General features: G+C 44.4%; 4 protein-coding genes and 1 long non-coding RNA gene across 5 annotated transcripts; 2 read left to right on the top strand and 3 right to left on the bottom strand.

The window, feature by feature from the left end:
* Positions 1 to 4367: 4367 nt before the first annotated feature.
* LOC120654256 lies at positions 4368 to 4817 on the top strand. The gene has a single exon (XM_039931774.1). It carries the CDS (start codon positions 4368 to 4370, stop codon positions 4815 to 4817), a length of 450 nt encoding a protein of 149 aa, XP_039787708.1.
* Positions 4818 to 30185: 25368 nt separating this feature from the next.
* Positions 30186 to 33593, bottom strand: LOC120701367 (pentatricopeptide repeat-containing protein At1g09900-like). The gene has a single exon (XM_039985451.1). The coding sequence runs from the start codon at positions 33547 to 33549 to the stop codon at positions 31126 to 31128; it is 2424 nt and encodes an 807-aa protein (XP_039841385.1). The 5' UTR covers positions 33550 to 33593; the 3' UTR covers positions 30186 to 31125.
* A 19506-nt stretch (positions 33594 to 53099) lies between these two features.
* On the bottom strand, positions 53100 to 68701 carry LOC120701332 (protein MICRORCHIDIA 7-like). Its single transcript, XM_039985436.1, has 20 exons — positions 68143 to 68701; positions 67723 to 67800; positions 67576 to 67610; positions 67402 to 67480; positions 67055 to 67147; positions 66871 to 66955; positions 66548 to 66623; positions 66079 to 66204; positions 65677 to 65775; positions 65491 to 65592; positions 65071 to 65229; positions 64895 to 64990; positions 64346 to 64397; positions 64161 to 64272; positions 64014 to 64084; positions 56287 to 56699; positions 55376 to 55473; positions 54259 to 54334; positions 53693 to 53815; positions 53100 to 53595 (listed from the first exon to the last, which is right to left on the bottom strand). The coding sequence occupies exons 1-20, from the start codon at positions 68630 to 68632 to the stop codon at positions 53527 to 53529; spliced, it is 2532 nt and encodes an 843-aa protein (XP_039841370.1). The 5' UTR covers positions 68633 to 68701; the 3' UTR covers positions 53100 to 53526.
* On the bottom strand, positions 56794 to 58523 carry LOC120701359. The gene is made up of 2 exons (XR_005686063.1): positions 57346 to 58523; positions 56794 to 57264 (listed from the first exon to the last, which is right to left on the bottom strand). It is a non-coding gene; the product is annotated as an uncharacterized LOC120701359 (long non-coding RNA).
* LOC120701345 lies at positions 58917 to 62245 on the top strand. The gene is made up of 5 exons (XM_039985443.1): positions 58917 to 59052; positions 59511 to 60058; positions 60163 to 61386; positions 61485 to 61603; positions 61690 to 62245. Exons 2-5 carry the CDS (start codon positions 59512 to 59514, stop codon positions 62080 to 62082), a joined length of 2283 nt encoding a protein of 760 aa, XP_039841377.1. The 5' UTR covers positions 58917 to 59052; position 59511; the 3' UTR covers positions 62083 to 62245.
* Positions 68702 to 71734: the final 3033 nt, after the last annotated feature.

Below are 71734 nucleotides of genomic sequence, written 5' to 3'. Positions count from 1 at the left end.
GCGCCAAACTGGTGCACTGCCGACGCCATCCGCCGCACCTAACTCCTTTGCTCGAGCTGGCCTGCGCCGCCGCCTATCGCTCGGAGAGCTCCCCTGCGCCGCCTGCCTTCTCCGCCTCCGACAGGCGGACTGTGGCGGCCCCGGCACGCAGCGACCCCACCCCTGCCCCTGCCTTGGCATGCGGCTGCCCCTACCCCGTCGCGCGGCCGCCCCTGCCCCGGTGCACAGCTCCCCCAACGCGCGGCGGCCGGCGCGACCCTGCCCCAGCGCGCCCCAGTCCCAGTTAGCGGCCGCCCCTGCCCCGGCGCGCCCCTGTGGCCCTGGCCTAGTTCGCGGCGGCCCCTGCCCGCCGCGCGGCAGCCCCACCGGCGGCGGCCTCGGCCCGAAATCGAGGGGCGCGACGGGCGGGAACAGGGGCGCAGGGAGCGATCTGGGCTGTGGCCGGCAGCGTGTTGTAGGGAGGGGGAGGCGGCGGTCCCAACTTGCTGCAGCAGCATCCCGGCGGTCTCCCTCCTCCTAGCTAGCTACGTCCCTCGGGAGGGACCTTGACGGCTCGCCCGTCGCCTGCTCTCTGGCAAGGGCAGGGGCAGTGCCTCCTCCACGCGCTGGGCTGGGTCGCTGGGAGGCCGCCCGCCTGCACCAGCGTGCGTTAGGCCCGTCGGCCTCACGCGGCGGGTGCTCGGTCCTCTCGCGGATCTCCAGTCACGGCGGCGGGCGCCTCGGCTAGCGGCGGCTCCCGGATGTCCAGGCGAGCACAGGCGCAAATGGGTCCGCGGGATTGGGTATTCTCCCGCCTATTAGAGAGAAGCCCGCCCGTTAGAGAGAAGGGCAAATACATCTTTCTCTACCTCCGTCTGCCACCATAACCTTCCATTCCATCCAAAAGGGCACACGGGTCACATGAAAAAAGCGCAAGGGCATACAGGTGCAACTAAACTTTTTAGGGGCATAGAGGTTGGCACCAACTTTCATAAGGGCATACACGTAAAAGACTCTGATCATCATTATTAACAGCCCTACCCATTAACCCATCCGCGTACTCCTCATGTCCACCTCTTTCCTCATCAATTGTGTTGGATCCATCGCCGCCATCATTTTTTTGCTCTACTTGGCATCAACAGCATTACCCTCCGGTTCTTCTTCCCCGATGTCTTCATCATCGTCGTCGTCATCACTATTATCATATTCACTGTCCTCTGAACCTAAACAAATTTTATCATCATCTACACCATTCCTGTCATCCTGTGCCTCGAAGTTATCTGGCTCGAAATGATTAGAAGCGACGGCCATATCGTAATCCAAAACAAAAGAAACAGCACAAGTGAGATTTAGGACATCTTCTACAGAGGTTGACTCTTGAGTCTTATTCTCAATACGAAATGGAATTTCATCTACTCTCCCAACTTGTTCTTGTGATCTTGTTCTATGGGTTATTTCAACAACCACCTCCTAACAACTTACATTTGCACGAGCTACTATATCCTTGTACTTTCTCCAATGCATCTCTGATTCCAATGTTATCAAAACATAATGTGCTCGAGATTTACCACAATTAAATCTGCCAAATTCTTGAACATTGGAGGACTATCAAACAGTTCGACATCCTCTATCAACTCAAACTCTCAATTTTCCTTAACCATACCACCGTGAAAAAACCAAACTAATTCGTCCATCTACAACAAAAACAAATCTTTTTACCTACATCACTTATACAAAGAAAGATACTACACAAAGAAAATCACGGTGCCTATTATCCATGAATGAAACCCATATTAACATTCCTACTACTCAATCCTAGAATTCATATTAATCGATGCACGCACTACTTCATGTCCAAATCGCGAGCAGAGTACCATCTACGTATCATCTAAAGCTCTAATCATGAGTACAGCATCAACTACAACACCATTTCTCAAATCAAGAATCAAACTCTAATCACATAGAATAACTAATAACAACTAATGTGCATGGTTAAAGGAAGAGAAAATAGGGGCAATACCACCCCATCCCCAAAACGCCAAATTTGGGGGATCTGGGGGGTGCAGCCGGTGGCGATGCCCTGGGCGGCGCGGGCGGCGCTCGGGTCTAGAGGAGTGAGGGAAAGAAAGGGAGGGTGGAGGAGAAAGGGCTAACGCAGGCTCAGGATATTGGCCTTGTCGCGCCAGTCTGCATGACGCGGCAACCTTGTCACGCCAGTGCATGTGGCGCGATAGGCTGGGCCACGTCAGCGTCCCTCTGGCACAGCGCTGGCTCGGCCCGCCAGCGCGGCGACCCTATCGCGCCACATGCAGTGGTGCGACAGAGGCCATCTGTCGCACCAGTACAGGTGGCACGACCAAACGGGCTATTTCGTCCAAATAAAACCCGATACGGGTTAAACATAAAATATTCTTTAAAAAAAGGTTAAAAATAAAAAAATCTAATATGAGCTATGATATAAAGATATTTTGTGAAAGTCAGAATCAGTTTGTTTTTTGTGTGCTCCCACAAATATAAATAAAATATAATTTCTTTAATACTGATACATGGAAGTGATCTAGGCCCATAAATGGGTTTTGGTGAATAATGACAAAATACATGTATATTTAATTGTGTAATTGAGAATGTGTGCAGGTGATGAGTTTGTATAGGTGAAACAAGTGACGACATTTGACCCCTCAAAAAGGAAATGAAAAAGCGGAAGTTCAAGCGCACTCAAGAAATTAGATTTTATTTTTTGAAACTTGAGTATAGGAATGTCATACTATCAAGAGGGACTTGATTCAAAGGCTTCGATTTGAAACTAGTGATCAAGAGAACCTAAACAAACTTGTGTGAGCCACAAAACAACTCAAAAGAGCAAAAATCAGAGTTCTTCCCTGCCTAACCCGGATACTCCGGGTATAGGGCCGGATACTACGGACCCCATTGCTCGGAGTGACCGGGTGACTGTTTCCCAGCTGAAATATAGGTTTTCCAGGAGTTTCCGGGCATATACCCGGAGTCTCCGGGTAACCTTTGGTTCAACGACTAGTTTTGGGCTGAGGGGTATAAATACCCGCCATACCCCTTCAGCCTCTCTCTCTTGCCACTTTGACAAGCTGAACTCAAACCTAAGCCAAGAAAGAGCTCCCTCACTCCAATATTTGAGTGAGAAGCAAGCAAGAGCAAGGATTCGTGCTAGTGAGCATCATTCCCACCTCTTGAGCACTTGGTTTTGGTCAAGCCCATGGATTCAAGTTTGTTACTCTTGGAGCCTTGTGCTCCTAGACGGCTAGGCGTGCTTGTGATTGCTCGACCTCGATTGTGAGCTGCACAAGAAGTTTGTAAGCTTCATTCCTCGCCGGCGAGGAATTCATAGTAAGTGACCTTGGGCTTGATAGGTGATCTCTCCCTTAGGAGAGGAACATAGGGGTTCTTGAGCACCGTCTCTTGAATCTTTCCTCAACGGAGATGTGGCACCTTCGGGTGTGAACTTAGGGAAACAAATCCTTGTCTCACTTGTGTTGCTTTACTTGATTTCGTTGCCATTTGCTTGTGAGTCATTCCTTTTAGGGTTTGAACTTGATCTACTCGTATACAAGTTTCTAATGCAACCAAACCTGTGGAACATCAACTCTAGGAACCCTTGGTACTTGTACTTTAGCTCGATCTAATTTTAGTATTCAGATTCTTGCAGTTTTCTTTCGTAATTTCATACTCGGAGTCTCTGGGAAAGAGCTCCGGATACTCCGGACCAAAAACCCGGAGTTTCCGGGCTTATACCCGGAGTATCTGGGCTGAGTCTGCATCTGACAAGTTTTTAAATGTTTTTGAGCTGCAGATTGCCTATTCACCCCCTCTCTAGGCATCTTAAGGTCCTTTAATTGGTATCAGAGCTTGGCTCTTCATTCAAAGGGCTTAACCATCCGGAGAGGTCAAGATGTCATGTGATGAAAAGGATCCCAAGAATCCGGTTGATGAAGGCGGAAAAGGCGATTCCGGTGATGAAAAAAGAATGACAAGAATGCAGGGCCGTCCAACAAAGGCAAGAAAGAAAAGAATAAGAATGGTGGAGAAGAGAGTGAAGTAGAGACATCCGATGATGAGATGTCTTATGAGAAGTGGAAGGCATGGAGGAAGGAGAAGAAGGAGCAAAAGAAGAAAAAGTCTTGCTCCCGTATTATCATTGATTCAAGTGATGACTCCGACACCGACTCCAAGAAAAGAGCCTCACGCTCCTTTAACAAAGGAAGCTCATCAAGGTCAAAAGGAAAAGGTGATTATCGAAGAGTTGCTCATGACTACACTTTTTCACTACCTAGTGAGCACAATGCATCAATTCACATGGGCAAGCCACCTTTCTTTGATGGCACCGGATATAAGTCTATAACCAATGGAAGACTAAGATGTTCAGTTATATGAATGCAATCCACAAGGATCTTTGGAAAGTTGTAGAAATTGGGTGTGAAATTTCGGATGAAGATGAAACTCCAACACCGGTTCAAGCATATGTGCCACAAAGAAACTTTCAAGCTTTAAACATCCTACACACATCCGTGAGCCCCGAAGAGTTTGACAAGATAGAAGATGCACCAACAGCCAAAGATGCTTGGGACACTCTCCAAGTAAATCATCAAGGGTCAAGAAAAGTTCGTGAATCAAGAATCAAGACCTTGGAAGATGAATTGAGCCTATTCTCCGTGAAGAAAGATGAAAGTGCCAAAGAGATGTACAACCGCATGAAGAAAATCACAAATCAAATCAAATCTCTTGGTGGTGACAAGTGGGGTGACCGTGAGATTGTGGACAAGCTCTTGACCATTTACATGGCTAGGATGTCACTTTATCTAGCTTGATAAGAGCCGAAATAGGATTAAAATACTTCACCGCTGAAAATATCCTTGGAAGAATTGAAGCTCATCATGATCAATTTAAGAGAGTCAAGATTAACCAAGATCTAGACAAGCTTCAAGAGCAAGCGGCAAAGAACAATGGATTGGCACTCCAAGCTAAGTCAAAAGACAAAGAAAAGACAAACCAATCCTCAAAGAATGAAGACACTAGTTGTGATGATGATGATGAGCTTGATGATGAGCAAACGGCCTTCTTTATCAAGAACTTCACAAGAGTGTTGAAGAAAAACAATTTTAGAAATTTTGGCAAAAATAAGAAGTATGAGCCAAGAAGAAGATCTAATAGGCCGTGCTTTGGGTGTAACAAAGTTGGACATTTCATTGCGGATTGTCCGGAAGAGAAGAAGAAAAACAAAGACACCAAAAAAAGCACATCCAAAAGAGATAGATCAAGATACAAGAAGCAAGACGGGAAAGCTCATCTTGGTCAAGAATGGGATTCACAAGAAGAAAGTTAGTCCGATAAGGAGGATGTTGCAACAATGGCATTCAAAGCATCATCTCCTCATCCTACAAGCTTATTTGAAGATCTCACCGACGATGAGGATGAAGATCATATCATGTGCTTCATGGCTAAAAATTCCAAGGTAACATCTCCAAACTCATCGGACGACGAGATAGATAATGAAGTAGTAGCTACCAAACTAGTCAAGAAATATAGAAAAGGAGCCGCAACTAAAATGATGAAATTAATAATAAAACTAGATGAAGCGGATGAGACTCTTGAAACACAAGAAGAGTTGCTTAGACTTGAGAGAGAGAAATTCAAGGCTCTTGAAAAGGACCTCGCCAATGAAAGGGAGGAAAATAAGGTGTTTGTGAACTCAATCAAAGTCAAGGGTAGCACTCTCCTTGTGTTAAAAGAGTCACTCTCTATTGAAAAAGAAAGAGTGGATGATTTGATTAGAAAATTTTCTTTCGTCAATGACACTAACACTTTCTTAAGAAAGGATAATGAGAAACTTCAAGAAAGCATGACAAGCTCGCAAACTAATCACACGGCACTTGAAGTTCAATTTAATACTCTTTGGGAAAGTGCTTCTAAGACTAGAGAAACATCTAATTCATCTAGTCCCTCAACAAGTAATGGTTGTGCATGGTGCTATAACATTGATATTCAAACTTGTGCTACTAACCATGTTGAGATGAATACAATGAAGAAAGAAATCTCTAGACTCACTCATTTGTTGCAAGAAGAGGCTCCATCACATGCTCAAGTCCTAATGAAAAAACCCCTCAATGATGGTAGGTGAGTTTGAGAAACATACCAAGGGATTTGGGTCAAGATACATGAGTAGGTTTGGGTTTGAAAAAGGTAAGAGACTTGGTAGGAATGGGCAAGGTACTCCACAAGCAATTCCGTTTATCAAGAACAAGAACAAGGCCGCCTTGGGTGTTCAAGGAGGTCTAGTGAACATGATCACTCCCATCCGCAAGACAAACGATATGATTCAAGAAAGTGGTCATGTTAAGTTTGTCAAGAGAGGTACAACATGTAATGAGGGTGCTGTGATTGTTGCATCCTCATCCAAGGAAGATAAGTTCAATGCCTCTAACCCAACAAAGATCAAGGCACAAGAATCATCACATGTATCCTTTTATGCCAATTGTGTTTTGACAAGGAACCACCGTGGTAAAGTGGTTGTCAAGTTTGTAGGACACTGTACATGGAACACAAAAGTGAAAAGCCATGTATGGGTGCCCAAAGTACTTGTGACTAACATTGGAGGACCCAAGTATTGTTGGGTACCTAAAAGAAAAGAGTAACTTTATTTTATAGGGATACTCCTCCGATGGCTCAACTTGGGTGATTGATAGTGGTTGCACAAATCATATGACCAGAGAAAGGAGTATGTTTGAAACAATAACCGCATCAAGTGGAGACCATTTCATTACGTTTGCGGGAAATCAAAAGGGAAAAGTACTTGGTACCGGTAACATCAATCTAAACTCAAAGTTCTCTCTCTCAAAAGTTCTTTTAGTTGAGTCACTTGGTTACAATTTGTTGTCCATCTCACAAGTTTGTGATTCAGGCTTCAATTGTTTGTTCACTAACGAGGGTGTTACCGTCATTAGATGAAGCGATGACTCCGTTGCTTTCAAGGGGGTGCTTAAGGGAAAGCTCTATCTTTTGGATTTCTCTTAAGAGAAGGCTCAACTTGACGCTTGCTTGATAGCAAATTCTTGCTTGGATTGGTTATGGCATCGCCGACTAGCTCACATTGGGATGAGAAATCTCAACAAGCTTCTAAAGGGGGACCACATCCTAGGACTAACAAATGTTTCTTTTGAGAAAGATCGTGTTTCTAGTGCATGTCAAGCCGGAAAGCAAGTTAGTGTTTCACATCCATCAAAGAGCATCATCACCACCGTCAAGCCATTTGAACTTCTACATATGAATCTTTTTGGCCCGGTGGCGTACATTAGCATTGGTGGTAACAAATATGATCTTGTTATTGTTGATGATTATTTTCGTTTCACTTGGGTATTCTTTTTGTATGACAAAAGTGAAGTGCAAAAAACTTTCAAGAAGTTTGCAAAAAGAGCTCAGAATGAGTTTGATACCAAGATCAAGAAAGTGAGATGTGACAATGGCACCGAATTCAAGAACACCAACATAGAAGAATATCTTGATGAAGAAGGAATTGGTCATGAGTTATCGGTTCCATACACTCCTCAACAAAATGGATTTATTGAGAGGAAGAATAGAACTCTCACTGAAGCCGCAAGGACAATGCCTGATGAGTACAAGATCTCGGATCAATTTTGGGCAGAAGCAATCAACACGGTGTGTCATGCAATCAACCGCTTATATCTTCACAAGATCTTGAACAAGACGGCATACGAGCTTCTACTTGGTAAAAAGTCTAACGTGTCTTACTTTAGAGTTTTTGGAAGTAAGTGCTTCATTCTAAATAAGAAGCCCAAGAACTATAAGTTCACACCTAAAATTAATGAAGGTTTTATTCTTGGTTTTGCCTCAAATGCTCATGGCTATCGTATTTTCAACAAAACCTCCGGTTGTGTTGAAATAGCGTGTGACGTGACATTTGATGAATCTAATGGCTCTCAAGGGGAGCAAGTTGATAATGTTGTAGGAATGGAAGAACCATCAAGTCAAGCTATCAAGAAGTTGACAATTGGTGAGATAAAGCATCAAGAACAAGTGGACATTGATAATGATGATGAGTTGATATTTCAAGGGCCATCTACATCTACATCCGCTGCACATCCCGGAAACTCCGGATATGAAGCCGGAGACTCCGGACATCATGACCGGAGTATCTGGACTCCAAGTCGGAGTATCCGGGCCACTCAAGCTGAAACGACAACTCAATATCATGATCAATCTCAAGATGATAGAGAAGCTGAACCAATCCAACATCAATCCTCCATTCCACATCCAAGAGTTCATCACATAATTCAAAAGGATCATCCCATGGATAATATCCTTGGAAGCATAAGTAAAGGGGTAACCACTCGATCTTGTTTGGCTACCTTTTGTGAACATTTCTCGTTTGTTTCTTCCTTGGAACCTCTTAAGGTAGATGAAGCATTGGGTGATCCGGATTGGGTAATGGGAATACAAAAAGAATTGAACAACTTCACTTGGAATGAAGTCTGGTCCTTGGTTGAAAGACCCAAACAAAATGTTATAGGCACCAAGTGGGTATTTCGAAACAAATAAGATGAACATGGCGTGGTGACAAGAAACAAAGCTAGGTTGGTTGCTCATGGCTACACACAAATCGAAAGTTTGGACTTTGGTGAGACTTATGCACCCGTAGCTAGGCTTGATTCAATTCGTATCTTGCTTGCCTATGCTACTCACCATGATTTCAAGTTATATCAAATGGACGTGGAGAGTGCTTTTCTTAAGGGACCAATCTCCGAATTGGTATATGTTGAGTAACCACCGGGTTTTGAAGATCCCAAGTTTTCAAACCACGTCTACAAGCTCCACAAGGCGCTTTATGGGCTCAAGCAAGCCCATAGAGCATGGTATGAATGCCTTAAGGATTTTCTCTTAAGGAAAGGCTTTGAAATAGGCAAAGCCGATCCTACTCTCTTCACTCGCAAAGTTAATAAAGATATCTTTGTGTGCCAAATATATGTCGATGACATTATATTTGGCTCTACTAACAAAACTTGGTGCGATGATTTTAGTAGGATTATGACAAAGAGATTTGAAATGTTTATGATGGGTGAGTTGGCCTTCTTCCTCAGATTTCAAGTCAAGCAACTCAAGGATGGCACTTTCATTAGTCAAACCAAGTACATCAAGGATATGCTCAAGAAGTTTGACATGAAAAATACCAAGCCCATCAAGACTCCCATGCCAACTAATAGACATCTTGATCTCAATGAAGATGGCAAGGCCGTGGATCAAAAGGTATATCGCTCCATGATTGGATCCCTTCTTTTTCTTTGTGTATCTAGGCCCGATATTATGCTTAGTGTGTGCATGTGTTCAAGATTTCAAGCTAACCCGAAAGAATGCCATTTGATGGCGGTTAAGAGAATCCTAAGATATTTGGTCTTCACTCCTAATCTTGGTTTATGGTATCCCAAGGGATCATCTTTCAATTTACTTGGCTATTCGAATTCGGATTATGCCGGTTGCAAAGTAGATCGAAAGAGTACTATGGGGACTTGTCAATTTCTTGGCCAGTCCTTAGTAGCTTGGAGCTTTAAGAAGCAAAATTCAGTTGCCTTGTCCACGGCGAAGGCCGAGTATGTCGCCGCCGGTGCGTATTGTGCACAACTCTTGTGGATGAGACAAACGTTGAGTGACTTTGGTTGTCATTTTGATGCAATTCCTCTATTTGGTGACAATGAGAGTGCAATCAAGCTAGCAAACAACCCGGTACAACACTCCCGAACAAAGCACATAGATATTCGTCATCACTTCTTACGGGATCATGAGGCTTAGGGAGATATTGCTTTACAACATGTAAGCACTGATGGGCAACTTGCCGATATCTTTACAAAGCCTATAGATGAGTCAAGGTTTGGTGCTTTGAGAAGTGAACTAAACATCTTGGATTCTCGTAACCTAGCTTGAACTTTTGCATACACTTGTGTGATCCTAGACTAAGTGTTTTTCAAAATGAAAAGATCTTGAAAAGTTTCAAAAATGTGTGGATCTTTGTTTTATTGAAAAGTTTGGTTTTTCACTTTACTTGCTCGAGATCATAGTTCTCCTTGATTGAGTGTTGGTTTGTCTCGAGTCAAGTAATTTATCTCACACCCATTAGATCTTCAAAATCTATCTATATCTTTCATCTCATCTAAATTAGCTCAAAGTGTGCCATATTTGCTCTGAGTCAGGGGGAGCCGGAGTCTCCGGCCCAGGGCTTGGAAACTCCGGACTGTCGGATACTCCGGCCCTGCGGCCGGATACTTCGGGTGGTAATTTTCTGGTATATATATCGCGGGGGTCGGGGTCAAACCGTCTTCAAGTTTTTTTACCATCATCACCGCCTCTTTTCTCCTCCTCGTCTCCACTCTCGCCCTAGGGGCGATTTGCACCTTTCCACCAACAAAAGCTTGTCAATATTTGAAGGAAGGCTCTCCTCCCCTCCGGAAACTCTGGGGAGGCATTGGATTCGAAGTTCCCGCGCTCTCAACGGTCTCAAAGGTACTTTGAACTTCGGATCGCCCGATCTCCCAATGTCGTAGGTTTCTAAGAAAGATCTTTAGGACATCTCCTCCTAGTATGTGTAGGAACCTCTAGCTCAAATTTCATGCTGTTCTCATGGTTAAATCTTCAGTTTTTGAAATCTAGGGTTTCGGGTGCTCTTGTCCGGAAACTCCGGATATAAGCTCGGAAACTCCAGACCCTCTGGGCCGGAGTCTCCGGGGCTATACCCGGAGTCTCCAGGCTGGAACACTCTCGGCACATCTTTCGTTCCCAATCTTGTTTAGCCTTGGTCTTGATCATGTATATCTTTTATCTAGGCATGGTTAAGCAACGTCCCGGTGAGACCATGGCTGATGCGGTGCAAAGGAGGTAAAAGCGCCATCATGACCCTCGCACTCAAAGAGAGGTCCCCCCACTAAATCCTTCAAGGAATTGCGTCCTCGTCATCGTGCAGGCAAGGAACCCGCTGGGAGCAGGGCAAGGAAGGAGCCAAGGAAAGCTCCCTACATCATGCAAGGCCAACCTGCACCTCCTCCATCCCGTGCAAGTATAACAAGGAGGGGCATTGCTCATGACATATGTCCTCATACTCCTCCTCGTCTGCAAGTTGAGTACTCCCCAGAGCAGCGCAACTACCCACATATTCCAAGGCTCAAGAGACCCGGAGTTGTCCTTGGATTCACAGTTGAGATGGGAAGAAACAATTATAAGCAGAATGTGGCTCTTAGGGAGGCTCGCAAGGAAGAAGTGTATGAGTATGAGAAGAGCGGAGGGCTTGAGAGACGTTTTTGGTGCAAGCTTCATGAAGACTTCTATTCCTCAGTCGTGATGCGCAAGTCTCGCGCACCCATTGTCCCTTGCAAGTACATGGATTGGAAGTATTATGAAGACATGAATGATCCCTTCTTTAATGAGGCTATTGCTAAGCGCAAGGAAATGGGGCTTTATGACATCATGGGCTTTAGATATGATTGGAATGAGGAAATCTTGGCTCAGTTTCATTGCTCTTTATATTATGATGAACAAGAAATTGCTTTCTATTGGATCACCGAGGGAGTAAAATATGGAGTGGATTACTTGACTTTTTCTCAGATTCTTGGGCTTGGCACTAGAATGAGGGACGTGATCCCATTCATGTAGAGCGGCAACTCAAGCCGTATCAAGTGCCTTCGTTATTCTTCAATCCTATGTGTGCCGAGGAAGGAAAGACAAGCTATCTCCTACCGGTCTACTATGCATTGAATCAATTCTTTAGAGCCACCATTGATGCAAAGGATGGAGATCCGGCGGCACTTAGATACTATGCTGTAAATCTTCTAGCCCGCACCTTACCCGGTGGACGACCCTTTTGCATCATGGATTTTCTTTGGAATGAGTTGAGAAGGACCATGATTGAGGCTAAGAGGTCACTCCCTGCTGCGCCATACATCATGTATATGATTGATAGGGTGACAAAGGTCACATTTCCAAAGACCATCAAGCATGAGCATCTTCATATGCGTGCCCACTCTGGAGATGCACCACCTCCTCCTCCATCTCATGACGGTTCAACAAGGAGCCCAAGATATGATCCTGCTTCATCTTCTTTGGGTGCCTCTTCATCGTCCCGTCACCGTCACCATGACTCATTTGTGAAGAGGGCCCTCCGCAGTTTGTTTGGGATGTGTAGGAACATTGCACAGGATGTCCATAAGAATCCATGGTCAATCAATGAGATTCGGGGTCACATGGGGCTTCCTTTGGATCCACATCATGAGTTCCCTGAGTTTGATGATCCATTCGCCGAGTGGGACGCCGCCGATGAGGCCGCCATTGCAGCTGCACATGCTCCTCTTCCCCATGTTCGTCGCCAAGCTCGTTCTCCTCATCACCGTGCTTCTACTTCTTCTCGCCGTTCTCCTCCTCGTGGCCAAGAGATCTTTGATGAGGATGAGGAGACCGAGGAAGACGCGCCCCTCGACTATCGTGAGCACCCCGATTCCGATGAAGATGAGGATACCTTCGAGGACGCCGCAAAAGATGATGATGAGTAGATGGACTTCATGCTCCTTTTCATTCCCTTTTTGGCACTTGATGACAAAGGGGGAGTGAAAGGCTCATTTATGTACTCATTTGGGCTTGTATCGCCTTGTATCGAACTTAATGTCGTTTCATTCCATTTCAAATTCCTTTGATCGTTTGTAAGGACTATGTGGTGTGAAAACTCTTGTAATGTGTGCTACTTTGTGCTTAGCTAGCGTATTTCAGGATGTTCTAAGAAATTTATGTTAGTTTGTGACAAATTTGAGCTGTGATGACTGTCTGTTCTTTCTGCGTTTTTCAGCTGAGCCGAATACTCCGGGCTACAGGCCGGATTCTCCGGATTTCCCGTCCAGAGTTTTCGGGCTCTCACCCAGAGTCTCCATGTTCTGCTGCCAAGCACACATTTTTTTGTATGGATTTCATGTCATATGCACCACACACTTGTTTTGCACTCACATGCTCACCCCACTGTATATCATATAAGAGCTTCTATGTTTCTTCTAAGATTTATGCCAATTATTGACATGTCAAGTCAAATTTGAAATTCAAAGTTCATGGCATAGCTTAAGGGGGGACTCTTATATGCTAGTTGTGTGTCGCTTTATGATTATCAAATGAGCTACATGTGGGTTGACATCAATCACCAAAAAGGAGGAAATTGAAAGTGATCTAGGCCCCTAAGTGGGTTTTAGTGAATAATGACAAAAGACATATATTTTTAATTATGTAATTGAGCATATGTGCAGGTGATGAGTTTGTATAGGTGAAACAAGTGACGACATATGACCCCTCAAAAAGGAAATGAAAAAGCGGAAGTTCAAGCGCACTCAAGAAACTAGATTTTATTTTTTGAAACTTGAGTATAGGAACACCATACTATCAAGAGGGACTTTCTTCAAAGACTTCGATTTGAAACTAGTGCTCAAGAGAACCTAGACAAACTTGTGTGAGCCACAAAACAACTCAAAAAAGCAAAAACCAGAGTTCTTCCCTGCCTAATCCGGATACTCCGGACCCTATTGCCCGGAGTGACTGTGTGACTGTTTCCCGGCTGAAATATAGGTTTTCCCAGAGTTTCAGGGCATATACCTGGAGTTTCCGGGTAACCTTTGGTCCAACGGCTAATTTTGGGCTGAGGGGTATAAATTCCCCTCCATACTCCTTCAGCCTCTCTCTCTCTTGCCACTTTGACGAGCTGAACTCAAACCTAAACTAAGAAAGAGCTCCCTCACTCCCTCTCCTTCATTCTTGAGTGATTCCTTTGAGGGATTTGAGTGAGAAGCAAGCAAGAGCAAGGATTCGTGCTAGTGAGCATCATTCCCACCTCTTGAGCACTTGGTTTTGGTCAAGCCCGCGGATTCAAGTTTGTTACTCTTGAAGCCTTGTGCTCCTAGACGGCTAGGCGTGCTTGTGATTGCTCGACCTCGATTGTGAGCTGCACAAGAAGTTTGTAAACTTCATTCCTTGCTGAGGAATTCATAGTAAGTGACCTTGGGCTTGAGAGGTGATCTCGCCCTTGGGAGAGGAACATAGGGGTTCTTGAGCACCGTCTCTTGAATCCTTCCTCAACGGAGACGTAGCACCTTCGGGTGTGAACTTTGGGAAACAAATCCTTGTCTCACTTGTGTTGCTTTACTTGATTTCACTGCCATTTGCTTGTGAGTCTTTCCTTTTAGGGTTTGAGCTTGATCTACTTGTATACAAGTTTCTAGTGCAACTAAACCTGTGGAACATCATCTCTAGGAACCCTTGATACTTGTACTTTAGCTCGATCTAATTTTAGTATTCAGATTATTGCAGTTTCCTTTTATAATTTCATACGCGGAGTCTCTGGGAAAGAGCTCCGGATACTCCGGACCAAAAACCCATAATTTCCGGGCTTATACCTAGAGTATCCGGGCTGAGTCTGCGTCTGACAAGTTTTTAAGTGTTTTTGAGCTGCAGATTTCCTATTCACCCCCCTCTAGGCATCTTAAGGTCCTTTCAATACAGTTGCTGACACTTTTATTTAGTGTGTAAAAGATTAATATGTTAGGTAGATCTACAATATTAAACGTATCTTTTAAAGAAATTATTAAACATTATGTTGTCAGTAAATATAAGTTTTTGTATGTTAGTGTGAATGTTAAAGTTATATAAGTTTTCTTATCAATATATTCACTCTGTTCTGCTGGCAACCAACAGCAGTGCTTTTCTTTCACATCAAATCAGCACCAGCCACCAGTCAGTCGGTAGTACTTTTATCTCACAATAAATTAGCACCATCAACCAGCCACAACCAGCTGAACAGAGTGATTGTAAGGGTTCTTGGGTAAAATTATGTCTACATTATAATAGTAGGATTTGCATGGTAATTATGTTGCATATGCATAGTTAACGTACAACCCTTCTTACAAGATTAATGTGAATACTTTAGTTTTAGGTTGCGGTCTTGAGGAAATCGTGTTTGTATAGAGCTTTGATATAGTAGTAAACCTGCTGTGCCAATACAATTGCTTTACGGACTAGGTTTTCATTTGGTAAAAAATTATTGAAATCAAGTGGTCTTACAATTTTTTTAAGAAAACTAAAGACTCATATTTTGCGATGTAGCTCCTACTCCTTGTCGTTTCCGTATCATAAATCATTTTTGGGTGACAACTAACAAAGGACCAACCGACCTCAAGCCCTCAACCCACATGGCTCCATACGTGACTACGCAGTTTTTGGAGGACTATCTGGAAAAATAACAGTGATGTACCCCTACCCCCAAAGGTCGCCCTTTTCGGCGTCAAAAGTGTTGTAAAGTGAAAGTGAAAGAGAGAATGGAATGAATGATTATGTTGTACTAATTGATGGCTTAGACCACACTATTTATATATACAAGAGGGAAAGGGTGTCTATTCATGAAGGGACAGGCCCCTTCGTGAATGGCCCCTTCGTGATGTTTGTAACTACCTAGTGACATCACAATGATGTCATTAATCTAATTACTAATTATGGAAATTGATCACTAAGCCTATTTTCCTTCGTAACACTCCCCCTTGATCAATTTGATCTTCTTATGGTCTTGTAATAAATTTAATATTCTTTGTGGTCTTGTAATCAATCGAAAAGCTCCTTGAAAACCCTGTGGGAAAAATAGAAGATGTATGTATGTACATGTCATGGAAAACTCCTTAAACCCTTTTAGGAAAATAGGAGAAAATTTTGATATGACATATATGTGTTGGTATTCCATTAAAAACTCCTTTAAAACCCAATGAAAAAAAAATATAAGGAGAAAATGATATGGAATATCATTAATTGCAAACTTATATGAGAAAAACCTCAAAAGGAAAACTCAGAAGTAAGTTTGAATTTATTGTGATCTGCTGATCATATTTGAACTTATTCTCCCCCAAAACCCGATGAGAAAAATATGAGGAGAAATTATACCTTGAATATCTTCTTAAAAACTCTGGTGAGAAAACAGAAGATATGTTATATGTAATATGTCTTGAATATCTCATTAAAAACTCAGGTGGGGAAAATTTGAGATATGACATAGAATATTGCCTCATTAAAAATCTATGTATGAGAAAAAACCTTGATAGGAAAACTCACTAGGAAAAGAGTACAATATATAATCAGAAGATTATAATCAAAGGTTTACTCCCCCTGATACTTGCAAATCTTTAAGTCGTCTCATACCAATTCCGAAAACATATTTTTGGAATAACGATGTAAGTAAAGACTTTGTGAATAAATCTGCCAGATTATCACATGACTTTGTTTGCAAGATCTCTATCTCTCCATTTTTCTGGATGATTTCCATGATATAGCTGTTCCACCATGTAAAAATACAAAGCCTGTCTGAGATCTGGCATTGTGGGGATCAGAAAGATTGCCGGCATCTATATATCCAATTATTGATTTATCTTGGTTAAACTGATATAATAAACCAAGATCTGTTGTACCTTGGAGATATATGAAGATATTCTTAACTCCCGGCCAATGACGTTTTGTTGGAGCTGTGCTATGTCTAGCTAGTAAGTTTACCACAAATGCAATATCAGGCCTGGTGCAATTTGCGACATACATTAGCGCTCTAATGGAAATTAGATATGGAACTTCGGTTCCCAATAATTCTTCATCTTCATCCTTTGGTCTAAATTGATCCTTATTCATATCAAGATATCAGACAACCATAGGCATCTTTGATGGATATGATTTATCCATATTGAATTTCTGAAAAAATTTCTGGATTTATGCAGACTGATGTACTAATATCCTTGATGGGAGATGTTCAAGCTGAAAGCCTAAACAAAATTTGGTTTTACCCAAATCTTTCATTTCAAATTCCGTCTTTAGATGGTTGTGTGCTTCATCTATATCTCGTGTACTTCCAATGATATTGAGATCATCCACGTACACAGATATAATGCAAAAATTCATTTAAGGATTTCTTGATGAATACACATGGGCAATCATCATTATTGGAAAAACCTTTTCTGAAGAAGGAATTCCTTCAGTCGGTTGTACCACATTCTTCCTGACTGCTTCAAACCATATAATGATTTCTGAAGCTTTACACAATACATGTTGCGAGAATGATTCTTGTTCGGAATATCAAGCCCTTCAGGAACTTTCATATAAATATCCGAATCTAGTGACCCATAAAGATATGATGTCACTAGTCCATGAGATGCATGGATAGACCTTTCTGTGCTGCCAATGATATTAAATATCAGAATGTTATACCACTCGTAACTGGAGAATATGTTTCATCATAATCGATGCCAGGTCTCTGCGTGAACCCTTGTGCTGCAAGCCTTGCTTTGTATCTCACCACCTCATTGTTTTCATTCCTTTTGCAGATGAAAACCCATTTTGATCCCACAGGAAAAATGATTCGAGGAGTAGGTATAACCATTGAGAATACCTCTCGTTTCTTGAGCGAGTGCAATTCTGCCTCGACTGCTTCCTTCCATTTAATCCAGTGAGTGCTTGATGCACTCTGCCATGGTCTTATGTTCTGGATCAAGTTGGAGGTTACTTGCAATCTTGGAGGCGAAACTAATGTCGACAATTGTAGTTTTTCTATTGAATGATTCTCCAGAATCAATATAATTAGTGGAAATTTCATTTACCCTTTGTGACTCTTCTATATTTCCCAAAGAATTAGAGTCTGGGTCTTCCGATGTCCTAGCACTTGTATTTGTGCATGCATTTATGCTAGGTATATGGTATATTTGTTGAATATAAATATTGTTTGGATTTACAATATCCAATTGGTGTCTATCAACGTGATGTTGATTTGTATTTACCGTTTTGAAAGTAGTCTTCCTTGGTTTCTGCCGAGGCTTATCCTTTGTTACCATATTTATCACCTTTTTATTTTGATCTGGGAGATTTTGAGTAGGTACTTCTACTCTTTCTGGTATGTTTACGGTAGGATTGTGTGACTTTGTGACACCTTTGTAATCAGTAAATACTTCTGTCAGATTATTTGTAATGTTTTGCAAATTGATAATCTTTTGAACTTCACATTCAGTTTCTATAGTACATGGATCAAAGGACTGAATACCTGAGGCATTCCAATTTATTTCCTGGCATTCGTTATGGTACATATTGTCTCCCCCTAATGCCGGGAAATTGTCCTCATCGAAGATGCAATCAGCGGGACGGGGAGTGAATAAATCCCCTAAAAGAGGCTCGAGGTATTTTATGGTTCACGGTGATTTATACCCCATATAAATCCCCAATTATTGGTCATTTTCACATTTGTACATATATTTTAGAGGAACTTTGTTTTTGCAGGTTTTTGGCCTATGGAGCATGAAATGACGAGGCCCGTGATCGAGCGCTAACACAGAGAAAGACGATGGCTAAAGCCCAAAGGAAGGACCAAAGCCCATGTTGATTCGAAGCCCATTCATGCACATCCATCCTCCAAGAGAGCCCAATGGACCAAGCTCACGAAGATGAGATCAAGATACTTCGGGATAAAGCAAAGCAAATGAAGATTTATGGAATGATTCCCTATCCTATCCTTTCCTCGAAGATATCTCCAAGATAACGACGTCCAAAGGGGTGCAATCATGAAGGACATAAACTCTAGAAGATGCGAGGAGTCTACACGCGTAAGATGAGACCGAGGCGGGCCCGAAAGAGGGTAGGCCGGCCGGCCTAGCCTGTTTCCGAGGCGGTTCGGCCTCCCCTTCGACCTGTGGCTTCCTCGGCTCATAAATAGCTCGCACCTTATTCAACTCGGGGCATCCATCCACCCAGAACTCGACGAAAACCTAGGGCCAAGACCGGAGGGAGACGACGGCCGCCGCAAGTCTTTGAAGTTGTCTAGGAGATGGCTTAGGCCGTCCCTAGCCACCATGGCCTCCCTGCGTGGTTGTGCCATGGCAGAGTTCATGAGCTAGTTGGATTCATCGATGGTGTGCACACGGTGGTGATGATCCAAACACATCTATTATGTGAGTAATGATAATCATGTCTTCCGAATCTATTAGTGATCATGTCTCTCCTTTTTTATTTCATTCTTGCCTTGGGTGCACTTATTCCTAGATCTATTCTTGAGATAGATTGCATTGGGTGTTCTTGTAGCTATGGTGGCTAGGAGTTCATACTGGATCTACCCAAGGGGGTTCGACACGTCTAGCGTGCTTCGGGGTGCTTTTGTCCAAAGGGAGCGTCGTGACAGGGCATGGCCTGAGTAGAGGGTTTCCCGAGGGGTTGGATTGGAGGTTTTGATTTAAGGATGCTATTGATTGAGATGCATGATTTATTTGCTCGTTAGCTTGAACTACAACTAGATGACGATAGGCCTAGTCATGTCTTTGGTTTTGCTATGGTTACGCCTATGTTCATGGATGAGATCAACCTTTACACAACACTCATATCTATTAAAGGTTTACTCTATATGTGCAATTCATGCTTCATGTTAGGATAGATCCGTTACATTAGATGGAAAACTTTAGGTAGTTCTTTGTCGATCCACGGATTGATAAACCTTGGGGAGTACTCTAAGGGAAAAGCTACCACGATCCGTGCGCTTGCAGTACATAAATTGGGGCGCTAAGGAGCATCAACAAGCTTTTCTGGCGCCATTGCAGGGGATCGGCAACTCGAACCCTAGGGCGATCTATCTAGTTTTTTGGACTAACCCTAATTTTTATTATTGCATATACCTTTGTTTTCTTGTTTGTGTCCTTGAAAGCAGGTGGAAAAAGCTAGACACCAAACTTGGACTTCGAGAAGTCCATAATCCACTTCTACAAATTTGAACAATCGGCAACAAGATGATCGAGGAGCCTCGACATGGAACATCGACAACGTCCACATCGACATAACGGCAACAACATCAAGATTCGCTCTTTAGTGGAAGGTGCGAACTTTTGTTAGTGGCCCAGCATCCGCTATTGAGTCCCCACTCCCCTAAGCAAAAGATGATAAATAAGGTACGCCGCCATGTCAATTAATTTTAAAGACTAATGCTTTTGGGAAGAATTGTTTGTTCAAGCAATAGGTATGAAGTATGCCCGCGAAGAAAATCATGCGATCATCATCTATGAAGTGTTACTATTGTGATGAGTTTTTCGTCCAAGATCAGAGAAGTACCATGAGAAAATAATAGATTATTTTGAAGCTCCATCAAGTCTTCTTTCCAACGGATCAAGAACCGTCAACTTTGGAGATCGGTGTGAAGAATTATCGTAAAATCTTTCAACGCTGCGCGTTCTGAAATCCCTCTGGACAGATTGCAGCGCCGTAATAAAACATGCATAACTTCTTTATCCTGAGGCCAATTGGGGCAAATGACCACTTGTTGGAAAGATAATTTGATGCACCTTGCAATGGAGCAGAAGTTTGGTACATGTTCTGCACTTTATGAAGGGGAATTCATCGAGGACAGAGGCAGTAGCAACCAACGAAGAAGGTGATGACGATGTCAAAGGATGATTGGAAGGCTGTGTACGCAAAAGATGATGATTTAAAGTTGACCAAAGCTGGAGGCAACAAGATTAGAAGAACCACAACACCACATATCTTCTCCATTGGGATGCTCGATATACTTCTAATCGAGTGATGCTATCAAGGAAGGAAACCGTTCGGATCATCAACACGAAGCACAGTAGCATCTTCCAATCCCGACACCTTGGGTAAAGCAAGAACAATGGAGAAGACACATCATTGAAACTGTGATATGCTGGTAAGCAATGGTGATGACCTTGAAGCCTAGGGACGCACGACACTACGCTCCAAAGACCACATGATCGAGATCATTGACATCTTCGGATGAATTCACAAGAAGATATTGTTCTCATCAATGTCCAGCTCGACCTCAAAAGCAAATAGCAGCATATTTTTTGGATATTCAAAAGCTCCACGAAGTTCCCGTTCCAACGAATCAAGAACCAAGTCAATCGGAGATTCCTACAAGCGGGTATGGCCAAAATATTGAAGGTTGTGCACTCTGAAAATTACAGAACACAGCACCAAAAGTGAAACGGGCATAACTCCCTCGTTTGGACTCGGTTTAAGATGAATGACCACTTGTTGAAAATTTAATTTCATAAATATTTCAATAGGTCTATATTTTGGTATATGTTCTGTTGAGTATATAGGTGAGATTCCATGAAGAAGAGGCAGGAGCAACGCGATGATAACAAGATAGAGAAGATGACGATGACAACAATGAAGGGGAGCTTGGGTGATGCTTTCATCAAGCATACATGATAAAATTCAGAGGCTTGGAGCAGAGGAAGAACCCCAATGACATTGGCAAATGAAGGCACAAGCAGTCGACCTTCGATAAACGAAGATGTTGCAAACAAACCACGACGGATTACAAGAGCGCAACATTCAACACATGGAGACGTGAGAAGCAAACCACAACGGACCACGAAGAGTGCATCAAGATGACATCTCGCACAAAGCACCACGACTCCAATGAGTATGAAAAAGCTCCGAGGCCAAGGTATACATTGAATTCTCAAGCTTCGATTGGTTTTGTTGATAATCTTTAAAAATCTCATGCTCGAACAGATAGTCGGAATGAAAGTTTAAATTCTATGACTTGTTCTTTTCATGATGATAGGCTAGAGTTTCTTGAGAATGTTGATTTTATGCTTAAAGAACCTCTGCCTAATAATGAGCTCCACGCTATGCAAGAAACACATACTGCATTTAATTACACCATGCGTTATTGATGAAATTTAATTGAGGATGTGATTATGTTGCATATGTTTACAAATAATTGCAAATCTCGATCTTGCTTTGCGCTTGGTCAAGCTCATGACCCTAAAAGAGCACATGTCGGGAGAAGCCCCGAATTTCACTAACCATGCAGGACATGAAACTCAAATGATGAGGAGGGAAACCGTGCCCAAAATTTTGAACACCATCATCAACATCTTCAAGTTTCAAGAACGGACGTCGCTAAGCCTCATCAATTTTGTTCACAAGTCCAGAGATTTACAATGCAAGAAAGTTGAATATTCATGATCTCCATCAAGTCCTCGGTTCAACGCATCCATGATCGATACAATTGAAGACCCACGGGAGGAGCTATGTCTCAAACATCGGATATGCACGTGCTGAAATCAGCACGGGGCAGATTGCAGTGACGGGGAAAAAGGGGCATAACTCCGTCAATTGGAATGCGTTTTGGGCAAATGAAGACTTGTTGGAAAGAAGATTTCGTGCACCTTGCATGGATCAATTGGTTGGCACAACTCCCAATCTGGACAGAGAGGAAAATCCGTGAAAAGAAAGGTAGCGATGAAGGACAAGAAAGAAGGAGGTGATGATAATCATGTCTTTCGAATCTATTAGCGATCATGTCTCTCCTTTTTTATTTCGTTCTTTCCTTGGGTGCGCTTATTCCTAGATCTATTCTCGAGATAGATTGCATGGGGTGTTCTTATAGCTATGGTGGCTAGGAGTTCATACTGGATCTACCCAAGGCGATTCGACACGTCTAGCGTGCTTCGGGGTGCTTTTGTCCAAAGGGAGCGTTGTGACAAGGCATGGCCCGAGTAGAGAGGTTCCCGAGGGGTTGGATTGGAGGTTTTGATTTAAGGATGCTATTGATTGAAATGCATGATTTATTTGCTCGTTAGCTTGAACTACAACTAGATGACGATATGACTAGTCATGTCTTTGGTTTTGATATGGTTACGCCTATGTTCATGGATGAGATCAACCTTTACACAACACTCATATCTATTGAAGGTTTACTCTATATGTGCAATTCATGCTTCATGTTAGGATAGATCCGTTACATTAGATGGAAAACCTTAGGTAGTTCTTTGTCGATCCACGGATTGATAAACCTTGGGGAGTACTCTAAGGGAAAAGCTACCACGATCCGTGCGCTTGCGGTACATAAATTGGGGCGCTAAGGAGCATCAACAAATGGGTTTGACATCACCAAAGCCGACAAGATCTTTGACTTGTTATTGTCGGAAGGGTTGATCAAGTTGGAGCCATATCACAAGATTCCATCAGAGGACGAGCTCAAGAATATGAAGTACTGCAAGTGGCACAATGCCACGTCGCATGACACAAATGAGTGCAAGGTCTTCCGACAGCATATTCAGATGGCTTTCGAACAAGGGAGATTGAAATTTGAGGCTCCCAAGAAGATGATGAAGATCGACGGGCATCCTTTCACCATAAACATGGTTGATGTTGCCAGAGATGAGGGTTCTCCTCAAGCCAAGATTCTGACATTGTCATCAGCCAAGAGATCTGGGGCTGTTGATCCTAAAGCGCAGATAACGGCCGATGAGGTCAAAGGAAAGGGTCCGATGAAGGATGTTGGACGTTCATCGACACCACGTAGACGTGTCACGTCTCAAATGCTGTTGAACAAGTTTCAGCGTGATCGTGAAAGGCGGCAGCGTAGAAAAGAAGAGGAGCGACGCGAGCAAGATCATTGGAGGTGTTCTTTTTTTACTACTACTGGGAAGAAGGTTGACATTGCCATCGGCATATGATTGTCCCGAGTGCAATTGTGAAGGCAGCCGATCATATGAAAGGCCACATCATGAACCCTAACGACGTGAGCGCCCTCCTGTGCATGATCGGCTAGGAATAAAGGTATCGATGCATGATGGACTGGGGGGCAGGTCCATGTTATGTGATCCTGCTGGAAGAAGAATACCCGCACATGATCGGCTGGAGCAGATGGCCGATGACAGAGTGCAAGATGATCAACCGATGCAGAGAGATCCAGAACGCGATCCTGATCGTACGGATCAATCTCAATGGTGCCCAGGGGGTTTGACCAGGTCTCAAAAGCGACGTGTTCAGAGGTTACGCCAGCTGGAGATCATTGAGGAAGAACAAGAGCAAACTCTGAACAAGAAAGGAGTCAAATCACAAGTTTGGCGTGTTAAGGCTAAGGCCGATGATGAATCGGCTAGTGACAATTCTACACCGATCCAAGTTGTCGGTTCTTCAGAAAGTTCCTGATGGATGAGTTCCTAGAGGAAGAAGGGAAGTTGGGGCTTGGATTTATGTCGGCCGATTTACTAGAGGAAATTGATATCGGAGATGGTGATAGACCGAGGCCGACGTTTATTAGTGCCAACTTGGATCCCGAATACAAGCAGGAACTGAAACGTTTATTAAGAGAGTACAAAGATTGCTTTGTTTGGGAATATTATGAGATGACTGGCTTGGATAGATCCATTGTGGAACATCGTTTGCCTATAAAACCGGGATATCAACCATATCAACAAGGAGCGAGGTGATGTAATCCTAAGATTTTGCTAGATATAAAGGCCGAGATTACACGGTTAATTGAAGCTAATTTTATTCGTCAGTGTCGTTATGCCGAATGGATTTCTAACGTGGTTCCTGTTTATAAGAAAAATGGCAAGTTGCGGGTATGCATTGATTTCAGGAATCTCAACAAGGCTACGCCGATGGATGGTTACCCCATGCCGATAGCTGATATGTTGGTAGATGCTGCTGCTGAGCACAAGGTGATCAGTTTTATGAATGGTAATGCTGGGTACAACCAAATCTTTATGGAGGAAGAAGACATCCACAAAATTGCGTTCAGATGTCCAGGACATCTCGGTTTATTCGAGTGGGTAGTCATGACATTCGGACTAAAAAATATTGGTGATACGTACCAGAGAGCCATGAATTATATCTTTCATGAACTCATTGGCAAAATTGTGGAGATATACATTGATGATGTGGTTGTGAAGTCAAAGGGGCACCAAGAACATTTAGCCGATCTACGTTAGGCTTTGGAATGCACCAGAAGGCATGGTTTAAAGATGAATCCAAACAAGTGCGCTTTTGGTGTATCAGCTGACCAATTCTTGGGTTTTATGGTACATGAGCGAGGGGTTGAAATTAGTCAGAAAACTATATCAGCCATCGACAAAGTTGAAGCCCCTAAGACGAAGGTTGAACTTCAGTTATTGATCGGCAAGATTAATTTTATTCGAAGATTTGTATCTAATCTGTCGGGAAAAATTCAGTCGTTCAGTTCTTTACTGAAGTTGAAGGCCGATTAGTAATTTGTATGGAGAGAGGAACATAAGAAAGCATTGGATGAAATCAAACATTATCTGGTAAATTCCACGGTGTTGGTTCCTCCCCAAAAGCACAAGCCGTTTAAATTGTATTTATCGGCTGATGAGCGTGCTATCGGATCGGCCCTTATTCAAGAATTTGAAGGAAAAGAAAGAGCTATCTATTTTGTGAGCAGAAGGTTGCTGGATGCTGAAACCAGGTATTCTCCTGTCGAGAGATTGTGTCTTTGCTTATACTTCTCCTGTACCAAGCTTAGACATTATTTATTGTCTGCTGAATGTGTTGTTGTGAGCAAAGATGATGTTATTAGATATATGCTCTCATTGCCGATTTTAAAAAGGAGAATAGGGAAGTGGATTTTGGCATTATCAGAATTTGATTTGAGATATGAATCGGCTAAAGCAGTTAAGGGTCAAGCCGTAGCCTATTTTTTTTGTGTAACATTGTGGACCAGAGCTAAGCAAAGTAGATCTTGTTCCTTGGACTTTATTCTTTGATGGATCTTCATGTGAGAACGGTTCTGAAATTAGTGTGGTGCTGATTTCCCCTCGGGGGGCAAATTTTGAGTTCTCATTTCCTATTGAAGCCTCTGCAATCAATAATCAAGCTGAGTATCGTGCTATTCTCAAGGAGATTCAATTACTTCGAGAGATCAAAGCCGATGCTGTTGAGATTTTTGGAGATTCTATACTGGTGATCAATCAGTTAGTTGGGGAGTATGAATGCAAAGATGATATTTTACAATTATATCATGAAGAATGTCTCCGGCTGCTAAAAGAATTCAAGAAGGTAACCATCGAGCATGTTCCCAAAGCTCATAACAGTGATGCAAATCGGCTAGCTCATCATGCTTCAGGATATCAGCCGATGGAAGGAATAATGGCCTTGGAGTTAACAGCCGATGATTGGAGGAAAGAGATTATTGATTATCTGAAAGATCCATCCAAGAGAGTGAACAGAAAAATCAAATTCCAGACAATCAAGTATGTATTATTGGAGGAAGATTTATATTATCGGACAATTGATGGGGTTTTTCTCAAATGCATTGATAAAGAAGAAGCAAAGGTGTTAATGGGTGAAATTCATGAAGGTGTCTATGGATCCCATCTATCGGCCTATAAGATGAAATGGGTGATCAGGAGGTACGAATATTTTTGGCCGACGATACTGGAAGATTGCTTCATGTATTACAGAGGTTGCCAAGAATATCAGAAGTTTGGGAGCGTGCAAAGAGTTCCTGCGTCAGCCATGAATCCCATAATCAAGCCCTGGCCGTTTAGAGGATGGAGAATTGATTTGATCGGCTAGATATATCCTCCATCTATCATAAGTTTATCTTGGTAGCCACTAATTATTTCACCAAGTGGGTTGAAGCGATTCCTCTGAAAAATGTTACATCGAAAGAGATGATTGAATTCGTCAAAGACCATATTATCTATCGGTTTGGTATTCCACAGACCATTACGACCGATCAGGGTACTATATTTACGTCAGATGAATTTAAGGAATTTGCTACTAGAATGGGGATTAAATTGCTGAATTCTTCTCCATATTATGCCCAAACTAACGGTCAGGCAGAAACATCTAATAAAGGGGTCATCAAATTGATCAAGATGAAGATTGATGAATATCCTAGAAAATGGCATACTGTGCTTCATGAAGCTTTATGAGCATACAGAATAGATTGTCATGGTGCTACAAAGGTGTCTCCATATCATTTGGTATACGGACATGAAGCTATTCTCCCATGAGAGTTGAAACTTGATTCACGGCGTGTCACGTTTCAGAATCAATTAACGGCCGATGAATATTCTGCTCTGATGAAAGATGAACTAGAGGATTTGGCTGGCCATCGGCTGAAGGCTCTTATAAATGTTGAGGCGAATAAACCCAGAGTTAGCCGATGGTATGATAAAAAGGTAAAATCCAAAACTTTTGAGCAAGGGGAATTGGTTTGGAAGTTGATACTGCCGATAGGAACAAAAAGTTCAAAATTCGGTAAATGGTCGTCAACGTGGCAGGGACCATTCAGAGTAAACAGATGTGTTCCTGGCAATGCTTATATTTTAGAGACACTCGAAGGGGAAGAGTATTTGAGTTATCGGTTGAATTATTATGGCCGACACGATATGTGTCGCCCTTAGTGCAAAAAATTCACACAATCCAAGCTGCTCAGATTCAGGTCAGGGTTGGTTTTTTTTTTGCATTATCAAGTGAGAAGTTGCAATGAAAATTGACAAGAAAGGGGAAATACTTCGTTAATAATATCATTTACAAAAAGACCGATCAGATGATCTGGCCGATACAGCAAAAGTTGTTTCTAGGAAGATGCTACTCCTAGAAATCTAATCATCGGCAAATACATTGCCGATGACCGCCTCTATGCTGACATCTTCGGAGATGGCGACGGCTGGCATCTCCATGTCGTCGGTGAGCTCTTCGAAGGCCCACCAGTCTTCGCTGCCCAGCAGGAAGTGGACCGGTTCGATTTGCAGGAAGTCGTGGCCGGACTCGAACTGAGCTATGGCGAGGGCTACAGCGGCGCCGCGGCAGACTCCATGTCCGGCAACCTCCCGGATGCGGTTGGGGATGTCCTCTAAGCGGGCGGCGACGGTGTTGCCGCGAGCGTTCACCGATCCGGTCGCGGTGGCGGCTGCAGCATGGAGGGCTTGGATCTGCGACTTCAGAACTAAAGTGAAGGGTCAGAAAAGAGATCGGTGAAGCAAGAGAAAGCAATGCTTTAGGAGGAGTGACTTACAGGCGGCCCTGGAGTCGGCGGCTGTAAGTTGGGCCCGGACAATGGCCCGGTCGGCTTGTGCCACCTCCAATTCGGAGGCGAGACGCTGAGACCTGATGGTCTCCTGGGAGTAATTCTCGCGAGCTTCATCGTTCTCGCGAAGGAGCTGGCGAATGTACTCCTTGGTGCTCTCGGGAACACCAGGAAAGGGGGGTCCCTCCGAGTTGGAGGAACCAGAAGAAGCATCGTCACTGCACATAAAAGAGGCAGAGAAATTAGAGATCGAAAGTTGAACAAAAATGTGGCACTCCGATGATGTGAGAACATGGCTTACTCCACGCGGCAGCGGATCGCCGGCGGAATATCAGAGGGGCCCTCATCGGTGCGCTTGGAACCCGCCATTGCTACAGGAAGACCTAGGGTTTTTGCTGAAAGAAGAAGGAAGGATGCTGTAGCTAATGGAGACTTGTTGCCGATGCAGAGCTAAGGGATAATATTTATGGCCCAGTCTGGGTAAGTGAAAAGACGGAAGGTGAATCGGCGCATTGGATTTGCGCAAATGGAAGGCGAAAGGCCAGGGGCAAAGAAGAGTTTTACCCAGTTGTACGGGGTAAGCCGTGTGCACGGGGTACGAGCAATGGCTTTGAATGCTGGTTGGAGTAATTTTGGAACAAAATAAATTATTCCGAAACTGGGGGGCATATGTTGACACCGTTTTTTGACACGTGTCAAGGAAGGTGATTTTTGTGAAGAAAAGATAGCCGATTTGGAAGAAACCAAAAGATGTACAGGGTTGGAATCAGCCGATGGAGTCCGTCCAATGGGTCAGAGGAATATTCTGCGAATATGCTGATCAGCTAGCTCTGGTGCTCGGCCGATGGAGAGTTGCCGATGAAGTCAAGGAAGAAGAAGAGGATCCGGACTCTACAAGAATCTTGATGGTTCGGTTATAATATGTTAAGTAGTTTATCTTTTAGATAGTTTTTTCTTTATGGTCAAGTAATATTTGTCATGATCGGATAGGACTTGATAGCGCTGGGCTATATATATCAGTTGTAAGGGACCAGAAAAACTTGATACACATCCAATACAACACAATTTTACAATTCCTTTGCACTTTTTTTGGCGACTTCACCTTTTCTTTTCTTTTTCGACGAGTTCTTTCAAGTCGATCAATGACACCTCACATTCGAGCGACTTGATTTGCTGGTGAGTTTTCGTTTTACCGAGTATATTTCAGCTTTAGCTACCGGGCGCATCGCTGTGGCTTCGTTCAAATCTATTCAAAAGTTATCGAGTTTATCTAGACTTTGACTTCCGGGCGCATCGCTGTCGTCTCGTCTAGATTTATTCACCAATTATCGATATCGGTTAGATTTGTAGGTTTTCCTATGCTTTTTGGTCATTATCACATCTAAAAACATACTAGATCGGCTTTAGGTTTTGTAGTAACACTTTTGTTATCTCAAGAGCCAGTTTAGATCTGTTTTTAGCTCACATCATTTGAGTTACACATTCATAGCTTAGATCTTGTCATACATACACGATCGGCTGTTCAAAGCCGGTTTTATCGTTTAGCGCATCGGCTCATCCTGCCGATGCGCTTTTTTTACTACGCATTTGCATTTAATATCTTTTTGTCGTCTATAGTATCGGGAAAGCTTGCCGATACGGCTATCTAAGAGATATTCGGAATCCCAGCCGATACGCTTTTAAATTTGACCTTGTTTTCTCCCTTGTCAATTTCAAGTCAAATTGACTGGCACGCTTGGTTGACTTTCCGTGACTCGACAAATACTTGCCCTCGAATTCCAATCTGTTGATTTTTGCGTCAACACACTTGCACGTGACTCTGGGCGAGAGGATGACGGATTAGACAGAGTTGAGAGGTTGTGGCATGTGCCCTCAGACTCACTAGCCTATGCTACACTACACGACTCCTTTGCACCACGCTCTACTCCAACCAGTGAAGCTGTCACGCATCCGTGCCCCAAGCAAAAGGCTTCGTTTTGTTCGTCGTCCGCCCCGCGACGGCGACGTTGGACGAATGGAAGGAGAGGACGTTTTGTTTCGCCAATGGAACCAACCCGGAGCAGAATTTCTTCCTTTGCGGCCTGGCTCGGTTGCTATGGAGTGGAGGCCACTGCAAGTCCGCAATCAAGAGTCCTTGCGGGTTAAAAAGAAACGCGAGGTCTCCAAGCGACAGTCTCCATCCCACTTGTGACCTTGTGGGTAGATAGATAACTCTGAAAGCAAGCAATGTTTGATTTGTTGAATCGAAAACAAATCATAGTTTTTTATTAGTTAGTAACTAGCAAACCGTTACATCGGAAGAAAAAAAAACCAATACATCCTCTGCTGAGGTGGAGTAAAATTTACCGAATTATATGTATTGGCATACACAGAGCCTTATAACAACGACCAAATCGACTGCATCTCACTCCACATCCAAACATACCCACACCATCAATGTTATGCTAACAAAATCTCAAAGAAAATATTATGACAACAAAAAAATATGCTGATTTTAATTGTTCCACCCGTTCCAATTTTGTGACGACGCAATAAATACAAACAACTAACATCAAGGATTTCTCAAAAAGAAAAAAAAAACTAACTACAAACAAGGTCAACTTGGGGCAGCTCTTGAAGAAGCAAGCAAGACAAGGTTTAGCATGTATACCTAGTTAGGACCTTGGACTATAGCAAGTTTTGAGAACTTAGGGACAAAATTGAAATCGGTCATACATCACATATAAAAGTTAACTAATTTGTACAAAACGAAAAGAAAGTAGATATGAAAGGATGGCAAGCGGCAGGTTCTAGCACAAGTTACTACTACATCCCTATATTGAAAGAATTCAACAAGCTATGAGCACAATAGTGAAGGGTGGGTTGAATTCTTGATGGTTTTTTCAGTAATTATTGCTCATATAATCCTTGTCACGTCCTGAACCATGATAAGATTCCTAACTATTTTATGACTAAATGTTAGTGCTTTCTGTTTGATGGCAGCTAAATAATTAATTACCAGAAGCACCCATCTCAATTACCTGTTATATTTCCATTCCCAAAAAAAATCATTCATGCATCTTATCTCCAAAAAGCTGATGATGAGCAGATGGCATCATCCATCGCATTACTCAAGAGTTCAACCAAGCTTTCTTCTGGCACAAGCTATTAATAGGTACTAGATGTCAATTCATCCTATCATCCGGGGTCATCTTCAGCCTCAGCCTAATCATTTTAGCTCCTTAGCATCCTCACAACTCAAAACTCTTCAATGCAGTACAGCTAACAGAGATTGGTGGCTTTCATGCCATACTGCTCGATAGCTTGAGTGCTTCATCCACACGTCCTTGCTCAGAATAGCTGTTAACTAGGGAATTGCGTATCATGCTATTCGGGCTACATCCATACTCTGACATTTGCTCAAAAACTTCAGTTGCCAAGCCAACCAGCCCATTCTGGCACAATGAACCAATGAGCATACTTAATGTTGCTTCATCTGGTGGGCACTGCTTTCTAAACATCTCAGCTATAAGCTCCCTAGCATCCTCCCATCGCTTTGCTCTACACAAACCCTTCAGTGCAGCGCTGTAGCAAATAATGTCAGGCTCACATGGCATGCTTCTTAGTAACTTGAGAGCTTCTTCCACACGGTTTTGTTCAGAGAATCCGTTGATGAGAGAACTGTAAATGACAATATTAGGCGTGCATTTATACTTATGCATTAGCTCTGAAATTTCAGTTGCATACTCGACAAACCCTTTGTGACACAAGTTATTGATCAGTATACTGAACGTGACTTCATCTGGGGGGCAGTTCGTTCGAACCATCTCGAGTATAAGTTCTCCTGCATCCTCCCATCGCTCAGCCCTACACAAGCCCTTCAATGCAGAACTATAACAAATGGTGTCAGCCTTGCATGGCATGTTGTTTAATAACTTCAAAGCATCATCTACACAGTCTTGTTCAGAAAGGCCATTGATAAGGGTGCTATAGATAATAACATTAGGCATACAATTGTACTTTGGCATTTTCTCAAAAACTTCAATTGCACACTTAACCAACCTTTTTTGGCACAAGTAGCTGATTAGGGTACTGAATGTTACTTCATTTGGGAGACAGTCATCGTTACCCATCTCAGCTACAAGCTTCCCAGCATCCTCCCACTGCTCAGCTCTACACAAACCCTTCAACATATAATTATAGGTAACAACATTTCGTTTGCATGGCATGCTTTTGAATAGCTTGAGAGCATCATCCACGCTCCCATGTTCAACAAAGCCATTGATGAGAGAATTATACATGATAATGTCAGGTGAGCATCCGTAGTTTGAGATTTCCTGAAGAACTTCAAGGCCATAGCCAACTAGTCCTTTTTGGCACAAACAATCAATGATTAACCCAAATGTGACTTCATCAATGGTCAGGTTGTTTCTAATCATCTCAGCGGCAAGCTTCCCGACATCCTCCCAACGATCAGCTCTGCACAGTCCCTTCAGAACAGATCGGTAGCAAACAGTGCTAGGCCTCCATGGTATGCTTCTTAGTAACTCAAGAGCATCATCTACCCACCCATGTTCAGAAAAGGCGTTAACAAGGGCACTGTAAGTAAAATTATCAGGCTTACATCCGTACTCGGACATCTGCTTGACAACTTCCATTGCACAGTCAACCAACCCTCTGTGGCACAAGTAACTGATCACTGTGTTGAATGTCACTTCATCTGGGGGGCAATCCTTCCTAACCATCTCAGTAATAAGCTCTCCAGCATCCTCCCAACGCTCACCTCTGCACAAACCCTTTATCGCGGCGTTGTAACTGAAGATGTCTGGCTTGCACGGCATGCTGTTGAATAAATCAAGAGCCTCCTCCACGCGCCCCAGCTCCGCAAGGCAACTGATGATTTCATTGTAAACAATCACACCCCGCGTGCACCCACACTTGGACATCTGATCAAGAACTCCCATTGCACGGTCCACCAATCCGTTCTGGCATAAGGAGTGGATCATCATACCAAACGTGAGATCATTTGGGGGGCACCCGCTCCGGATCATCTCCGCGACGAGCTCCTCGGCGTCGTCCCACTCCTTGGCGCTGCACAGGCCCTTGAGCAGGGTGCTGTTGGTGTACGAGTTGGGGGCGAGCGGCATGCCGGCGACGAGGCGCCGCGCGTCGCCGAGGCGACCCTCGCGGCAGTAACCCGCGACGAGCGTGTTGTAGGTGACGACGTCGGCGGCGCCGGACGCCGCGAGGGACGACAGCATCCGCTCGGCGTCGGCGAGCCGGCCCCCCGCGCGGCAGTACCCCGCGACGAGGGTGTTGCGCGCGACGGCGTCGGCGGTGCCCGCGCGCTCCGACGCCCGGAGCACGCGCTCGGCGTCGTCGAGGCGGCCCGCGGCGCAGAGCTTCTTGATGAGGAGGGTGCAGGGGACCACGGCGGGGCGGTCGGGGTCCCGCATGGACTCCACGAGGAGGAGCGCGGCGTCGAGGTCCCCGAGGCGGACGAGGTGGTTCAGCCGATGGTTAGCCCCGCCCCCTCCCGCGCCGCGCCGGGACGGGCGCGCAGGCGCGCGCGGGTTGACCCACCTGGAGTTGGCCGCCGCGGCGGCCAGGCGGATGCGGGCGCGCTGAGGCTTGTGTCTCGTCGGAGGGAAGGGGTGCGCGGAGACGGCAGCGGCGGGATGAGACGGCGAGCAGGTGGTGCCGGCGGCGACAGGTGGGTGTTTCATTTTCAGCGGCAGCGCGCGCGGTGACAACGGGTGAGTGGATGAGGAATGCACTCTCCGAATTTTGTACAGTCTAGATAAGGAAACCATTCTAGCATTAGCATTACATTTTCTGCATTTTTTTGGTAAAACTAGACTCTCCATTTAATTTTAAAGGCAAAAGCCTCAAACTTTCCTAAAATATAAAGTCTGATCCCAATATATTTCTCAAAGAAAAAGAAAATATATTTACCTCATGTGATAAAGCAACTTTGAAGTCCAGTGATAAGAGAAATAACTTTTTACTCTGTGAAAGTTAAGAAAAAGTAACTTCATAGTGTATTAATATTAAAAAAGTAAATTTTATGATTCATTCTTTTATAAAGAAAATAACTTTGTACTCCATAAAAGCTAAGAAAAAGTAACATTGTAGTATATGAATTTTAGAAAAGGTAACTTTCTAGTTTATGATAGGAAGTAACTTGCAAATAATATAGATAATATGAAGCAACTTGTGACTAATTTATATTATAGAGGAATAAAATTTATTTTTGAAAAAGTAACTTCGTCATTTAATTTGATCAAAATATACTCATGTGAGAGCTTATTTTGATGGTCTTATTAAAATGGATATAATAGTATAATCAATTTTTTGATTTATCTAGAATCTTAGGTTAAGATGATCCAATAGAACAATATTTCAAATATTTTAGTGAATATGTCAATATAATCTTATAAAGTTGTAATTTCTCACTTTTCACCTTCTCATTCAATTATCAATTGTTATATACAAGAAAAATAATTGATAGCTATTTTTTCTGCTAGCAATAAATAAGATTAAATATAAAAAAAGAGGGTGAAGCTCTTTAGACCGAATCTTAGAGTGGGCTCTCCGGCCCACCCTCTAGATCCGCCCATGGTTAGCAAGTAAAAAGAAGCTTTATATATAGTTGTACCTAGTGATGGCAGACATGTCAGATGAATTGGTGGGAATTACAAACCCGTTCTTGACAAGACACGCGGCACTTGGTCGCGCCTACCCTTGACTAGTCTACAGTTAAATAGTATACCCATAAGACCAGGTTTGTCGGTTCCGTGCTGTTAGCACTTGGACGTCTGATCCAGATGCTAGCGTTGAACGGTGTGACAACAATCCGATTTAATTGCCATCAGCTATTGCATGCTTAGTTTAAAACTTTCATCGAAACACATGCTTATGTTGCACGCAACATCGATGGATTTCTATTTTGTTCTTCATAAGCTTGAAGAATATCTTCCTTATTTGGGCTTGGAGCTCGAATGAACCGTGCCTTCGACGATCTCAAATTGGGAATGAACTCAACTCAACTCGATTCATCGAGATCTTACAAAAAATAGCACAAAAATCCCAAAATATGCAAAAGAAACAGAGTTTGTCTCCCTTAAAATCACAACATGGTTTGAAACATCCCGAAATTTCTATTGCAACATCTCAAAACACACATTGCAACATAAAAAAACACCTTATGTAACATTTTTTTTAAAATAATTGATCCAGCAAAATAACATGCTGCAACATCTCTATTTGTTTAGATCATTTGTTTATTTCAACATTCCTAATGACTTTCTGTAACCTGTAACCTTGCCAATTTCAACATCACAAATCATATATTGCAACATAAAACAGTTACTGCAACAATTTAAATCATCAGCTGTAACATAAAACAAATAAGAATTCCCCACAATCACCTGTAGCAATTCCGGTGACACCTTGCTATTTGCTAGTGGAATCGAGCTAGTAGCCACCGGCCCACCCCAAGTCACCAGGACCAAGTTTCTTGCGTGGTTTTGGTGCTTGGACCGCCTCATCGCCCTGCCATCCTCATCAGTTTGCCAGTGAATCGAGCAACTCCAGAAGTGCAGACAGTGATAGACCTCTGGATCGACACAGTACATAAACCGAGTAGGATTTCTTTCTTTTTCTTTACATCAAGAGCAAAAGACTCTAGATCTATTGCATAAGCAATATATGAAGGAACGCAGTGAGAGAGTAGAGAGAGACCATCACCACCAGCGTTTGAGCTCGATCCGGCGGCCATCTCCGGTTCGCTGATGACGATCTGCTCTAGGGTAGCGACGAGCGGGGCAGTGGAGTCGCTGATCAACGTCGATGGAGACGGTGGTGTAGCTTCCCGCTGCTCCAGCGCAACCTCTAGATCGGCTAGGGTTTAGAATGTGGGAGGGAGTACTGGTGGCGCGGCGAACTTCCGTCCCCGTGCCCCGGCCCCTTCACCCCTCTTTATTTAGCGCTGTGCAGCGGGGGCCCACCAACCATTAAGGTTGAGCGCCCCCGATCAGGGCGCAAATCAAGGTCCTAATAGACCGTTGGGTCTATTAGGAAAGAGATCAATCCAACATTCTCCCCCTTGATCTCACTTTGTTCTTTTAACTTTATACTTTAACTTGAAACTTTTTCCTTTAGTTGTTCCATCACAGATTAATGAATAGAGCATGCTTTATCGTCACGGTCCAAGACCGACGGACTCAACAGCTACCATACACATCACTGTTTTGAAACAAATTCTTTATCTCTTGGGCCTTTTTGTTTTCCAGAAATCACAGGCTTTCCCTTAAACCCATGCCGGCTATGTGTTCCATGAACACATTGGGTGGTAAGCCTTTAGTGAGCGGATCCGCAAGCATTTTCTTTGTACTTATATGCTCGAGTGTAATAGAGTGATTCTGGATTTTCTCATTCACAACATAAAACTTTATGTCAATGTGTTTGGCAGCACCACTTGACTTATTGTTGTGAGCATAAAACACTGCTGGTTCATTGTCGCAGTACATTCTGAGTGGTCTTTGAATACTGTCTACCACTCTTAAACCGGGTATAAATTTCTTTAACCATTCAACCTGCCCTAAGGCCTCATAACATGCTACAAATTCAGCGTACATCGTCGATGATGCAGTGACGCTTTGTTTGGAGCTTTTCCACGATATAGCTCCCCCTGCGAGTGTGAACACATAACCGGACGTGGACTTTCGGTCATCGATGTCCCCCGCAAAATCCGCATCTGAGTACCCTTCTATCTCTAGGGAATCGGATTTTCTGTATGTTAGCATGAGGCCTTTTGTGCCTTGCACATAACGTAATGCTTTCTTTACCATAATCCAGTGTGCTTGTCCTGGATTACTTTGATATCTGCCAAGTATCCCGGTAACAAAAGCTAAGTCAGGACGTGTACAAACTTGAGCATACTGTATGCTTCCTACAGCTGAAGCATATGGAACCGCTTTCATTTGATCGATCTCATACTGGTTCCTGGGACATTGAAATTTCCCAAATCTATCGCCCTTGACTATTGGAGCAGGTGAAGGCTTGCACATATGCATACTGTATTTCTTTAGAACTTTTTCTAAGTATGTCTTTTGTGACAGTCCTAATACCCCCTTTGTTCTATCTCGGTGAATTTCAATTCCCAAAACAAATGAAGCTTCACCGAGATCTTTCATATCAAAATTTGAGGACAAGAATTTCTTTGTCTCCAGTAGCAGACCAACATCACTACTAGCAAGTAGAATGTCATCCACATATAGGATCAGGAAAATAAATTTTCCACTTCTGAACTTTGCATAAATGCAATTGTCCTCCTCATTTTCTTTAAAACCAAATTTTCTTATGGTTTCATCAAACTTTAAATACCACTGCCTAGAGGCTTGCTTTAATCCATAAATGGATTTCTTTAAGCGACACCCCATATGTTCTTTTCCTTTCACGACAAAACCTTTTGGTTGTGCCATGTAAACGTTTTCATACAAATCCCCATTAAGGAATGCCGTCTTTACATCCATCTGATGTAACTCTAAGTCATAATGTGCCACCAATGCCATTATAATTCTGAAGGAATCTTTACACGAAACCGGAGAAAAAGTTTCGTTATAGTCTATCCCTTCTCTTTGCGTAAAGCCTTTTGCCACGAGTCGTGCTTTGAACCTTTCTACATTCCCTTTGGAGTCATGTTTTATCTTGTAAACCCATTTACAGCCTACTGTTTTGGCTCCTTTAGGAATTTCCTCTAAGTCCCAAACACCATTGGAACTCATTGATTTCATCTCATCTTTCATAGCTTCCAGCCATTTGGATGAGTGAATACTTCTCATGGCTTCTTCATATGAAGCGGGATCACCCTCCATATGAACCTCTTCTGTATTATAAACTTCATAGTCGCTAGAAATATCCGACCTTCTTTCTCTTTGTGACCTTCTAAGGGCCACTGCTTGTGGCACATTTTGTACCTCAACTTCTGGCACATTTTCCATAAGGGGTTGTAGCACCTCCTCCTCATGTCCAACCGCGGGTTCAGGCGGTTCCTGGATGACAGGTTCCAAACCTTCGCTCACTGTTGGTATGGGTGGAGTTGCGACAGGTGTTGACACCGTAATAACTGGAATAGTTGGCGCAGCAACAACTGAAGAAGGTACTGACGTCACTATTTCAGGCACTTTTGGTGCAGCATCAACAGGTAGTGAGAAAAATGGCTCTTGAATCATAGGAGTAGGCACATACACCCGCTTCTCCTCAAGGTCAATTTCTCTAGGTACCATGCTCCCCCTTATCATTTCACTTTCTAGAAAGACAGCATGTCTCGTTTCTACAAACTTTGTATGTCTGTCTGGGCAGTAGAAACGAAAACCTTTCGACTTTTCAGGATAGCCTATAAAATGACAGCTTACAGTTTTGGGATCCAGTTTTCCAATATTTGGATTAAACACTTTAGCCTCAGCTGGGCTCCCCCAGACCCGTAGGTGAGTCAGTGAGGGTTCTCTTCCTGTCCATAGCTCATACGGCGTTTTGGGCACCGATTTGCTTGGCACTCTATTGAGAATATGGATGGCGGTTTTCAACGCCTCCATCCACAAACTCAATGACAATGAGGAATAACTCATCATACTGCGTACCATATCCATTAGTGTACGGTTGCGCCTTTCAGCTACTCCATTTTGCTGAGGCTCCCCCGGTGTAGAGTATTGGGCAACTATACCATTTTCCTGTAAAAACCTCGCAAAAGGTCCAGGAACTTGTCCATAAGGGGTATGTCGACCGTAGTACTCCCCTCCACGGTCTGATCTTACTATTTTAATTCTTTTGTCAAGCTGATTTCCAACCTCAGCTTTGAATATTTTAAATTTATCCAATGCTTCAGATCTTTCTTTAATTGGATAAATGTAACCATAGCGGGAGTAATCGTCTGTGAATGTTATGAACAAATCATAGCCATCCACACTTTTCACAGGAAACGGTCCACATATATCAGTGTGAATTATTTCTAATGTTCCTGTACTTCGTTTGGCACCCTTTTTAATTTGCTTTACAAATTTTCCTTTAATTCATTCAACGCATTGTTCAAAATCAGAGAACTCTAGCTGTGGAAGAATTTCACTTTTCATTAATCTTTCAATTCTCCCCATCGAAATATGGCCTAAACGACAGTGCCATAATTTCGATGAAGTATCTTGAGTTCTCTTCCTTTTCTTTGTTTCTTTCTCTGACAAGGATTCATTCACATTCACATTACATACAGAATGCACTTTATCACGCATAGACAATAAATAAAGATCATTGTAAAGGACAGCATCACCAATACAATTATTATCAAACCATAGTTCACATTTGCCATTCGCAAAATGACAACCAAAACCATCTGTGTCTAAGCGTGATACACTGATCAAGTTTCTTTGAAGCGAAGGAACAAATAAAACATCTTTTAATACAAGCATGAAACCATTAACTAGCTCGAGGGAGATATCGCCAACAGCTTCCACATCTGCTTGTACTCCGTTCGCGACTTTAATTTGTCTTTCGCTTCTTAGCGTAGTCCTTGTCGAACGGAATCCCTGTAAAGAATTTGCAACATGCACAGTTGCACCAGAATCAATCCACCAAGTAGATTTAGAAAACTTTAAATACAGGGATTCATTAACAAATGAAATTACATTCTCACCATTCTTTGCCATTATCATTTTTAAATAAGCGGGACAATCTGCTTTGCGATGCCCCTTGTCAAAACAGTGGAAGCACTCATCTTGTGCTGGAGTGCGCTGTTGCTGACGCTGTTGCTGATACTTCTGTGGCATAGGGGCTTTGTCTTTAGCTTTAGAGGAAGAAGCAGCTTGGAAAGGCCTTTTCTTGTTATTATGCACAAAATTGACAGACCCACCATTCTATTTCTTGAGTCTATCTTCCTCTTGTGCACACATTGCAATTGCCTTTTCCATGTTCCACTTCTCTGGCTGTGAGTTATAGTTTACAACGTAACGTTGCAAATTCTTTTGGCAGAGAGGCGAACACCAGGTGCACCATAAACTCTTCTTTGAGATCCAAGTCCATTGGTTTGAGCTTGGAGTTCAAAGCACACATCCCCATGATATGATCTCTTATCGTACCGGCATTGCCATAGTACCTTTTTGTGACCAACTGCTCTATGATCTGTGTGGCATAAGTCTTTGAAGAACCAGTAAACTGATTTTTTATCCTTGCAAGGTATTCTGCAGCTGAATCACACTCTCCAATTGAACCCAAAATATTAGGATCAATTATGTTCTTTATAACTGCCACACATTTCTTGTTGGCGTTATTCCACTTTGTCTTTTCGAGATCATAAGCCATCTTTAAGGGAGCATAGTCCCTTTGCTTTTTCTGCCACTCAGCATCAGTGTCAGAATCTCCTCTCACTGGAGCCGGTGGCTCAGTGGGCTTTGGAGTGGTGATAATCTCATCCACTTCTCCACAGACGAAAGCAAGATCAACTTTCTTGATCCATTCACCATAGTTGTCTCCTTTTAGTGTTGGGATGTGACTGATGAATCCCATCAAATTCATCCCCGCTGAAAATTTCAAAAAATAGTGAGAACATAATAACAATAATTGCATGTAAAATTTCAACGTTGGTCAAAATAGAACATACAACTGTTTATGCAATTAAATCTATATCACCGTTGGGCAGAAATAGAAATAAATGCACAAAAACTATGAAATTACAGTATTGTAATTAACAACGTTGGTTAGAAAATTAACAATACTATAATCCTCAAAAATAACCTTTTAATCATGCTCTTAAACTTTAATTGTCTCGTTGGTTCGAATTAAAGTAAAGAACAACTGTAATAACTTTTGCAGTGGAAACATGTAGAAAATTTCTATTTTCAGAAGCGAAACTATAAACTTTTATCTCTAAACAATAAACACGTTGGTGCAAAATTGAATAGAGATCAAACTATAATCAAAACCATTCAAAAAACTATTGAAATTGCTTCTGGAAAAATAGAAAAAACAATAAAACGAAACACTGTGCAGGCAGCCCAGAAGCAAAACCGGCCCGCGGCCTGCTCGGCCACCTTCTCTTGGGCCCGAGGCCCGACAGCCAATGGCCGGGCCGCCGAATCGGCCCGCCGCGGCGTCCCCTCCCCCCGCCCGCATGGGCCGTCTGCAGCCCAGGAGGCGAGACACTATCTCGGCCGCCGATTTTGATCGGACGGTCGTCCGCGCGTTTCGCCGGATCAAAACCCGTCGGCTCCGCGGCGTCCCCAAAACCCTAGGTCATTCGCCCCTCCCCTTTCTCTCTCCACGCGACGCAGCGGCGACCCGAGCGTCCATGGCGGCTGGGGAAAAGCGTGGCCGGCGCCGCCGTCGGCCCCCTCGCCGGCACGCGCGCTCCGCCCGTGCGAGAGCGCGCCGCCGTCGAGCGACCTGGCGGTGGTGCCCTAAGCCCTCGCGCGCGCGCTCGTGCCCCCGGAGTCCCGAACGGCGAGCGGCTGCTTGCTGTGGTGCGCCCCCTTGGCGAGGGCGGCGCTCATCCGTCCCGCACAAGTGCGGCCATGGGTGACGCATAGACCAAGTAAGTCCGGCGTCCCCTTTCCTCTAGGGTTAGGGTTAGGGTTTCACTGTTGAACTCGATTTGCCATCGATTCTCTCTGTTCTTTTCGATTTGCATCGTATTCTTTCTTTTCCTTTGATTTCTTTCGATTCACAGACGAATCCAATTTTCCCAATCTCGATCTACACGTGTGTAGGCGACTGATACCATTGATAGACCTCTGGGATCGACACAGTACATAAACCGAGTAGGATTTCTTTCTTTTTCTTTACATCAAGAGCAAAAGACTCTAGATCTATTGCATAAGCAATATATGAAGGAACGCAGTGAGAGAGTAGAGAGAGAGACCATCACCACCAGCGTTTGAGCTCGATCCGGCGGCCATCTCCGGTTCGCTGATGACGATCTGCTCTAGGGCAGCGACGAGCGGGGCAGTGGAGTCGCTGATCAACGTCGATGGAGACGGTGGTGTAGCTTCCAGCTGCTCCAGCGCAACCTCTAGATCGGCTAGGGTTTAGAATGTGGGAGGGAGTACTGGTGGCGCGGCGAACTTCCGTCCCCGTGCCCCGGCCCCTTCACCCCTCTTTATTTAGCACTGTGCAGCGGGGGCCCACCAACCATTAAGGTTGAACGCCCCCGATCAGGGCGCAAATCAAGGTCCTAATAGACCGTTGGGTCTATTAGGAAAGAGATCAATCCAACAGACAGGTATGGCGGGGAAGCGGCAGAGTCTACCAGCTGCATTTTAAAGTGATCGGGTGCTCTAGCCTAAGAGAAGGAGGGGGTGAATTAGGCACTAATAAAAACTTTGACCTATGGCTCCAATTAGTTTGCACAAAACTAAAACTAAAACATACTATCTAGATGTGCAACTAGGTTGTTCTAGTGTGAAACCCCTATCCCAAAAGAGTTTAGCAACCTATAGCCTTTCCTATAAAAAACTATTCTATGAAAGTAAAGGCACACAAATTGCTAGAATGAAATGCGGAAGCTTAAAGAGCGGGATAGGAGATAGCAAACTCTTGACGCGGGTGTTTATCCCGTGGTTCGGTTAGCCACAAAGGCACACCTACATCCACGTATTGTAGCACTCACTAAGAGTATTGCTACTCGGCCACCAAGTCTCTTCCGTGAACACAATCACGATCACCTTGGCCCCGGGTTCCACTAAGGAGCTTCACCACAAAGGATGGGGGTCTCCACATCCCCCGCACAAAGATGTCGTCGCCGCTCCACACCAAGTCGGAGGGTCGATGACGTTGCCGGCGAGCTTCACGCTCCAAGGTGCCGGCACACCAAGCTCTTGTTTTGGTTCGCTAATGAACCACAGCACAAAAGGCTCGAAGCCTTGCAAACTCACTCACTAAGAGCAAATACTTTACACAACCCTCTCAAAGTGTGCTAAGGGCTAAGGATATGATCTTGATGCTTTTGTATGGCTTGGAGATGTTCTTGGGTGTGTGTGGGATGTCCAGCAACTCCAGCAAGCTTCAAATGGCTGGGGTGAGGCGTATATATAGGCCACCAAGTCTTGTAGCCGTTGCTCCAACGGTCAGCAGAAAATATGCGTATCACCGGAAGAACCGATGCCTCTGGCAGGGGTAGCGTCGGTTCATCCGGTCACTCTAAGACACGAAGTAGCCGTTGAACTTCTGACTGCTGCTACAGTGATCACCGGTTGAACCGATGCTTTGTACCGATGCATCACCGGTTCATCCGGTGCTTAAGAATCTTCTCCTGGGCGCTGACGTCATTACACCGATGGTATGCACCGATGCTTCACCGGTTCAACCGGTGCTGAAGAATCTTCTTCTGGGCTCTTGACATCGTCTCTGGAACATAGGACGCCCAACGCGGAACCCCCGTAGGGACGGCCCTTCGGGCCTTGCTATGTCTATCTTCTTTCTCTTTGTCATCACTTGAATCTAAAAGCCTAAGAATTGTCAATCTTAACAATCATGTTAGTCCAAATATTGTGTTGTCATTCGATCACCAAAATCACTCGAAATGGCATAAATAGTGCCATGTTGTTACAGGCATACCAGGAGAGAAGGCTCGGTCACCGTTTACTACCAGGAGTGAAGTGACGCAATGAGGCAGATGGGACGCGCCATAGGGTACGTGACTGGGAGAGTCACAGGTGGCAGCGCGCGAGCGGGATGCAATGCAAGCTTGCAGGAGACGTCGAGTTGTGGTTTCGCTGGGCAAAAATCAAGCAAAGGAGAAACACATGTAGTGCGAGCTGGACGCGTGGTTATATCAGATCATGTGGTGTCAGCGGTGCCGTGAGCAGGCCGTCTGGAGAATTTGCTCCTGCCGGACGGCCGGAACAGAGCATTACCATTCTCAGTTTACCTTTGAATGCATTAGCAACACAACAATCACTACAAATATCATTTCATATGAATCAATCATCAACATTTGAGCATTTAAATTTCAATCTAAATGACACATACAACGGGGCATAAGCCATAGCGATCACAAGTTCACAACTTTGTACATAAGCAATTGATTGTAATATTGTATAATAAGAAGTTCTCGATGGGAGGAACTCATTGTGACAGCGGAGGCCAAGCCGTTGGCAACTGACCCCGCACGCCGCGCGTCTCGCGCACGACGCGCACGCCACATGAACGCATGCAGCGCATGACTCAGCCGTCGCTAGCTGCCCGTGCGCGTCGCCCGCGCATGACCGGCAACGCCAGCATGCTAATCATTTGTACATCATGAGTGTATAAGAACCCCTTGAGAGATCAATGAAAGTTTCGCAGTTGTTCTCTCCATTTCTATCTCTTCTTTCATGGTATCAGCTAACGAGCGATCCTCATTGGAAAACTTGTTCGCTCCTCCCCTTCCGCATCCATGGACTCTCCCCGCCGCTCTTCCTCCTCCTCGGACGACGCCAGTGACGTCACTCTTCCCCCGGCCCCGGCGGCGGTCGTCCAGCAAATCAATATCCACTCCCATGTCCCCATCACCCTCAGCCTCAAGGAGTCCAACTACAGCCAATGGCGCTGCTGTTTCGACTCCGTCCTCGGCAAGTTCGGCCTCGCGCCTCACGTCTTCTCGCCGCCGCCCCTCGACGAGCGCGACGCCGAATGGATCCTCAACGACCACAGTGTGGTCAATTGGCTCCACACCACGGTGCACACCGAGGTCTTCAACCTCATCTACAAGCCCAAGGCGTCTGCGTTCACCGTCTGGAACACCATCGAGGGCCTGTTCCGCGACAATGAGATGCACCGTGTCGTCCTCGTCGAAGCAGAGCTCCGTTCTCTGCAGCAGGGCGACATGAGCATCGACGACTACTGCAGTCAACTCAAGAACCTAGCCGACGTCCTCCGCGATCTCGGCCATCCCGTCTCCGAGACGATCCAGGTGCTCAACCTTATGCGTGGGTTGAATCCGCGCTACCACCACCTCAAGCCCATCGTCACCTCCAAGTCACCGCCTCACACCTTCGCCTTCACCCGCTCCTTCCTTCTCCTGGAGGAGCTGTGCGACAAGCACGATGACAAGGTCGCGACGGGCCAGGCGTACGCCGCCACCCACGGGACGCCCTCCAACATGTCCTCCAACTCCGGGAACGGTGGCAATTCCCGGAATCGCAACCAGCGGAACAAGCATCGCGGTGGCTCCGGCAACTTCGGCAACGGCTCCGGCAACTCCGGCGGCGCCCAGGGCTCACGCAACGTCGCAACTGCCGGCGGCCAATCTCAGTGCGGCTTCCCGCAGTCCCTGCCTTGGGCCGCTGGCTACAACCCCTAGACCGGGCTGGTCCAAGCCTGGCCCATGCCGTTCTGCGCCCCGGGTGCCGGTGTCCTTGGGCTGCACCCGCCGTTCCAACCCCAAGAGGCGATGACGGCCCAACACCAGCTCCACCTGCCCGCGCCGATTGCACCATCTTCCTCAACCTGGGATCAGCAAGCCCTGCTATCGGCGCTTGCGTCTGCTAGCGTTCCACAGCAGCAGCCTCCAAGCTCCGGCGACCGGTTCCTCGACACCGGCGCCACCAGTCACATATCCAACAACCCTGGTATTCTATCTTCCTCCTCTCCGGTTTCCCCCTTCCTACATTACCGTTGGAAATGGTGCTCGGCTGCCAGTCACCCACTCGGCCTGCACCTCCATTCCAACATCTGCTTCCCCTCTACTTCTCAATAATGTTCTTGTTTCTCCTCATCTTGTCAAGAATTTGATCTCCGTTCGCCAACTCACTCGAGATAACAACGTTTCAATTGAATTTGATCCTAACGGTTTCTCTATCAAGGATCTTCCAACCCGAACGGTGACTCTCCGATGTGAAAGCTCCGGCAACCTCTACCCGCTCCGACTGCCTCCACAGCTCGCGCTCAGCTTGTCCAACACCCGCGATCTCTGGCATCAGCGGCTCGGTCACCCTGGCCAGCAGGCTTTATCCACCATGCTTCAGTCCTTTAATTTTGAATGTAATAAAGCTTCCTCATACCTGCTCTTCTTGCCAGATGGGCAAGCATGTAAGGTTGCCGTTTGCACCTAGCGAATCAACTACTTATTTCCCTTTCCAACTTATACATGCGGATGTTTGGACCTCCCCTGTGTTCAGTCTCTCTGGTTACAAATACTACCTTGCTCTTCTTGACGATTTCACCCACTACGCCTGGACCTTCCCCATGCGCCACAAATCCGAAACCCTGCCGATCCTGTGTCATTTCCATGCTTACGTGGGTACCCAGTTTGGTTTGTGTGTGCTTGCTTTGCAGATAGACAATGGAAGGGAGTTCGACACTGGCGCGCTGCGAGCTCTCCTCGCCAGCCATGGCGCCCAGTTCCGGCTCTCCTGCCCATACACATCTCAGCAAAACGGGAAGGCCGAGCGCATCCTTCGCACGCTGAACAACTGCGTCCGGACTCTCCTCATTCACAGCGGCGCGGAGTACACGTTCTGGGCCGAGGCGCTCTCCACGGCCAAGCACCTCATCAACCGCCGGCCGTGTCGCGCCACTGGCTCCACGACGCCATTCGAGCTCCTCTTCGGCGTACCACCCAACTACAACGAGCTACGGGTGTTCGGCGCATTATGCTTCCCCAACACCACTGCGACCACATCCCACAAGCTCTAGCCGCGATCAACTCCCTGCGTCTTCATCGGCTACCCGGCCGATCACCGCGGCTACCGATGCTTCGACCTCGCCACACGGCGCGTGCTCACGTCGCGGCACGTCGTCTTCGACGAGAGTCAATTCCCCTTCCGGTAACGTTCTCCACCGCCGCCCCCGGACACGTCTCCAGTCGATGACACCATGCCCGTTCTCCCTCGCTCCCTGCCGCCCTCCCCACCACCAGCGTCGCAAGCCTCGCCCACCAGCTCACCCGCTCTCCCCCCGCAAATGCCTGTTGCAGCTCCCGCCACTGGCCACCACATGGTCACTCGCGACAAAGCCGGCATCCACAAACCCAACCCCAAATACGCCCTCTCCGCCTCCACCTCTACAATTTCACCAGTGCCGTCGTCAGTTCGAGTCGCCCTCAAGGACCCCAACTGGCATGGCGCCATGCAAGCCGAGTTCGATGCCCTGCTAGGTAACGGGACTTGGTCCCTCGTGGATCGACCGCCTAGAGCACGTGTCATCTCCGGGAAATGGGTGTTCAAGCACAAACTGCGCTCCGATGGCACTCTGGAACGATACAAGGCGAGGTGGGTTGTTCGTGGCTTCAATCAACGACCTGGCGTCGACTTTGGCAAAACTTTCACGCCGGTCGTTAAACCAGCAACCATCCGCTCCATGCTCGCCGTCATCGCCTCCAAGCAGTGGCCGGCACACCAACTTGACGTTTCCAATGCATTCCTCCACTGCGACCTCAAGGAACGTGTGTACTGCCAGCAGCCCACGGGGTTCGCCGACGCCGCGCGTCCAACAGCAGTGTACGAGCTCAAGCACTCCCTCTACGGCCTCCGCCAAGCTCCTCGCGCCTGGTTCACGTGGTTCGCGGAGTTCGTCAAGACGATCAGCTTTCAGCAAGCCCGGTCGGACTCATCACTGTTCATGCTCCGCTCTCCCGCAGGAATGGCGTATCTCCTCCTGTACGTCGACGACATGATACTCTCCGCGTCGTCCACAAGCCTTCTTCAGCAACTCATTAACTGTCTTAAGTCCGAGTTCGCTGTCAAGGACATGGGCGCACTCTCTTACTTCCTCGGCATTGACGTCCACCGCTCGGCAGACGGCTTCTTCCTCTCCCAGGGCAGCTACGTCCACGACCTCCTCGAGCGTGCCGGCATGACCAACTGCAAACCCGTGGCCACGCCCTGCGATACCAAGGCCAAGGCCTCAGCCCGGGACGGGACATCGGTGGGCGACCCCAGCTTCTACCGCAGCAGGCGCCCTCCAGTACCTCACGCTCACGCAGCCAGACATTGCTCTAGCAGTGCAGCAGGTGTGCCTCCACATGCACGCTCCAACCGAGGTGCACGCCGGCATGCTCAAGAGGATCATGCGCTACATCAAAGGCACACCATCGCTCGGCATCCATCTCCGCGCCTCGACGTCGACTGCTCTCACTGCGTACTCGGATGTGGACTGGGCTGGCTGCCCGGACACGCGACGCTCTACTTCCGGCTTCTGCACGTTCCTTGGAGACTCGCTGGTGTCCTGGTTTGCGAAACGGCAGACGACGGTGTCACGTTCAAGAGCGGAAGCCGAGTACCGGGGCGTCGCCAACACTGTAGCCGAGTGCACTTGGCTTCGCTACCTGCTTGCGAACTTCACCACGACGTCACCAAGGCCACGCTCGTGTTCTGCCACAACGTCTCCACCACATACATGTCGCGGAATCCAGTTCATCACAAGCGAACGAAGCACATTGAGCTCGACATCCACTTTGTGCGCGAGAAGGTCAGCGTCGGCGACGTACGCGTTCTGCACATCCCGAGCACGCGCTAACTCGCTGACATCTTCACCAAGGGTCTCCCGACGTCGCTCTTCGAGGACTTCATGTCCAATCTCTGCGTTCCGGTGCCCAACGCTGAGATTGAGGGGGGGTGATAGTGGAGGCCAAGCCGTTGGCAACTGACCCTGCACGCCGCGTATGCCACATGAACGCATGCAGTGCATGACTCGGCCGTCGGTAGCTGCCCGTGCGCGTCGCCCGCGCATGACCGGCAACGCCGGCATGCTAATCATCTGTACATCATGAGTGTATAAGAACCCCTTGAGAGATCAATGAAAGTTTTGCGGTTGTTCTCTCCATTTCTATCTCTTCTTTCACATTGATCCTACAAAAATATAGTAATATTTAATAGAAGCAATGAAATCGAGAGGTTAGGAGCGAACTCCCAGTATGGGTGGGGATGCTCACGCGGTTAAGGTTTTTTTTGTTGGGTTAGACCGGCTGGATGCATTTTTAGCCAAAATGTGTAGATAGAGATCTCACCCAACTCTTATTTCCGGGCCGCTGGGCAAACCAGATAAAAAAAAACATCGTCCCGCACGTAACTCGCCCCACAATCTGCAGAGACCCGCAGGTGCAATTTGGCACCTGCACCACAACCTAGTGGTTGTAGCGCCCGCGGATACATGCACCCAAGGGGCTGACCAGCATCCCTACTTATTAACAAGACAACTAAAAAGATATACCCCAAGTCAAATATTACTAATTCATGTTTTTTAAAGTTAAATATTTTTACCTTTGATCAAACGTTACTCTAGAAAAGATATCGATTTCAAATAGAGAAACAATTACATGTTATTTTTTATATCATCAAGCTTTATGACTTTTTTGCTATTCAGTCAAGGTTAAAATTATTTGATTTAGGACAAACTTAAAGTAGCTACTCCACCCGTTCCAAATTATTAGTCGTTTTTTACTTTTATAGATTCATATATATATATATATATATATATATATATAACAAAGTATATAAATCTAGAAACGCTAAAATGACTAACAATTTAGGACGAAGGGAGTATAATCTAGAATGGAGGGGGTACTGTTGACAACCAAAATTGGCAGCGACCGGTCTGACGGGTACCCATAGGCAGTCCGATCGGTTTGAGTTCTTTAGCCGGTCCAGCTAGTGCCAACAAATCTGACAAGTAGACTCAACCGGTATGACCAGTCTATCAAAAGTTCGAGTACAATTAAAGATTTTTATACATTTAGACATGTAAAAGGATTTCTGTGGGGCAAGACCTCCCCACCATATAAATATAAAGGGCCACGACCAATCAAGGGATCACAACATATAAATATAAAGGGCCACGACCAATCAAGGGATCACAACCCAATCGAATCTATCAAATACATTTATCTTTCATTGTCTTTACTTTTTATCTTTACCCTAGCTTTTACAATCTCGACATGATGTTCTTCCTTCGTCTCCATGACCTTTGATGACACCCTATCTGGCCTGCTGAGCCTAGGGCAACCCAAGGTGCGCCTGCCCCGACGGAGTCCCTCCCGGGTGGGCGCTCATTGGATCCTCGTCGGGATGCCTCGACGAGACCGGTCTGACCAGTTGGTGCTACGGCGCTGCAAGGAGCGTCGTTGCGTGCTGCACGTGCAAGGGCTCTCGTGTGTTGCCCCGAATCGGCGCCAACTTATCTTGATGACTCTGTTGGGAACGAGAATCAAACTATCATGGTCGATTTGTAAAACTCTAGCAATATGACATCACATGATAAGCTACTTGAAGAGTATAGGCGAGAATATAACAGAGTAGTCAGAAGTCTACTTTTGCCATATACAACAGCGCAAGATGTTGTTAAGATAAAGGAGTGGGAACTACCATCCACCATCGACATATTGATGGAGATGCAATCCTCAGGTACTTTATCCGATGCTTTATCTAATCTTGTCCAATATTTGATTGATCAAGAAATTCAAGAGTCGTCTATTGAAAAGCCGGCTAATAATCCTTGCAAAAGTTTGCCTGATGTTGTTGGTCAAGATGCAATTCAGCTATCTCAAGCCGAATTTGTTGACCCAAAATCCCCTAGAAAGAGCACAGAGACTATATCCAGTACTTTGACGCCCGAGGGGCAACAAAACAAAAGCAACGGTACTGATTGTGCCTCAACCGGTCTGACCGGTTTGCAAACCGGTCTAACTGCCTCTCCTAGGGTTTCCAGAATTAAATCAAAACTTAAGATGGTTGAGCCCAAAAAACCTGAGATTGGTGTTTGGAAAACTGTTGAAGCCAAAAGCCATCATAAGCATGAAAAAAAAATTTGAAGCCAAATAAGAAACTTTCGGCTAAATCTTCAAACAAAAGGATGTGAAACATGCTAGTCAGGCTAGAAATTTCAAGAAAATTCCAAAACATCAAATTCATCATCAAAATCGGCAATGGAATAGTTTTCCTACATCAACGCCGTTTTCATCATATAGATCACATATGAATATACCATGGGGTTCTTATTTCAGTATGCCTTATTCTTGCCCATCATGGTTTCATAATTCATATACGCGGCCTCTTCCTACATATTTGTGCCCAAATTACATTACTTATAGGGAGCCGACAATTAATTAGTCATCGCTTACAAATAATTACCGTTTTGATCATAGGAATCAGTCTATACAGAAAAATAAGCGTAAAGTGATCAAACATGTCTATCATAAAGACGGACATTTGAATAAAAATTCAGATTTGACACTAGACAAAGAATAGCCGATCATTGAAGAAACATCGGCTAGTTCTACTGATCAAATTGCCCCTGATCTTGAACATGTTTCAAATGATATGGTTGAACAACAATCAAGTTCGGTTGGGGGTGGGGGGGCAAGATAAGAAAAAGAAGACCGACAACACACTAACCGGTCTAACTGGTTCTCAGGTCGGTCTGACTGGTGCTCTGATCGGTCTAACTGGTGTTCATACCGATCTGACTGGTGTATCCTGCAAGTTTGGAAATTCTTCCAAGACCAAGAAGAAGATGAGCTTCAAAGAGCTCTTGGCCAAGTATGAGAAGAAAGGAGCCGCCCAGAAGCAAGTGGGACAGCTGAACAAAGTCAAGGATGCAAAGCCATCATCAGGACGTCAAGAATAATCGAACTCTCATGTACATCAAGGTAATGGTGCTTCTGTGCCATATTCATTTAGTGAGCCGGTTGTTCCCTGGTTTTGGTTGTATCCTTGCTATTATGCATATTTGGATTATTATAGAATGCATATGCAATCATATTACATTCAATATCCTTCTATACATCCATGTTATGACTCACATAGACCGATTGTTGCTAGTAACAATTTGATCAAAAGGGATCTTGATTGCAGCAAGATGAGTGAGAAGAACATGAAGCATAACTCAAATTATTTACAGCCGAGGTGGTGTCCCTCAGGCTTATCTCACACTCAGAAGAGAAGGCTACAACGCATGCGCATGGAGCGACAAGCAGAGGTCGAGCCAATAAAATCAATAACCATGAAGAAAGTATGGCGACCGAAGCAAGTTGTTTTATTATCAGCTTGAGTTAAAAACAAGTCATGGCGGATAAAATTTTATCGTCCTTAGTACAAAAAATGCCGATGTATTGTTAGTTATCGCCCTTAAACAATTTTGGTTCAGAAAATTATTTTTTGGCATGCAATCTTTGCCAAAAAAATAGGGGGGCATATGTTGACAACCAAAATTGACAGCGGCCGGTCTGACCAGTACCCACAGGCGGTCTAACCGGTCTGAGTTCTGTAGCTGGTCCAGCTAGGGCCAACCGGTCTGACCGCTAGGCTCGACCAGTCTAACAAGAGTCCGAGTACAATTAAGAATTTTTATAGATTTAGATCAGTAAAAGGATTTCTTGCGGGGCAAAATCTTCCTATCCTATAAATATAAAAGGCTACGGCTGATCCTATAAATATAAAGGGCAATGGCCGATTGAGGGATCACAACACAATCGAATCTATCAAATACATTTATTTTTCATTGTCTTTACCTTTTAATTTTACCCTAGCTTTTCCAATCTAGACATGTTGTTCTTCCTTCGTCTCCATGACGTTTGAGGACGCCCTATCTGGCCTGCCGAGCCTAGCCTGCCCTAATGGGGTCCCTCCCGGGCAGGCGCTCGTTGAATCCTCGTCGGGCTGCCTCGGCGAAACCGGTCTGACTTGTTGGTGTTGCGGCGATGCAAGGAGTGTCGCTACGTGCTGCACGTGCAAGTGCTCTCGTGTGTTGGCCCCGAATCAGCGCCAACAGGTACTACATAAGACGATGTATACAAACACAAGGTCAGTCGTACCAATATTTCGTCTGTGTTCATATGGACAGGACGTGCATGCGTGTACTGATAGAGATTATTAAGATGAGTGCACATTTGGTGCATGATTGTTTGATTTTTGTTTTATGTTTTGGAAAAAAATAAGAGCCAATTTTATTTTCGTTGTCAATGTGATTGCAGGTGGCATACCCAACTTCTCCCCAACATGAAATTTAGAGGTGACACTAGGACTTTTTTTTTAAACGAACTAGGTAGAAAAGCTACCGATTGTATATAAAAAAAAGATAAAGTCAAATTGAGCAAGCTTACATTAGGTCTAGCTCCACAAGTCGAATTGACGTAGCATAACGGTATTTTGGCAACCTTGGCTTCAAAATGCTGTTTTTTCCCTTCCAATTTTTTCATAAAACAAGGTGCGTTTTGAACCTGTCCCTCACCTTTGTACAGACAAGAGACAATGCAGACACGATCAATTTATCACCACCCCTCTAGTGCTGTGGGCCTATGGCGCAATTTTAGTACAGGGACAGCAGTCAGCACGGCACGCAGAACAGCATACATCACAACAAAGTGGATAGCACCTGCGGAGATGTACAGCAGTACATGAGCCGGGCGGCCAGGGAGTGGCTATAGTCAACTCAACAACCACACGCGCCGGGTGAACTCTACCATGAAGGCATGAACCCATTCCTTCGTACCTAGCTAGTAGCACTTCAGCTCTCGTAGTACACTGGTACATACTACACGTCTACACATACATCATATATACATGCACATTTAGCAACAGGGTGTAAAACATATACATGACATTCTGCTGCTGCTAACAGCTGCTCCGGCTACAACCATTTCGGCATTATTTTGGCTACAACCATTTCGACATTATTTTTGCTACCATGCTTCACAGAAGAGATGGCACGCGCGCTACTGCTGCCGAGTTACTTCCACTGCTCCTTCATCTCTTGTGGCAGTTCCGAGCAGCATTGAGCTTCTCCGTCAGGTCTTGAATGGTGGAATAGGCATCCTGCAACAGACCATACAGATCAAGAGTGGCTTATAGGCGAGATGCAGAGTCGCTTAGTTTTTATGCCGCCATTTAATGCACAGTTCCGATGACTAACCCTGAGCTTCTTCTTTAGGTTCTCCTCCTCTCGGTTGCGGCAGTTTCTTTCTTCTGCAAAGAGTTCTATCGTTGCTTCTTGCTCCTTCGTTGCAGTATCAAGTTGTCTCTCCAGATCCTCGAGCTGGAAACAGAACATGGAACTTCCTCACGTTACTAAAGAGTTCTAGGTGGTTTTCAAGCCCACCCCAAAATACTATCTTCATACTCCATAGCGATATGCAATCGTTAAACAAGATGCAACACCGGAAACTTGCTACAGACAAGCTGGTAGAATAAGCCAATCAGGGATGGTGTAAAGAAATTATAGAGGGGGCCGACAAATTACACTGAATTATGTCTGATAAACATTTACAATATTATCTGTTGCTAGGTACCAAAACTTACACCTGCAGTTTTTTTATCTTACAGTACCTTCAATATTTGTTTAAATGAATATATCATCAACATGTTAATGCAACACATTAATATTTGTTCAAAGACAACTGGTAATGCACGTAGGATACAAGAGAAAGAGACCAGGTTTACTATCATGAATTTGAACTAGCGAATCTTAAAGCTTCTTACCCTCTCGATAAGACACTTATTCTTATCCCGCTCGATCTGCAGTTCCCTTGACAATGATTCCTGCACCATCAAGATTCTACAAAGGAACAGAATTAAAAGGACATGTTGTGTTCATGTTCTTGTTAAATGCTAAGCATAGAAGTGTAATATGATATATGGGTCAAGGGTAGTTTAGGTACTCCAATATGGTCTCTAGAGTCTTCTCTCATGTAATATATTTGCCCCTCTGGGGCCTATCACAATACAGTTAGAATGTTTTACAGTTCACTATCATTTCCTCTCCTTCATCTACCAATCGTAAATAACTCCTATTTTATGTACCATGAAGCATTAGTTTCAATACCCCTCAAGTCTGTGGCAGGTCGGGTTGCAATTATTTATTAATACTTTTGTGTTAATTCGGTCTGCTTTTATAACCCCAGGGACAAAGCCCCAGTCCACATGCCTGCAACAGGACAAAGGGTCCATACAAGTTCAGTCCAAACAAAAACACCACCGAGCAAGCTCGCCCTGTTCACCCAGCTCCTATCCACTATCCTGGCATAGCATACCCTATACTAAACAACTTACCGGAAACCAAAACCGACAAAGGTTGATTTAACATATTGAGTACAATCCACTGATCAGTTCACACAAAAACTTACAGAGGAAAAACGAAATTTTTGGCAATTTTTGGTTCCGTTTTGAGCAATATTAGGGTTGAATTTAGGGATTTTTTGAGAAATTTAGATGGTCATGATAGTTTCAATGGTCACCGGTCATAACGATTTTAACACAGGACATAAATAAAACTATCAAGCAGCATAGGGTAGTTTAGGCAGAAAACATAACTCCCATTCTTTTTTTTTTATTTCATGTGTCGTCCTTGAACCCATGCCATCCAACTTTCAAAGCCACTAATATGTATACATCTATATAGATGGGATGTCAAGAACTATATTATGAGATTTGTCTATAGAAGCACAATTATGTTAATACATATTATGATATTAATATAAAATTCTAAATAGTAGTCAAAGTTATGTTTAATAAGACATGAGAAGTCTTAACCAAGTCAAGGGAGGGTTTGACTAGATTTGCAGTGAATAAAAGTGGATAAAACACTTCTAACATCTACCTCTCCTTCAACGATGAATTTTCTTCCTTCAGCTGATTGATAATAGCTTCAGTGTCAACACTAGATTGCCTGGCTCCATTAGTTGTTACATTTGCTTCCTGGCATGCAGACACCAGAATGTATGAAAAAATGATTGATTTCGTAATTAAGAATAGATCAATGCAATTTGCACAATATGCTGGTACTACCATGAACAACAAAAAACTTTCAAACCAAGTATGCGGTATTAATAAAAAGGGCGTACCCAGTGCCGTAGGCTTCCCGCACTGTGCGGGGTCTGGGGAAGGGTTGTTTTTAAGCCCCAAGCCTTACCCACACAAATGTGCAGAGGCTGGGGCTCGAACCCGGGACCTTCCGGTTACAGATGCTTAGTTAACGGGCAATGCATTATTGAAATTAGTAGGGACTAAATTTTCTATTCCAGCAAGTCCTGACTTTAATATACAATATATTTTACTAAACCTGCTTAGTGCTTCCATAGTTTTATCAGCGAATTGTTTGCTGTGGTCAACATCTAATTCTCTGAACAAGTTGGCATCTTCAGCCAATTGGTCTGCTAGCATAGGGTATCTCAAAAATATTATTAGTTTGTTACATAGGAGGAGATAAAACTAAGAGCACAACCAAGACCTCGTATTAACCAAAATTGATTATTTTCCATCTTACAGTAAATGATTGTAGAAGAAAATTAGCCCTTATTATTTGTTGCCTTTTATTTTGACTAAGCAAAGCTGTATATAGAGTATTGTTTCTTTTTTTCTGGGTCCCAAAGCTACTGAAGGCCAGGCACTCTCACAAGTTGTACATGTTAGTCACAGAAAGATAGATTAGTGTGCAAGTGTGCGCCATGGTTTACCTAATGTTGCCAACAGTTGAAGCAAGAGAAGACAACAGTGGTAGAGAAAAACTACCTTTGATTGGTATCTCGCTGCAATCCTCTCACTTCGTTTTACTCCATCGAGCGATGGTGAAGACAAACTAGTATTCACCTTACGAATAGATTTTTCAGGTGTCCTTAGGGTAGGGGAAGTTGATCTGGATGGGGTAATTGCAATCTCAGTATCACCATCACTTGTATTTGACAAACTATGCAAAACTGATCTTTCAGGTCTTATGGTACTTGCAGACATTTCAGCTTTCTGGTGGGATATCGTTCTTGAAGTGAACTCCCTATTAGGAGCACTAGGCTTGGTCATTACTGGGGATGACATGCTTGCATCAATGTTCTTATTTTTTGGGTCAGAACATGATTTGTCAGCACTTTTGATTCTTTGTAAATAAATTGACTTCTGGGAACCTTTCTCAAATCGGTGTGAAGACAGTCCTGCATGTACAGTATCAGCAGCTTAGCTATCTGTCCCAACTAAGGACAGACAATATGCTTAATCAAACAACAGCAATTGCGTGAACAACATACATAGCCTCTAAATATTTCCTCAATGAGGACAATTTTTTTCTGTAGCACAAACAAGACCATGTTACACCATTAACTAAACTTTGGTGATTTCCACTGCATATAAATTATTTACCTAATTCTAAGCGCTTTTTTGTTGGAAGCAACAGAAGGGGCAAGCCCGTGCTGAGTGCTGACTAATATATTAAAAGAAGAAGAGTACAGAGAAGTGAAAAACAACAAAAGAAAAGAAAAGAAAAGAAAAGGAGATGAGAAGACTATATTGCATAAATGATTCTAGCCAGGTGGTAAATCTGGAAAGCAACGGGCTTTGCTCTGTGCATAAGCATGGCAAACTCATAGATGAATTTGGCCTTTACTGCCTCAAGGTTGGAGAAATGTGATTGGAGATCTGATCATTCCTCACTGTCCATATACTCCAGGCCATTAGTATAATGTAAGCTTTTGATATTACATTATCTCCCATTGTAGTGACCTACAAATATTATTTTGCATTGTGAGCCATTTTTAGGTTCCCATGATGTACCAAATCATAACTGGAATGTACATCATATACCTGTGCCACTAAATCTCGGTACCACCCCAACTTATAATTATTACTTGTGTTTCCAAGGATGGTAAAAAGGCTCTTGTGTTGTATATTGGATAATATCATCAGTGTGTAACAGTAAGGTCAAGAAATATCTGGTTGCTACAACATGATGACCATTCAGCATTCCATTGGTATGAAACCAAGCATGTATTTCACTTTAGGTTCTAACTGGGTTGGGTCAGACCCAATTTTAGAGGCGTTTGGTTCTAAAAACCAGAGGGGTTGGGTTCATTCCCTTGATATCCGAGTCAGTCCCGTCCGCACAAAACGAAGAAACTAGCTGAACCCAATTGAACAATGTCTTCTCTCCATCTCCTTTGGCGCACGATCATGGCCGTGGGCAGCCAGGGTGCGGGCGAGCTGTGGTAGGCATGGTTAGAGGGCAAGCTCGGGTGGCCACTAGAGTGGGCTCTGACACCGCGGCTCAGATCCCCGATGAGCTAGGGCAGCTAGGAACCCGGTGGATGGAGAGCACGGCAGGAGGGCTAGCTCGGGTAGCCAGGGCATTGGAGAGCTCCGGTTCTAGGACGACCTCGGCGCATGATTCTTTTGCCATCTGCTTCTGCTTTCCGAATAGGCCCACCTCAGCCTCATCTATATCACGTTCGTTCCCATTTTTGCATGTTTATAGTATGAAGTTGGTTTCTCCATGAAGATTCAAAATGTAAATGACTAAATGATTACACCATTGAATATGTGTACATGTGAAATGTGGTGAGTGGAATTGATCTATCCATATGCGAAATGAGCGTAGCTTGGCTGGTCTTCTTTTGGTCGAATTTGAATGCCTGGGTTCAATTCTCAACTTGGCACAGGTGATCACATTTTCCTAGACTTATTCCAGGAATTAACCAGCGCTATCCTTTCACTTAGACCACCCCCTCTAGCCACTCCGACCCTAAAACCCAGGTGTTAGAGTGGGGGAGAGGGGGGCTTTATCACTGGACCAACATTTCCCCTACGGCGAGCGAGCCGCGCCGCGCCTGTGGCTGCTCGCCCCTGTTCCGCTAGGCGTCGATTAGACGGCGCCCAGGCGCGATTAGTCGCTAGTCGACGGCCATCGCCTGGCCTAGGGGGGCAGGCGGCAGTCTGGGCGCGAGGCGGAGCTAGGCGGAGCGAGGCGGCGATTAGGCGGAGCGGAGGCGGAGCGGAGGCGGCGCGGAGGCGCACGAGGCGGCGCCGAGGCGGAAGCGCTGCCGATTCCCGCGAAAAATTTGGCCCCGCGGCGCGAGCGCGCTCGATTTCCCGCGCGGAAGCAGATGGGGCGGCCCGGCGCGCGCGCGAAATCGAGCTGATAAGGGGGAGAGAAGAACCGAGAACGACGGCCGCGACTCGCCGCCTGGAAGCTCCTCTTCCCCGACGGCGCTAGCTGCTCCTCTCCCTTCCACCGCCGGCTGCTCCCCCTGCTCCTCTGCTTTCCCCTCCCGTGCCGGCTCTGCTCCTCCCCGCCTGAAGGTCCACCCGCCGGCTCTTCTCCTCCCCGCCTGAAGGTCCACCCGCTGGCTCTTCTCCTCCCCGCCTGAAGGTCCACCCGCCGGCGCTGCTCCTCCAAGCCTGGGAAGCTCCGCCGGCCGCACTGCTCCTCGAACCTCCTCCCCGCTGCTGCGCTGCACTGCTCCAGCCTCCAAGTCTGCAAGGTCCTCACCGCTGACGGCCTCATCCTGCTCCAAGGTCAGTCCCCTCCCCTGCTCCTAGGCTGACAGCAGTTACCACATAAAGGGAACCGAAAATGGCACAACAAATCCAAACATCCTACACAACATGCCATCTTGTTATATTGAACAATTGAAAAACACGAAGTCATATATATCAGGTTAATTAGATAACGTACCTTTGTGACTGCAAAACTTTGATGTAGTAGTATTACTAGCCCAATGCAAAATATCAGAGTGATCCCCAAACTGGGGCAGATGGCAATAACAGAGCTGTTGTTAAACCATCTGTCTCTACCAAGATTTTCTGTGAGTATACTAGAGCTTGATCCCCAATGGCACAGGCTAGTTCAGAAATAACTCAAGTGGATGTGACAGAGGCTTAATTGTGGTGTTTTTGTGATTTGAAACTGCTCTGAATGATGAATGAATCACTTATTTGAGTTATTTCAGTGCATGCCCATTGCCTAACTGTAGGATGCCGACATCAGAGAATGAACAAGTTCATGGAGCCAGCACTGAGGCAGTGAATCTGTTGAAAAGGAACTCAGATGATGTTGGATGGGAGTATGGTGTTCTTGTTGATGCTAACAACAAGGACAAGGTCAGGTGCAACCTTTGTAATAAGGAGATGAGGGGAGGGATTTATAGGCTGAAGCAGCATTTGGCTCATGAAGGAAAGAATGTGACTAAATGTCCAGCTAGAACACAACAGGCTTCGGAGGCTAAAGCAAAGTGCAAGAAAGCACTAGAAGATGCAAAAAGGAAGAGGGAGGAGAAGACTGTCCGTGAGCTAGAACTTAGAGCGGAAGTGGATGTGTCTAGTGTTGGAGAGTCAGAGGAAGTCACATGTGTTGGTAGTTCACAGCCTCACAAATTAGGACCTATTGACAAATGGACACGTGCTATTGATCCTACAGCTAGCAAGACTGAGTCTTTAAAGCAACAGCAGCTGAACAAAGAACTTTGGAAAGAAAGATCAAATGAGGTGTACAAGTATATTGCAAGATGGGTCTATAATCATGGTAAATTACTACTATACTAATCTGTATTTGCATTTTAAAATTCATTAGCTGTTGTTATTCCTGTACTGAACACAAATTTGGCTTCTTTTTTTATACATTTGCAGCAATACCTTTCAATGCATGTGACAATGATGACTTCAAGCAAATGTGTGAAGCAATTGGACAGTTTGGACCTGGATTTCAGCCTCCAAGTGATGATTTACTGCGAGAGAAATTGCTGGAACAAGAATATGCAAGAACCAAGAGTTTGATGCAGGAACGTCAAGCTGAGAAGTTGAAAAATGGGTGCTCTGTTATGACCGATGCTTGGTCAGATAGGAAGAGAAGTATAATGAATCTGTGCACTAATTGTGCTGAAGGAACTGAATTCATCAGCTCAAAAGAGATGTCAGATGTGTCACACACAAGTGAAGTCATCTTTGAACTAGTGGACAAAGCAATTGATGACTTGGGTCCAGAAAATGTAGTGCAAGTAGTGACCGACAATGCCTCCAACAACATGGGAGCAAAGAAGCTATTGCTTGAGAAGAGACCACAGATATTTTGGACATCTTGTGCAGCTCACACAATCAACTTGATGCTCCAAGGAATTGGCAACATGCCTCGGTTCAAGAAAGTGATTGACCAAGCAAAGGCATTTACCATATTTGTTTATGGCCACACAAGAACATTGAACTGCTTGAGATACTTCACGGAGGGGAAAGAGGTAGTGAGGGCAGGAGTGACTAGGTTTGCTTCAAACTTTCTCACTTTGAACAGCATGCTAGAGAAGAAGGACCAGCTAAGAAAAATGGTGGTTCATACTAGGTGGGACTCATTGAAGGATGTGAAATCAAAGAAAGGAAAAGATACCACAGCAACTATATTGAGTCCAACCTTTTGGAAGGAAGTGAAGCTAATATTGGCTGTTTTTGAGCCATTGTTCAAAGTCCTCCGTTTGGCTGATGGGGATGTGAAGGCATCCATGGGTTTCATTTATGGAGAACTACTAAAGGCAAAGAGAGAGATCAAAGAGGTCTTTGGCAATAATGAGACTCAATTCAAGGATGTACTAGCTGTTATTGAGAAGAAGATGAAGGGAAGACTTGATTCTCCATTGCATTTGACAGCTTATTTGCTCAATCCACACTATAGCTTTACTAACCCATCAATCTTTGATGAGCCCAAAATGAATGAAGCATTTATAGCTTGTGTTGAGCAATTTTATTATCATGACGAGGACAAGCAAGATCAAGCTGCCAACATTGAATTGAAAAAGTTTCAAAATAGAGAAGGAGCATTTAGCAAGAAGCTAGCAAGGACTTTTGAAAACTTTGATTACAATCCAGGTAGAGGTGTTAAGTAACAAATACATGGTTGTTTGCTATTTTCTAACATGGATGTTTGCTGTTTTCTAACTAATAGGGGTATTTTTCTTTTATTTCAGCCTCATGGTGGAGGTTGTATGGAAGCCACACACCAGCTTTACAGAAGATGGCTACAAGGATCTTATCTTTGACATCAAGTGCTTCTGGTTGTGAAAGAAATTGGAGCGGGTTTGAAGGGGTTAGTAGTACCTATCTATTATGAACATTTCAGCAGCATTATAATTAAATTGCACAACTGAAAATGCTCTTATTTTTAATTTATAGATACACACTAAGAAGAGGAATAGACTTACTACAGCCCGCCTCGAAAAGTTGGTCTATATTCAATTCAACAACAGGCTGCTTAGTAAGAGAGAAAAGATCAAGATAAAGAAGACCACTGATGTTCTCTTGTCTAGTGATACAACTGAAGTTCAAGGTTTTCTCCAAGAGGGTGGAGATGATTGCGCATTAGTTGTCTTTAGAGATGAGGAAGATGAGGATGAGATGGAAGGTACAGGGATACCTTGGGTTGTTATTGGAGAGGCAGTGGGAGCAGAAGAGCAGCTTGAGCGGCGTAGAAGTGGTAGAGTGAGGGAGGCAAGGGAGCTCTATGAAGGAGAAGAGTTTTCGTCCGAAGAAGAAGAGTATGAGTCTGATGAGGATGAGGATGAGTGAGGGAGGCAAGGGAGCTCTTATGAACTGCTGTTGTGTGCCATGTTGTGTGCTATGTGACTGTGTGAACCCTGGAGGGGTATGAACTATTTGCTTGTGCTTGTGTTTGTGTTGTATGAACTGTTGTAGTGCTGTGACGTCCTTTATTTATAAATTGTGTTGTGCACTTGTACTGCTGGCTGCTGCTATGTGCTTGTGTTTATGCTTTAAAATTTCTAATTATTAGCTGCTGATATAGTATGCTCATGGATTGGAGGTGGCTGAAATGATTGAGATAAGTGACAACTTGTTTCCTATTTTTTTTCATGAACTGTTGTCTATTGACTATTTAGTATTTACAAGATGTCAAAATGTGATGCAGGAGGAAGGAACATGCAAGTTTAAGCCACCAAGTTATCAGGTATGTCTACTGACCCTATCTTTTATTTACTGTAGCCTATATATATTCAGCATTTTTTGCTATATATACATAATATATTATATATATAAGTTGTATGGCAAAACGCCTAGAAAAACGCCTAGCAGCGCCTAGGCGCGATTACTCCCGACTAGTCTCTAGGCTGAGGGTCATCGCCTAGATTGCGCCTAGCGCCTAGCGGAACAGGGCTGCTCGTGCCGCGCCTGTGGCTGCTGGCTGCTGGTCTCAGCGAACCCCGCAGCGGAAATCGCGCAGCGCAAGAAATGCGTGGCCGGTGGGTTTCGAACCCGGGACCTGGCTCTGGTATCAACTTGGTCAGGTCTGTCTTCACATGCATGATCCAAGGGAGTCTCACCTTGCTGCGCTGAAGCGTCTCCTCAGGTACGTCCGTGGCACTGTTGGCTTCGGCTTGGTTCTTCACCGCTCTCCCACCTCTGAGCTGGTGGTCTACACCGACCCTGACTGGGCTGGCTACCCGGACACTCGCCGCTCCACTTCCGGCTACGCCGTCTTTCTGGGCGGCAACCTGGTCTCCTGGTCGTCCAAGCGGCAACCGGTTGTCTCCCGCTCCAGTGCTGAGGCGAAGTACCGGGTTGTCGCTAACGGCGTGGCGGAGGCGTCCTGGCTTCGACAGCTCTTGGCGGAGCTCCACAGCCCGCTCGCCAAGAGCACGCTCGTCTACTGTGACAACGTCAGCGCCGTGTATCTCTCCACCAACCCCGTCCAGCACCAGCGGACGAAGCATGTGGAGATCGACCTACACTTCGTGCGCGACAGAGTCGCCGTCGGCGATGTTCGGGTACTCCATGTCTCGACTACCTCCCAGTTTGCTGACATCTTCACCAAGGGACTGCCCTCCTCGACCTTCTCAGAGTTTCGCTCCAGCCTCAACGTAGCAGGTGGCTAGTTCTGGCTGGGGGCGGGTCTTTGCCCTTTGTACTTTCTTGTTGTCCAGTCTTGAACACCGCTGCGTCGGTAGTTTAGACTGCGGGGGGTGTTACCTTTCTTGTTGTCCAGTCTTGAACACCACTGCGCCGGTAGTTCAGACTGCGGGGGGGTGTTGGAGTATATTGAGCCCATGTATAGAGGCCCATCTTGAGGCCCATGTATAGGAACTATATATCCCACCATTCTAGGGTTTGGAGGAATACAAGTCACTATTCTCTCTTACACTTTCAATGATAGGCTACGTGTCCATCGACAGCAATGTGCCTATGGTAACTTCGTCAATCTGAAGATCTAATGGATTATTCTCTCGGAAGTGCTTATAGAGGTAGGGTTGCGTATGTGTATTTATAGGGATGTGTGTGCGTGCACGTATATGAGCATCTGCATCTGTACTGCATTTCGCAAAAGAAAAAAAAAGAAATGATCTATCCAGATTCCAGAATGATATGAATGATTTTGGCACTTTTCAAATCACTTTATTTATTAGGTTGTGGATTATCTAATGATAAAAATGGCACATGCACCTGGACGCACCATCCAAATGAACACAACAGGGACATAAGCCTACCTCTTTTTCTTCGCCCAGAACTTGTGCTATCACTATCAACACGATAACCGATTCGATGGCGATTATCTGACCTGAAAAAACATTCCACAACATATGATGTGCTACGTGATCACAAAACGGAAATTGACAAGTGACAGCAAAACAAACCAATATTTCTTCTGCATTCGGTTTAGTCGTGCTTCTAGTCTTGCTAGACAATTTGTGCGCTCAAAGTCCTGCTTATCATGAGCTGGCTCTACAAAGTTTACTTCTAGTACACCTGCATACAAGAACAATCACTGAAATATAAAATATTGCATCCCTAAAAGGTGTCCTACAATAGTATTTCGTACCTATAATACCACGGCCACCAGATCCAGCAGCAGTCCATACTCTCCAGAAAGGCTACAAGAAAAAAAAGTACTTATGATAATTTCTAAAAAATAATGTTTTCATTTAGACAAAGTATTTTGCCTAAAATGATCATATACATATTCTTGGAACATATGCGCATTCTTGGAATAAAAGGAGTCCAATTAGAACAAGCACGGGGTGATGGGCATTGCACGCCAAGAAGAAATAGAAGGGAAAGGGATTAATAAAGGTCAACTGTAGCATAGGCCTTAACAAGGGAGCGTAATGGTGTCCACTCATGAAAAAAACAGTGTGAACCTTCCACAGTTCCACTAATTAGCTACATAATTTGTAATCCTCCGGCATGAAGATGTTATTCTGCAAACCAGAAAGGAAACACCCTAGGAGTGAATGCAAGACCACTAAAAAAAATTCACAGTGGGGGCTTCCCTCGCAGTGTTTCCAGTTCAAAAAGACGACTAAAAAACAGATACTTCGCCTGCTTCTTCTTTTAATTGGATATAAAGCTCAATCTCTTAATAGAATACCTTTATTAGGCGGTTTTTGTGGTAAACATTAAACCCTTGAATGTCAATATGATGTTTGGCATCTTTAACAAAACCAATTGTCACAGTAGCTGCCATCTGAAAAATTGAGAGACATGTTATTAAAGCAATCCTCATACATCTTATACAAAAAACTAGACAAAGCTCAGAGTGTTTACATGTGTATCCTTTGGAAATCCGTTGGCCATTGCTGGCTTATAAGTAAATTGCTTCTTTAGCATCAGATCATTGACAATATTATGGTGTTCAATCTCTATTCCCCGCAAAATCATCCGGAAGTTATCCGGGAGCCAAAGATATAAAATAGATGCATAACTCTGCACGGAAGAAGCAAAATTTAGTGTTTGCGGAACCATAGAACTCATTTTCTTCTTTCGTATAAAAGTTTTCTTATTACCTTTTTACTGTTTGCACAGTGCAGTAAAAATGTAAAATGTGGGTAAAGTGGACCAAATATTCATTCTAACAGTTGTTGCTAAGGGTCCCTACACCGATTATGAGTTTATGACACACAACTACAGTAATTGTTTCCACACAGAACTGACTGGCACAGATGCACAAGTACATCTGAAACTTACCCTTAGAGAATGTCTATAAGTAAAGAAGTGTTTGGAGTTTGGAAACTGATTTGCCATCTGGATATTTTTCTGATCTCGATTAACACCTCTAATTTGAATATCCTGCAATTCAAGCATTAACAAGAATTACAGTTATCTACCTTTTGTCGATTGGCACTTGTCAACTAGTTACTTGCTGTCACTTACGTTTGCATCAGCATCAAAATCAAGCTCCAACTCTCCTTCATCATCCTCCCACAGATTGTATATAACAATTCGAGTTCCTTGTTCCCCTATGGAGCCAAACTACAAAAAAGCAGCATACAGCCATCAACAATATGTATAAATGTTCCGCTGGAATATGAGTATAAATTTTATTGCTACGATTTCTTTTCTTGGACGACACAGGAGAGCTGCATCTCATTTCTTTAAGAAGATGCACAAAATGTACAAAGGACAGGGAACAGGATATAAAAACTTCTCCCCACACAACCTGTTCATTGCTATAATTATTCTCCAAAGAAGAAAGCATGACATTGGGAGGACTAAAATAGTTGCAAATATAGTTACATCTACAGCCTTCATATGATCAAATAACATTAGCTATACCTCCTGGATAAGTTCTGCTTCAGTGGAATAAGGAGACCATTGTATTATAGTCTCTAAGCTTATACGCCAATCAGTCCATGTTGTGCGCACCTTCCTTTCCCATTCCTGTTCTTTTTCATAATCGATCTGCAAGATTTTTGCACAAGCATCACTGCATCCATGAAAGGTCATTAAACCATGCACATGCGACAACCCTACTTGCACTCTTCTCTTAAGGGTTGAGTCAGATGTTGAATTCATTGGAACCTTGAGTTACATAATGTTCAATAAGCAACACAAGAATAATCCATCCATATTGTTGTAAATTCAAAATTGATGCTGTCACAATTACCCAGTAGACTATTCATATTAGGTAAAAGAAAATCATGTAACTCAAGCATTGCCAAAAGAAGCTGCTGTCAAAGCAACAGCAACTATCATTAACATAAAAACGATGCAGGTAACAAAGCAATGGTAAAATCAAGCTTACCATAGGAACAATGATATCTTCTTTGTTGGTGCTTCTCAGGAAGGTGTATGATAGCATCCCAATGCTTTGTGTAGTCCTTTTATGAAATAAAAGAGGGGAGGGGGGGGGTGTCATTCTCAGATATACAAAGAAAATAAATCAAGATATCATATCAAGAACACAACTGAAGCGAAGTTCAGTCATACTTGTTATTCTAGTAAAAGCTAATAATATTTTACTGCAATTACTTCAAATTGACATAGGCCAGGGTCGCATGCGGGTATGGTAACACAAACTTAGTGATAAGATACACTTCTGCCATATTTCAAGATAATGAATACAACCTTGTTCCTTCAGTACCACGACTACATGAAAACACTAAGACATCAGCACCAAGTCTCATTGTACTTGTCTTGAAACCATTTCCATCTGAAAGGAGCAGAATAAACAAACTGAATCTATGCTGTGATCAACAGACTAAAGTGCAGATTCAAAACAATCATATTTTATTCCTCCCTCCAAACTTACATTGTCCAATGGTATTCTTAACTTTGCTCTTTGCAGAATAACCCAAGGACATGCAATGCCGCATCTTATCTGGGTTCATTCCCCCACCATCGTCTATCAACAATTTAAAATAGAAGGAATATCAGGTACAAGATAGATAATTATAGGCAACATCATCGCTACACTCATAATCTTTAGGATGAACCTTTAGTGAAGCACATTTTAAATTGAATACGACAGAAATACATATGGTTTATCAAAATGAAAAGATGTTTTTGCTGCCTAGACCATTTGTCCGCATCGAAAACCTTATCAAATCAGATAATGTAATCATCAATTCAACCGTGCAAGATGAGATAGCTTCAGACCTTCAATGAGAAGCATCCGAGTTCCATCCTTCTTATTTTCTATCATGTCAATGTTCACAAATGTAGCTCCATTCATGACCTTGCAGAGAAACATGCACCAAGTAAGCACACAAGGATAGACTAATTGACACCTTAAACAAGAATAGATCCCCATTTCCTGTCAAGTATACATACTTCATCAAGAGAGTTATCCAGCAGCTCGGCAAAAGCTGTGAATCAGCCAGGGCATCATAATTTAGCACTAGTAGCCAAGAATATTAGATGAAAAAAATCGCATCACTGCTTGGGCATGCATTTCAAGAGAGGTGAAATGGCAAGTACCCCCTAGAGCCCACTTGTGGCTTGTCGCGTTGGAATGTAGAAACTTGGGATGCACACGGACATGCTCCATTCCAGAATCTGACAATAGAAAATCACAGAACAAACGAGAAGTCATGCACGCAGGTCATATAATTTACAAAAGATAAAAGAGCCTCCAGCCAAGTTTCAGATCAGAGCGTGTCATGATAAACTACGTGCATGCTCAGAAGAACATCCTAAGAACAGACAAGCACCTTCCATTTTTATAAAGTTATTTTCTGGAAAAGAAACCGACATGCAGTGCAGTAGCAGAGCTCCTACTACATTTAACTTTTCGGCGCCACCCTGCTCTGCAGCTCCTCTATTGTGCAGGTAAGTGACGCAGTCATGCAGATAACGCTGGGAGCTTTACTTATTAGCTGAAGAACGGACGATTGTTACCAGAATGCTGCACCGGATCCACGGCAAGCAGGTGCGGATTGCCGTCGTAGTCGCCGGCCTTCCAAAACTGCTTCGTCACGGTCCTCTCCGGCGGTGGCGCCGGGAGCAACGGCAACCTCGCCTGCGGGAGGGGCTCCAGGAAGCCGGCTGGGACCGCAGAGGCCGCGGCCAAGATCCTCGCCTTCTTCTCCTCCCGATCCCCGCCCCCGCCTCGTCCCGCAGCAAGCCGCGGCCTCTTCCCGCCCCCGCCGCCGGGGTCGTCGGATTCCGTGTCGCTGCTGCTCACATCGATCACCACCTCCTGTGCTCCATCACCGCCAACTTCCCCTCCTCCTCCGGCCATTCCGGCCGGCGTCGCCGCGACGCGCCGGTGGGCGGGACCGGGATCCACGGCGATGGAGTCCATGGTCGCGAGTGCCACGGAACAATGGGCTGCTCTGTTTAGGGGTGGGCAGTGGCAGTCTCTATCAATGGCAAGCAAGGAGCGCATAAAGAGTAGAAAAGGTGCCTGGAAAGGAAGGCCTGACGGGACAGCGCCCTGGGATGCCACGTGGGCGCATGCACGACAGGGCACCACTCGGGTTGTTTGGTCACATTAAAGAGAATTTTAATATTTAAAAATATTAAATAAATATTAATTATAAAACTAGTTGCCGAACTCTAGGACTAAATTGTGAAATTAATCTAATGAGATATCCTAATCTATAATTAGTGAATAGTTACTGTAGCATCACCGTAACAAATTATAGATTAAATAAGCTCATTAAATTCGTCTCACGAATTAGCACTCAACTATTAAAAAAATTTTATAAACAAATTTTGTTTAATACTCTAAAATAATAAAAAAAATTTAATGTGACAGAAACTTAAAAAAAAATTCTGAAACCAAACAGCACCTGAGATGATGACCAGAACCAGAGGGCGCAGCTATGCGTCGCTGAAGTGATAGAAAGTAATCTTTGTCGTCCCACCGCCACTCATCAAATGCACGGAAGATAGATAAGAAAAAAAATATCACCCCACTATTCATTTGCTTGTCCGCCACTAGCAGCAGCTGGCCGCCGCCGGTGTTCATGTTCGGTAGGAATGGAAATATATGGTAAGGCAAAACAAATAGATATCTCAGATATTTGAATCTGTTTTTATGTGTAGCCAGTCCGTTTTCACCATAGAGGATGAAAACTGAAAGGAAATAAAAAGATGGATATTCGAGATATTCGAATCTGTTTCCTGCGTATCCATTATTAATGTTTGGCGACGAAGTACAATATGGATGTGGAGAAGGGGGTTAGGAGGGTGCAGTGCGACAAGGAGAAGCGATGGGGGCGAGGGCCCATGCTGGCGAGGCCGCCAGCAGTGAGCTAGCCGTTGTGGTGTGGTCCACCTATCTGTGAGAGAAAGAGAGAGAAACGTAGAAGGAGAAAAGCTTATGTAGCAAGTGACACCACGTCAGATGGGTGATGTGGACTAAAATTGAAGTGGTTTGGCTCGGGGTTAGTTTGCACGATTTCGAGAGTTCAAATAAGCAGAATGTTTAGTTTTATAGTTTCATATTCAAATTCGAATGCTCGTCAAGCGTTGAAAATAGAACTTTTTTCTATTTAAAATATGTGTTTACAAAGCTATGCTACAAAATGGCTGGATGCGTAGTAATAATTTTGCCATCTTAGCAAACTACTTATATTATATAACAAGAACATCTAAGGGAAGGGCCATGGGGGCTGGAGCGCCCCTTGCTGGGGGCAGCTCCATCGAAACATGGTTTTATTTGGCTTTGTAGCACAATAAATCAATTTTGAACATTAATTAGAGATATTAAATAAATACAGTTTATAAAATTAACTCCACAATGGCCCTGTTTTGTTTGTGCTATGCTAGGAATTGTATAAACTTTGACCGCTAATTAGAGATATTAAATTAAGTCAGTTTTCAAAGCCAACTTCAGAACCACTGCGCTAGGAACCCTGAAGAATCTAATGAGACCTTTGAACGCGTTATTAGAGGATGGTTACTGTAGCATTACTGTAGCCAATCATTGATTAATTACCGTCATTAGATTCGTCACGAAAAGTTACACCCATCCTTAAAAAGGTTTTGCAAATAGACTTCATTTAGTACTCCATGCATACGAGATTCTCTTTTCGGGAATCGTGTGCTATGATCCTGGAATGAGAACCAAACAAGGCCAATCTCTGCGTTATTTTGCGAGACAAATCTAATGAGGCATTTGACCGTATAATTAGAGGATGGTTAATGTAGCCAATCGTGAATTAATTAGGCTCATTAGATTCATCGCGCAAAGTTGCATCCAATTATAAAAAAGGTTTGGAAACAAATTTTGTTTAGTACTCTATGCATACAAAATTCTCTTTTAGCGCTAGGTGTGCCGGCACGAACCAGGGCCCAAGAAATTAAGGGAGAAGAAGAAAAGAAACCAGGTGAGAGAAGACGAAGAAGGCTTATGGCTGTGCCTAATGACAAGCTATTTAATAATATAAAAACTAAACGTTAGGACTGCTGTGATGAAAACCAGTAAGGTGGACAATACATTTGGTGTACGTACGCATTGAAGGCAAGGAGTAGCAAGCAAATAAACTAGGTACTTGAAATTTTAGTGCTTGAACATTTTCTTTATCTTCCACAAATCCAAGATGACTTTTAAGGGTGCTTGTAGAAATTCGTTAATTTTGAGGCTCTATCCACTACTATAAAAATAAATGAGCTTTGGATGCGCACGTATGTTAACTTTTGGTTCAGTACCTACTAAAGTTGGTATAAAGTCATTTTAGTACCTGATTCAAATTGGAAAGCTTTCTGAACTATTTTAGTGTCAGACTAAACAATGATCTAGAGACCCACTTTGGCTAGGCAGTAGTGGTGGTTGGTTGGTGGTGTTGCTTGTGTGCAACGGCGGAGGAGGCGCGCCTGGTCCGTGTTGGCAGGGAGGTGCTGAGGGCCCATCGGTGCTGGAGGCCTTGAGTTGGCGCGCATGGTGCGGTGGTGGCCCCGGTGACGGCTGGGCGGAGGTGTCACTCTCTAAGCGGTTTCAGATATCTGAGTCCTTGGCAGAGAAACGCGAGGCGGTGGGAGAGGCGAGGCCCCCACGCAGAGTGGCCAGGATCAGTGAATTTCATCGGCGCTGCGATGAGAGTGTTCTTCTGAAGCTCCACTGGGATAAAGGAGGATCGCCAATCGTGTGTGCGGCTTGAGGTGGATGATCCCATGGTGGAGGAGTTTGAGATGCTGCTCAGGCTTGCAGCGGGCCGCGACATGTGACGTGGAACAGCGTTGGTGACGATGGCGCAGTTCGAGGGTGGATTCTTTTGGCTCCTCTCCCAGATTGTGGCGGTGTAGTGTTTTGTTGTGTGCGTTGTTTGCGTACGTTTGTTTGTGTGGTGGTGGTGTTCGCTTCGGCGCGTTATGTACAATGCTTCTTTTTATATGATGCGGCATTGCTCCTGCCTTTTATTTCAAAAAAAGAAAAAAAATTAGGACCGGTCAATGAAACCACCTAGTATTAAAGGGTGACATTTAATATTAGTCAGTGTTTTTTGTCCGGTACTGAATGGTCTTCCATGAGTTACGTCAAAAA

The sequence above is a fragment of the Panicum virgatum genome, chromosome 1K (genome assembly GCF_016808335.1).
Source record: "Panicum virgatum strain AP13 chromosome 1K, P.virgatum_v5, whole genome shotgun sequence".
NCBI lineage: Eukaryota > Viridiplantae > Streptophyta > Magnoliopsida > Poales > Poaceae > Panicum > Panicum virgatum.
Note: the sequence above shows the minus strand (reverse complement) of the source record. Positions and strands in the feature narration are given on the sequence as shown.

Excerpts from the sequence above, each read along its gene's own strand:
- LOC120654256 (XM_039931774.1), top strand. The coding sequence starts at position 4,368 with ATGTTCAGTTATATGAATGCAATCCACAAGGATCTTTGGAAAGTTGTA.
- LOC120701367 (XM_039985451.1), bottom strand. The coding sequence starts at position 33,549 with ATGAAACACCCACCTGTCGCCGCCGGCACCACCTGCTCGCCGTCTCAT.
- LOC120701332 (XM_039985436.1), bottom strand. The coding sequence starts at position 68,632 with ATGCGCTCCTTGCTTGCCATTGATAGAGACTGCCACTGCCCACCCCTA. Across the intron at positions 64,085-64,160 it reads CGAATGCAGAAGAAATATTG|GTCAGATAATCGCCATCGAA; the intron begins GTTTGTTTTGCT and ends ATGTTTTTTCAG. Across the intron at positions 56,700-64,013 it reads TTCTGGGCGAAGAAAAAGAG|GACTGTCTTCACACCGATTT; the intron begins GTAGGCTTATGT and ends CTGTACATGCAG.
- LOC120701345 (XM_039985443.1), top strand. The coding sequence starts at position 59,512 with ATGCCGACATCAGAGAATGAACAAGTTCATGGAGCCAGCACTGAGGCA. Across the intron at positions 60,059-60,162 it reads AAGATGGGTCTATAATCATG|CAATACCTTTCAATGCATGT; the intron begins GTAAATTACTAC and ends ATACATTTGCAG. Across the intron at positions 61,387-61,484 it reads AAACTTTGATTACAATCCAG|CCTCATGGTGGAGGTTGTAT; the intron begins GTAGAGGTGTTA and ends CTTTTATTTCAG.